Below are 70,675 nucleotides of genomic sequence, written 5' to 3' on the forward strand. Positions count from 1 at the left end.
CAATTTACTGGGACTCTGCCTTCAGTCCCCCTTTTGTGTGCACAGTCTGAACCCCCTCGTCTCAGCCACCTTACAGCCTCCAGCATCTTCATCAGCTCTTTTTGATCATGAAAATGCTGATTTATTTCTAAATCACCACCCATCCTAGGCATCAAGTGAGGCACGACCTGTGGGAAAAAAAAATAACAAAATCCAACCATCGTCATTTGGATAAAGGTGGTTGCAACACTGATGCCCTGGAGGGGCAAACTGAAGTTTTCTGCTGGTGTTTTCTAACTTTTGAGAGCCTGACATACAGGAACTGGTGAGTCCCTCTACTTCAGCCTCAGCAGGAAAAGCTCTGACAGCACCTGTGATCTAGGTTGTATTTGAACCTGGGCCCATACCCCAGATGACCTAATGGCCATCTTAGGAAGTTAACCAGCTGATGTTCAGATGTGAGCTTGAAGCAAGCTTTGGGGCATGCCAGGAGAGACCTGGGCTTGGGTTGCGTTCTAACACATGCCCGGTTGTCCCCTTACTTGCGATGTAGACAGCTGGGGCAGAGCGTGCTTCCCTCATTTGGGCTCTTCCTGTTGGGCCCTGACTCCTTGTGGTGACATCCCACAGCTGCAGTCCAGCAGATAAATTCAATTTGGGGTCCTTCCTTCAACGTTTTCCACGAGGCACCTAGCTTGAACACGGACTGCTCACGCAATGCTCTGGCCACACGGGCGCTGAGCAACTGGCGATGTGAATGGGCAAGTCAGGTCTGGGTATACGCCAGGATTTAATCTGGATTTAATGTAATCCATCTAATCTGTTTCCTAGGCTGGCCTTCTACAGGAAATGGAGATGGAGCCAAAAAATCTTGATTCTGTTTTTGTGCTTCTTGACCTCTAAGGAGAAAAACTGCAGCACCTGGACAGACATGGGAACAACTGGATGGAGCGCATTCAGGAGCTTTGCTTGGAAGAACACGTACAGAGGGCAGAGGTCCATCGGAGGAGTTGTGGGGACACTGCTGCCACCCACAGCTATGTGTTTGCTGAGCTCAGACATCCTCCTCTCAGCCACCAGCACACCGAAGGAAACATAGGGGAGGTTTGGAAAAAACTTAGTTTTTGAAGGTATGCAGAATCTCACTGTTCCAGCCTGAATTTTACAGGAAACATGCTTAAATGATTCAGCCATTACTGAGAAGAGAAAAAATACTGTGTTTTGCTCCTGTGTAATAAAAATATCATCTCTAGGACTGCCACCCACTGGAGCAAGGACTAAGAGGGCTGAGCTGGAGACCTGCCCTAGTCAGCCTAGGAAAAGCAAACCAGTCGACTCAGCCTAACAAACACAGAATCCTGCCCACGGGCTAACCCTCTAGCCCTCTCTCCAAAATTTGGATTTATTACATGACAGCTCTCCAGCTAACACGAACTACCCCAGAAACAGCATATCCTGCGTGCTGACACACATCGAACGGACCTCACACCAGCAGGGCTGCTTGTATACAGGGAAAATGGGAGTCCCTCGCAAGTCCCTTCTCCTGGAGGTTTAGCAGCATCATCTCCCCGGAGTTCAAAGCTGCAACAGCTCTAATTTGCAATTGCAGGAGCAGGCAGGGCTATACGCCTCCAGGGACCGGCTATAAGCACAGTCCTAGCTCTGCCTATAGATAAGGCTTCTGACTGCCTTCCTCCTGGGAGGCACGTGCCTGGGGACAGGACATGAATCTCTTCGTTGTGGAGCAGCCTATTGATGAAAAGAAGGGAGTGCTCAGCTGAAGTGCATCTTACATCACCTTCCCTCCTGCTGTGGCTCAGCATCTTCGCAAGTTAATTTTGGCTGGATATCAACACATCACAGTCCTGGCCAGCAGCCAGAGAATAACCTTGAGGAGAAAAGGTTCCTTCTGTAACCTTACCACAGCAATGAGACTAATAGAATGACCTCATGGAAGAGTAATTCGGCGGCCAAAGGATGCAGGGAATCTGGCCCTCATGTGGTGCATCAGCCACACTCGTGAGAAGATGGTCTCTAACACGATGGTGGAGTCACTGTGCAGATAGGACATCAGACCTCAGTCTGCCAGTAAGGCAAGCGGGTAAATAAATAATATTAGTTTAAGGAAATCAGGTGTGAAAACATAGAGATGGTTGTCAGAGTTCTGGGAAAACCAGCTGAGGAAAATGGGATCTGTGACAGCTCGGTGTGTCAGAAAACCAGGAAGGTTGCTAAGATGGGTGGAGGCAGGGGCCAGCGGTCTTCTGCAAGACAATAAAGCCTGTCTTACAAAGTTGCAAAATTGTGGGAAACAAGATCTGAGTGGGGAGATGAGTTCGGTCTATTTTCTTATTTGGGGAAGAAAATGAAACTGATTTTTGAAATAACAAACAAGCTGCCCTGTGAGTGGTGGAACCAAGTCTATTTTCCTGGGGATCTGAGCCCACAGATCGTCCCAGCCCTCCAAACACACCCCCACGTCCCCTTCCCCACACCAGACAACATCCAGCATGGGGCAGGTAGCCTGGCCAGCAGCCCCGGTTACAGTTGTGTTCCTCCTTCCTCCCGCTGCACAGACTGATTTGGGCATCTCCTCTCTGCCCAGCTTTGCATGAAATGGCTGTGACCACGTAACATCTGGGAGATCCTCACGTTTCTTTGGAATTTTGGTGGGTTCACAAGGCACAGGGGGTATCACAGCGGACGTAGAGTGCAGTCGCATGTAGCTCAGTCCCTTACATGGCCAGGGTGAGTACAAGGAGCCACCTCTGTGGCACATCCGCACACAGAGGTCCCCACGTCCTTTGGGCGACCAGCCACATCCAAACTCATCCTTGGTGGCCCACCCTAGACCAAGCCCAAAGCCCAGTTGGGTGCAGCTGGAGGCCGCTCACCTCAGCCATACTAAACATGCTGGACGGGGCAGTGCGAGCCCCACGAGCGAGGCCAGAGCGATGCTCGCTGGACCAAGCGCATTTTTATTCCGCTTTATTCCACTTTATTCCATTTGGAAGTTCCCTCTGCAGTCATGTCGCTGTAAAGGTGGGATATGAGCCTCGTCTTCCCCCGCCCAAAAAAAAAAAAAAAAACCCAAGAAGTCACAAAACGCAGCTTATTCAAGTTACTTAAGAACACATAAAAGTAGCGTAATCTTCTTTTTTGTGCTTCGCAGGCAGGCACACATCGTCAGTGGAAATACTGCCAAACTTCTGGTTTAACCGCAGGAGCGGTGCTTATTTGTATTGTTAATGGTCCCCATGAGGACCTGCCTTCCTTGCACGGGGATATTGTTTATGATGAAGACCGGGCTGGCTACTTTGCCATTAAAATTCTGCGCCAGCCCAGCGCTGACAATGTTGAAGCTTTGCTAAATGTGTATACACGTAAGTTCATTAAATGGATGCTGACTGTTGTTACACAAGTACAGCAGTTGAGTGCTTTCTGTATTAACCTTATCACCTGATGGGCAAAAGAAAAGGTTTAACTAAAGCTTAGGACTAATTGAACAGTATTTCAGTATTTTCTTATGTAAAACTGGTTCTGGTCTATTGTTTTTATTTATTTGCAATAACTGTGCTCATTCAAGTTTGTAATGACACTGCCATGGGTGAACAGAATTTGCTTTAAGTATTAGTCTCCCTTTTCCTATCTCCTGCCTCCTCTAAACTATGTCTCTCAGGAGAAAATCTGCAACAGAGCCTGGTACAAAGACAACTCTAAGTACACAGCCATTTTGGGGAGATAGGGTCCCAAGCTCTGTTTCAAAAATGACTTTATAAGTTCCTGTTTATTTTCTCTGCCTGCCCCGGGTATTTCCTGCGGGGCTGAGCGCGGAGCCGGAGGAGACAGGAGAGAATAAGCCTTCCCTTGAAAGGCGGGAGGCATCTCACCATCAAGGCACTGCACAAACCACGAGCACTTTCTTTGCTCAGTTGCCACTAGAGTATGCTCTCGTGCTACAAGTTCCAGGGATTTTTTAAAAATAATACGTGTAGCACAAGGCCATCTTTCAAACGCTTCCTACTTGCCCTAGTGTGGCGGGTTTTTTTCCTAAGCAGTACTCTCTTTTTATTGCTGTTAAGCCCATCCTCAAGGCTTTGAGAAAGCCCGGAGGGTTGCTGTGCATTGCTCCACGGCGAGGTGAATCTAACTTGGGTTTGGACAACTCTCAACTTCCAGAGCACGAACGAAAACAGCCCCAAAATATCTGCCTGGCTCTCACAAAACCAAAACCAGAGGGTCTGCACGTCCTTCTTGTCTTGGTCAGACCCCTGGGTCATGCCTGGCAAAGAAGGGGGAGTCAAATCTCACGAATTAATAGATTTCTGCACACAGAAGAAAAATGTAAATGCACTCTCCAAAGCGTTTGTGTCGACATAAAGTGTGTCTGTAATCCTGGCCTTTGAAAACGGTGGTAGTTATTCAGTAAGATAAAGGCTGTTGTGAGCCTGCCCTACCATATTACAGCAAAGTACTTTGTCACTGGCACCCTAAAAGTTCCAGTTTCTGCATGACAAAGATACAAAACAACTTTCAGGACAATTAAAAGAATAGTTTGTCCTTACCATATTATTACCAGCCATTCTTTCACATTTCGATATTCGCCTTTAAATTGCTACGTCCCCCATCAATATAATTGTAATCAGTCACGGTTAACGTTTGTCTTTGGATGCCTTTTCCAAGTGAAATACAAAGAAAGAAAAACACCGCAAAGAAAAAAGCCACGCTTCGGATAAAAGAGCCTCGCCACCAGCCTGCTTTCACACACAGGCTGCGCACTTTGCTGCTAAAATTACATTTGAGCAGCCCCAACGGGTGCGGGAACAATGACCCCCTCTCATTACCATAGTGACAATGGTTGGCGGAGGATTGCAACCTATCTTTTTCTTCTCCCCGATGAACCTCAGCCAACAACGGCAGAAACCTGCCAACGAGTTGAGTACATTGAAGCTCACTTGGTCACCACAGAGCCAAGCGGTTGCCTTCTGGATGGAAGGCAGCCACGTGGGCCCGGCTGTTACTCAGCCGGTGTTTATACCCACCAATACCAGTTCCTTCAAGCAACCCGATTGACTTCCAAGCAGGTCGCCACTTCAGCTTCTTTTGCCGTCTCTGTACATACCAGCTGGAGTGTGCAAAAAGACCTTCCCTAAATTCCCTTAAGACCTTTCTTGGTTTCAGCTCGTGCCCTGTCAGGGGGTTTGTGCCAGCTGGTTCAAAAAGGTCCTTCCACACCAGCTTCTCCAGCCCCCACAACACGGCGCGTGTTTTTTCAGTCGTGTCAACTCTTAATCCTGTTCTTTTTTTTTTTTTTTTTAATATATGCAAACCTAATTTTCCAACGTCTCCACTTAGATCTAATCCATAAGGCTGTTTATTATCCTAGTTACCCTCTTCTATACCTTTTTCATTTGTATTCAAAAGCCTCTCTTTAATCTGCCTCAATTCTCCAAGTATGGCCTCGCCGCTCTTTTGTACAATCCCATAATGATTTCCATGGATGTGTTTTAGTTTTCTATCGATAGGTCTCAGGATGCTATTTGCCTTCCTTAACTACTCCCACAGCAGGAATCGCTGCTTTTAATATTCTATACGCTGACACCTTCAATCCTTTTCTTCACCAGCATCTCGTGTAACCCCGTTCAGGGCAGAAGCCTTTACGATCTGCGCCACCGGGCTGGGCCTCCCGCCCCACCCAGCACCCACCCCGCTGGGCACCAGCTCCAGCAGCAGAAAAGGAGCCGCTGGCCTGGGCCTGTGGTAGCCAAGAGCAGGCAGAAGGTGCTGAGCCAGGCTGGCAGAGGCGTAGTTACAATACATTTAATAGTTTGTGTTTCAGGAGGCCTCAGACCCAGGCCCAAGCCCAGGCCCAGGCCCAAGCCCAGGCCCAGGCCCGGGCCCAGCCTGTGGCCAAGGCGCCTTCACCTCCCTTGGCGGCGAATCCCGCCGTGTCCCCTCCTCCTCAGCGAGGCCAGCCCGGGACAGGACCGGTGCCCTGCTCGGCCCCGAGCACTCCCGGTACCGGGAGGCCGCGGGGTCAACTCCCGCTCAGGGGACGACCCCGGCCAGGCGGGGAAAGCCGCGGCCCGGTCCCTCCCCCTCCCGCCGCTCCGCAGTGGTTTCGCCCCGCCCTAACCCCCCCCTCCCCACCCGCGCGGTGGTCCCGCCCTGCCGCACGGCGAGGGGCGCGCCCCTCCGGCCCGCCCTCTCCGGCTGTACCAACTCCTCTCAGCGGGGGGGTGGGGGGGTGGGAAGCCGCACTCAGCCGCCCCACCGGGCGCGAGGTCCTGCCTATTCCCTATCCAAGCGTCGTGGGTGACGGGAGCTCCCGAGAGGCTGCCCGTGGGGAGCAGGGAGGCGGCCGAAGCGGGGCTGCTCCCCCCCCCGTGGGGCGGTGGAATGGCACGGCCCGCCCGCCCCGCGCGGCCGAACCCGGAAGGCGCGGGCGCGGCGGCGCACATGGGCGCGGGGGCCGGTAGCGGTACCGGTACCGGGGCCGGGGCGGGCGGTGCCGCCGGGGCGCTGGGCGCTGCCGTGGCGGCTCTCTACACGGCCACGCTGCCGCCCGCCCTGCCCGGCGGGGATGCGGGTAACGTACCCAGGGCCGCTCAGCCCGCCCGCGAACGGGGGAGGGGCGGCGGCGGCGGACCCCGTAGGGCCGGGGCGTGGGGGTCACCCCACCGGGGGGGCGTCACCATAAGGGCCCTCGGCCCATAGGGGTTGGTGCATCGCGGTCACCCTTCGGAGGGGGCGGGGCGGGGGAGCTGTCACCATACAGGGCTGCTCGTCCTATAGGGGCTGGTGCGTGGCTGTCACCCTGTGGGGTTGCTGTCACTCCATAGGGGCTGCTGTGTTGCTGTCACCCTGTGGGGTTACTGTCACCATATAGGGCTGCTCGTCCTATAGGGGCTAGTGCGTTGGTGTCACCCCATGGGGTTACTGTCACCCCATCGGGTTGCTCACTCCATAGGGGCTGGTGCGTGGCTGACACCCCGTGGGGTTGCTGTCACCATATAGGGCTGCTCGTCGTATATGGGCTGGTGCATGGCTGTCACCCAGTGGGGTTGCTGTCACCCTATGGAGTTACTGTCACCCAGTAGCATTGCTCACTCCATAGGTGCTGGTGCGTGGCTGTCACCCTGTGGCGTTACTGTTGCCATATAGGGTTGCTCATCCTATTGGGGCTGGTGCGTTGCTGTCACCCTGTGGGGTTACTGTCACCCCATAGGGGCTGGTGCCTTGCTGTCACCCTGTTACTGTCACCCCATAAGGTTGCTCACTCCATAGGGGCTGGTCTGTCACTGTCATCCCAAAATGTTGCACGCCCCATAGGCACTGGTGTGTCGCAGTCACTCTATAGGGTGCTCACCCCACTGGGTTGGTGCGTCACTCCTACATTGGCCCTCTGGCCACCCCATGGTGACCTGATCCCCTCCCCACGCCTGTTTGCTCTGCAGCAAATAGTTTTCCTGTATTTGAGCCTTTCCGTGGAGGGTCAGTCGGGGACCCTGGGGACGGCTGGTGGCGTCAGAAGGCAGATGTGCTGTCCTGCCAGATGTGGGATGATCTCAAAGGTCTTTTCCAACCCAAGTGGTTCTGTGGTTGGGTTTTGGGCTGTCACTTTCTTTGGCCTGTGCAGCTGCAGCCGATGCAGCAGTGAAACCTCTGGATCCGCCCGTTTGGAAGTGCAGCTTGCCGACGGTGACAAACTATCTGATGTTTTGTGTTTTGCACTGCCGATCCCCCCAGGCGGGACACAATTCTCCTGTTTGCTCCTTTTGTGGTTTTTCTGGTTTAGCCTGGTCTTGCTTAAAACCCACCTTCCTTCTGTAGCATGTGTGCAGCTGTGATTTGGGGACAGGAGGGCTTGGATTTTCTAGGGGATGTTTTGATTTCACTGAAAGCAGGTAGATTTAGTTAGATATTAGGAAGAAATTTGTCCCTGTGAGGGTGGTGATGCCCTGGCACAGGCTGCCCAGAGAAGCTGTGGCTGCCCCCTCCCTGGCAGTGCTCAAGGCCAGGCTGGATGGGGCTGGGAGCAACCTGCTATGGTGGGAGGTGTCCCTGCCCATGGCAGGGGGGTTGGAACCAGGTGATCTTTAAGGTCCCTTCCAGCCCAAACTATTTTATGGCATGATTCTATGATTTTTTTTTTTTTGTATGGAGTAGGTACCCAGCATCTTTTCCTTCTTTCATATCCCAGAAGAGCTTTGAGTGGGTCTGTTTAACCCTGTTCCTCTTGGCCATCGCTGGTTTCAGATCCAAGCAGTGCATAAAATTCCTTATAAATAAATGGGCTTTTAGCGGATGCCTATATTTCACAGCTTTATGTGTGCAGAGAGATACGTGCTTGAACTACGACTCTTTAAAATCTGCTCTTAGTTTTTGCTTAGAGTGATGTGAAAGACAGTGCTGCTTGGTAAAAGCAGGATGGTTTTGTCTAGCCAGGTTTCAGGCAGCGTGTGTTCAGTGTAGCTCTTCGCACACAAATGTGAACTTGAGCAGTGATTCAAGTGAGGGTTACTTGATTTAAAGACAACAGGGCAGAGCTGTGTTTTCATTACACCAAGCTTGTCCTGGTTAGCTGTCTCTCAGTCGGACGAGGTGCACAAGCGCACCCTTGCTCGGCTGGCCGGCGTGCGCCCTGATGGCTTTTGCTTCTGCCCCCAAGTTTCTCGAAGACCTGGCTTTGCTCCTTCTGGATGTGCCAGTTAGTACATGATGATCACTACATTTACAGTTATTATTTTGTCTTTTAAAGTACTCCCTGGTGGGAACATCCGTCTAGGAACGCGCAGGGTGCCCGCACTCCAAGCGGGACGCCTCGGGAACCTGGTTTTTAATTGTCCTTGAGCTTAGGTTTTGCCTCCAGGATGCAAATAGCCATTAGCAGCCTTTACAAAGTGGGATGTGGGTTCTCCGGGTGAGGTGATGAAGTGGGGCTAGTGGTGCTATCCTTCCTTGCTTGATGTGAATGATTCTGGAGGATACAGCAAGCAGCCAAGCAGCACAGGCGTGGGTTTGCTGCACCTTCCCTGGGATGCCATAAAATAGTTTGGGTTGGAAGGGACCTTTAGAGGTCACCTAGTCCAGCCCCACTGGTTGTTTTCTCTCGTTTTGGAGGCAGGAGCGGGGATTGCACTTTCCCTAATTTCTGAAGGCAGCTTGGTTCTTCCTGGCATAGCAGCTGCGTGTGTAGCAATGCATGTAGGTGGGTGCAGCGTGCATCACTCCTCTGCTTGTAACGTCTGCCAGAGGTGTCAAGGGCACTGACTGGGGGTGTGCTGCCGACAGGGGTGCAGCAGAGTTGCCCCAGGAGTGGCCTGACTGGGGGTCTGGATGCTTTAACAGGCTTCCAGCAATCCACGTTAGAGGGAATTGCGTTAGAAGAAATTACCTTAGAGGAAATCTCTCGGCACGGTGCTCCCCTGCTAGCCCATGACCTCGCTCCCCTTATTTTATTTTATTATTTTATTTTTTTTGCATTTTCTTCTCAATCTGCTTCCTGACTTGCATGTGTTTACTGGAGCTGAACAGAGGCGGGCTCCTCCCTGCTGTCCTCTCATGCCTGTCCCAGCTAGCAGCCGCCCCAATGTGTTAAGACTTTTTTGGGTTGCTCCCCTGGTTTCCCATGGCCGGAGCATCCCACAGGATGCTTCAGCGCTGCTGCCTGGCCGGAGTTCCCTGGGAGGTCTCTGCACGGCCTTGCTCGAGGCGATTAACTTGCTCGTGCCTGAGCATGGAGCTCAAACTTGTGCCACCAAAAGCAGTAAAGTGGCTTGTGTGAGTAGAGAGCTGCTTAAGGATTTGCTGTATCTGATTTCAGGCAGGGAGCCTATTTTTATTTTTTTTTTTTAAGCTATCGGTATATTTTTAATTGTTCCTGAAGTTTGCAGTAATCTGAAAATGTAAAAGGCAGTAGGTATTTCACTGGCAGCTTTCTCGTGTTACTTAGAGTTATAATAAAGAAATGAGAGAATGAATTCTAATTCAGGAACATCCACAGCTGTTAAAACAGCTTAAAAAGGGATCGAATAAACTCAAGTTAAAAGAAAAGAACAAGCCCAAAACCAAAAAAAAACAGACCTTCCCTCTGATGTTTCAGACACCAGCTCCCAACCTTGCTGGGGATAAATCAGTTTCCAGGCAGCGTTGGGCCTGTTGCCTGAACACCTTTGTTGGGGAATCAATCTGGGCGGTCAGAAGCGTTGTTTACACCAAGATTACGCAGGAATAAACTCTTCAATTTGAGCCAGCGTCAGAAGATGCCGCAGGTCGTTTTTTCGCAGGAGAAATATATTGAAATCGAGTTTGTGGATGCTGTAGTCTTCCTCTGTGTGTTTTGTCATTGAGTAATAGTGCTCTGCGCTTACATAGCCCATGTCTTCACTTCTATAGAGGCTGGAAGCGATGCCCAGCTATGCTGGGCGGGAGATGGAGAACAAACCTTAGCTGAAGTGGTGGGTGTTATGTGCCCCTTTTGGTTTTCCAGGTGGAATTCAACAGGGTTGCAGCCTGGGCACTTACTTTTGCAGGTTTTCTTACTGTTGTTTTTTTTATTTTCCTTCATTCTTATGAGGCAAAGTTGTGCTGTTGGCTTTTGAAAACTGGCAATGGCATCCACCAGAATTTTTTTATTATTATTTTTATTTCTTTTTGCAGCTTTCTGGTTGGTTCGGGTCTGTATTGCTTTGGGGCTATTCTTGCCTGTGATATGAACCAACATCATAGCAACGTGCATGAACTCAGTCTTAATCTTTAGCCATTTTAGATGCCCCTATTGCTGCATCCCAAAATGACTTTAATGAAGGCGAAGCCGTGCCTGGCGTGGGAGCAACATCCCTGTGATGCTGAATTTAGGGTTTCCTTTATTAGCATCACCTTTTACTGCGGATGGGGGGCATCGATGCCTTCCCAGCCTCACCATGCCCTGGAAACATCAGAGCTGCTGAACCCTAAAGGGCTCAGCTTGGGGTGGATGGTTTTCCCATTGCATCTGCTTTTTTGGGGGCCGTTGAAGCTTCTCTAAAATAAAAATAAAAATAGCCGGCGTTGGCGAGCGTGGTAAAATCCACATCTGAGAGGCTTTTGTGCAGAAAGCTGAGGGCTGTCCCCTGGGCATCGCGCGGGGCGGTAGCTGTAATTTTATGGCCGTTGCCCACAGCGGTAGCGGGTCGATTTGCATCTTACTTTTAAAATTTATTGTTTACTGTGATGTCCGCATTTAAAGGTGCCATTTGTACAATCCCTCTCCTTTACGTTGGGTGGTAAGGACGTAATGATGCGCAGGAATTTAAAATATGGTTAATTTAGCATTTAAAGCCAACAGCGCCCTTCGTTTTGCGTCCTTATCGTCTAACGATGGGACAAAGCTACCGCGACCTTGGCGCTTGCAAAATTAGCGGGACCGGTAAGACCAGGCTCTAGCAAATTGGATCAGGAAATTTGAGGGGAAGAAGGAAAACCAGCCGTAAATTTTAATTTTGTCGCCCCTTGGTTGTGCCCTTCGTCCCCGAATGTGGTTGTGCCTATTGAATGTATTTAATAGACGCCATTGAGGAGCATTGCAAAATGCTTCGATGTCAAATGCTCAAAAACCACCAAGTATTATTAAGCAACGTGGATCTTTTTGTGGCAGTTATTTGTCCTCGTGTAAAATACAACTGAAATGCAAAATCTAAACGGTGTTTCTAATGGGAGCGGCTGCCAGATGACAGGTGAGAGAGTTACTTGTGAAGCAGATGCTGCAAGAATTGCTTTAGCATCAAGGGAGAGCAGCATTCCCAAATACGTGGGTGCAGATTTGCACGATCAGTGATTATATTTTCCCTCTTTAAAACTGTAAAGCTGGGGTGTTTTTTTTAATGAGAAGCATCTAGGTTGTTTAAGAGACAATGCAGCTTAAGCATTGCAAACTGGAGTGCTTGGAAGTTATCGAGTCAATTGGTGTTAAATTAAAAATACTCACAGACAAACGTCTTCATTTTGAGTATCTCGGGCCATTCTTTCCCCGAGCCTACCTATACTTTCACTTATCTGTTCATAAAAGTCTCGCGAAAACATACAAAAGATATTTTGTGCAATGACATCAGAGGGAGAAAATATTCTTAGAAAATTTCATGCTGTTAAATCTCTACAGATTTACAGTTTTATCCAGTCAAATTAATGCAAAACCCCAATGCAAGCATTTGGATTTTGAAAACTTTGGAGGAGTGTCATTTCCTAATAGTAATTATTGGTTTTACATTATTTTTTCACAGGGGAGCTGATCACAGCCGCATATGAGCTTGGAGTAAGTATTAGTTTTATTGTTTAATCAATGCTCTCATTAACAGTTTTAGGAATTAAGGAAGTTTAATTAAGCATGGAGTAAAGTAGATTAATTTATTTTCAAACCACAGTTTTTACTAACTTATAAGTACAGCACGCGACAATTTACTTCAAGTTTTAAATCCAATTAAACTAAATTATAAAGCAAAGGCTTTACTGTATATACAGTAGCTGGCTTATTATCAACCCAAATTTTGTATAAGCTGGGGAGAATAAAATAAATCGGGTTAACAATTTTAATAAGTTTTATTATTTAATAAACTTTATTATGGTGCATGATCCCTTTAGGCAAGACCTTAGGACTGTCAGCGCGGTGGTAATCCGATAGCAGTGTGGTCTTTCAACTTGCTAACCAATAAAATAGTTGAGAAGCTGTTTTTTTTTTTTTTTAAAAAAAAAAAAAAACAAACAAAAAAACCCCCAAAAAACCAAAAAACACAACAGCCTTTTGAATGACCCTAATATACTGTGAACCCAAACAAGGAGCCCTTTAAGGCACGCTAATGAAACGTGGCACCTCCTTTTCTCGCCGCCTCATTATTATGGGCGAGGCGTGGAGCCAAATCCACTCAGGAAAAATATTTGCGGAGTTGAAATTGGTACGAAAGGATGGGTCGGGGAGAGGCGCCGCTCGGAGACCCCCCGGCTCCTGCCGCCGCGCCCCGGCATGCTGCTTTCCTTTTGATTTCCCAGCGTTTCACCCCTTTTCAACCCCGTATCGATCTGTCCGTAGGTCGCCCACCCTCCCGGCTACCCCCTGTTCACGCTGCTGGCCAAACTGGTGACGGGGCTGCTGCCCGTCGGCTCCCCCGCCTACCGAGTCAATCTCCTCTGCGGCTTGGTGGGAGCGGCTGCCGCCTCTTTGCTTTTTTACACGGTTTTCAGGTAAAGTCCTTGGGGGTGTTTTCTCGTTGGCGGGATGCTGGCAGGGCGCTTCCCCGGCGGCTCGGGACGTTTCCGAAGGCTCCCTCTGTTCCCCTCTGGCCTTCGGACTGGCGTTCCCCCTCCGCCTCCCTTTCCAGCTGTAATTAGTTCCTCTGATTAACCTAACAGCGGTTTAATCTGAATTTGACCTTCTTTCCTGCACAAAAGGTCCCTCTTTCTTTTTTTTTTTTTTTTTTTTTTCTTTCTGTTAAATAATAATAATAGTAATAATAAAAAAGTGTGCCCTTTCCCTTCCACAGACGTGACAGGTTGTTCAGGCTCATTATCACAAATCACCGCTCGGTTTAACTAACCAGAACTAATGAAGTTTGTCGTTCTCGAAAGATGCAGATGGTCTGTTTAAATTAACAGGATGAGCTTCACCTATCAGGAAACCGTGAACTCGGTTTAATTGCAGCTCCCGGCAGAGGCGGGTGGGCAGTTGCCTGCCGGTGGTACCCAAGGACCGGGGCGAGCATCGGTGCCGGCCGCCTTCCCCCGGTGTAGGTGCTGCCGTCTGCGGCGGGGGGACCGGCCGGAGCCCATCCATTTTCTCTGGACCTCTAACCTTGGGAGAAAAGGGAATAATCAGGATGTGCACGTGGTCGGGGGTTTTGTTAACCCCGCTCGGCTTTGATGTGCGAGTTCTGGCTGCTCTTAACCTCAGCCTGACCCATATTTGAGAGGATTATCGCAACCCGTACAAACAATTTCTGATGTTCTTTTGCAGGGAAAATAGGGCACGTTTTGAGGCTGCAAACAGTGAAATCTGAAATGATACCGGGGCGCTTCGGGATGAGACGGGGCGCTTCCTTACCGAGATTATTTTGACAGGAGCTCTTCTCTCCCACCCATTTCCAGAGTCGCGTCGCCCCTCGGGGAAACCTTCCCAGAAAGCGAGAACAACCTAGAAATAAAACCAGGAATAAATAAATAGGGGGTGGGTGGAGGTGGGGGGCAGATCCTGCACAGCCCGAGAGCCCTGGGCTCACTTAAACTTTGGTCCACGGGGTCTGTCTGTACGGGTGCGTCTTCCTCTGCTGAGGAGGAGTTGCTTTTTGCGCATCACCTTTCATGTAGCAATGCCTCAGCTTCAAAGCACACCTAGTGGAATGGCTTAAGTAATTCCTAAATATTTCTATAGGCATTTAAAGTGATTGCTTTTACCGTTGGGTAATACGTGTAATTAAGTCAGTGTTATTTAATTTAATATCCTGTATTTTACAGCGTATTTGGGGAGCTGGATGTGGCGCTGCCCTCCCGTGCACAGTGCCAGGCGCAGCGTCAGAGCACAACTCATTTTGATAATATTAAAAACTCCTGCAAGGAGTTGCTGAAGGTTTTGAATATTAGGTTCTGATTTATTTTTTTTTAATTATGATTATTCCCCTTATTACAGTTACTGAGATGATCTGCCGCGCGTTTTAAGTTTTAACTCCAGTGTGAGGGTTCCTTACGTGCCCGGTTTGTGCGTATGAAATGATGCGGTTGTCACTGTAGAGAAATAAGAGAGACGGGCTAAATTTGGGAATTATTTTTACACTTCTAGAGGTTTAATTTTCCTTGTTGTTGTTGAATTGGATTTGGAAGTTGTTGCCTCTGTCAAATTTAAAACTTGCACGGAAGAACAGAAAACCTAGAACTGAGAGATGATAGAAACTATTAGGACTTGCAGAGAATTATTTTGTAGGTGCAAGGCATCGGCAGGATCAATTACTCAGCCCAGTAGTGATTGATTTTTTTTGAAATTAATTGCAAGGTATTCTGGGTCAGTTTTATTTCCAAATTACAGTGCTATATTTTTCCTTTTAAGCACTTTCAAATGATTTCTTTTTTTTTTTTTAATGACATTCATTTAGGAAAAAAAGTTTTGTCTTTTTGTTGCCATCTACTTTTTTAAAAAAAAGAAATCTCTCAGAAGGTGTTTACTGGCACCGCCTGCGTGAAAGCCGTCACTATCTGAGGGTGATGTGTTTTGGTTTTAACCGGGCTTGTCGGTACTCACAAAGGATCTAAACTGGTCTATCAAATCCCCCCGCATTTTTTTGTGTTTTAATTAAAATTTAGCTGATGGGGTGACCCCTGCGAGGTACCAGAGGAAAAATAAGCACCTGCTCCTCTGGCCGCATGAAATGTGGATGTTAATATGAAAATATGTAGATGTTAGGAATACAAATAATTGATGAAGTACACATCCTTCGGGAGCAACACGGTTCAAGTGGCAAATCTCTCTCCTCAAACAATAGCCACCCTTCAGCGGGGAGGAAGCCATCTCTATGGTAATGGGGCTGAAGCTGCCCTATTGATCGAGTGGAAGAAGACATTATACAATGTCAGTTGGGTTGTTACAATTTCATTTGTCGTCTGACCTGAACTTAACCTCTGAAACCTTTCTTTTCTCCCCACCAGCCAGGCAGCGTTGCTGTTTACCCTCGCGGGGTTTTTCTGTGCCTCGTACAGTAAATCTTGCCCTTTTTTTTCCCCCATTGACCCTTTTTCTTTAAGAGGCATTTCCCGAGTTTATTCCTCGGCAGGTCGGGACAATTCCTTTTACCGCTTCAGGAAAGTTGCGGTTCCCTCTGTGGCGGTTTGGGACGTTACGGCGCGTGTGGGATTAGGATCGAATTTATTCCTTAATTCTCCTCTGCCAGGTGATGGCTGGTGGGATGCTCCGTGCAGACACTGCCAGGGTTGATAGGAAGCAACCTCAACATCTTGTTTGTTTATATATATTATATTATATTATATTATATTATATTATATTATATTAATTTTAAGGGTTTTTTTTAAGCCTGGATTGTGCATCTTAAAACAAAGTTACGTCGAACCGCATTGATGCAAAAAGCCCTTTTGTCAGTAATCCAGACTATCACCGAACGAGCAGTTTACTCCTTTGAATTAGTTCTCAAATACGTTTTTTTCCCCCTCTGCACAGTCTTAATAAATTGCTTGTAGTTGTCGTAAAATGGCATTTACAAAGACTTTTCTCGGACTGCTTGTAACTAAGGCAAATAATTCATCTTTACTTTGAAAGAGGGGGGAGCTGCTTTATGTTTTCAGGATGCAGCAAGTGCAGCTATAGGATTGTTTCTTTAAACAACTATTTATTTGTTTTACTGTGGGAGGCGAAGCATAGCAAGTTTACAAAGTAAACCAATTATCTTCTTATAATATGATTGCCAAAGTGTCATTTTCTGCGCAGATGGTGCATTCTTTGCATTCTCTGTTGCAAAGAGGAATAGGATGCTTTCCCCTGCTTTAAGTGCATTTTTTTTTTTCAGGGTATACCTTTCATAGCTTGGCTGTTTTGCTGTATCTAAATATACAAAGCTAATTTATTGCAGGGTCAGTAGCAGAGTAGAAGGTGTCATTGCCCAAGTACTTCTAGTAAGTTTTTGCCAGCTTTATTCTGGCTGAGTTGCACACTCAGTTGAAAAGGGGGAAAATGTTGCATTAAATTAAGCAGCTCACATCTCTTCGGTTTGCTGTTCTGGGTATCATGTTAAGTCTTGGAGTAATATATATATGGGGGTTTTTTATTTATATATATATATATTCCCTGCCCACCAAACCTTCCAAGCAGCACACTGTGGATGTATATGAAAACTGAAGCCAACTCTTCCCCTACCACCAACAAAAAGGAGCGTTAGGCGTGTTGTATAATGAAATCACCAAAATTATTTGATCATTTTGAAATCATCAAAAGGGTTTGGAAATGGCCGTTGACCATCCTGACAGCTCTGAGGTTTTTTGCTCCAGTGCCATGTGTCCTGGAGCTCTTGTGGGAAGATCACTGAGAAGGACCAGGCATGTTGGAGCACCAGTAGGATGGGTCACCTTTGTGGTCCTCCCCAGAGGGACCTCATGGCTGATGCTCCCCTAAAACTAGCTGGTGCTGGGAAAAGTTGTCTGCTGCCTGCGACGAGTGGGGAAATACTCCCTGTCCCTGGGGTTCACGGCTTTGCTGGCGCAGGAGTCATCCCTAAATAGTTTGACTCCTTTTTTGGGGCATGGTTTGGGGGAGATGGAGGGATGAGAGAGGAGCGTTCCTGCCTGGTGTGCTGACACCCCGCTCGACCATTGTGGGAAGTTAAAATAATGGGCTTTGGGGAAGGCGGAGTCTCCTTACAGGGTGTATTTGGATTTTTCCAGATTACAGATTATCATAGATTATCACCGTTGCAGCACAGCATGAAGACCTTGGCTCTTTCAAAAGCAGCTGTGCTTAGCAGTAACAAGTAGTTACGAAGTTTTAGGAGGGAGAGAAGAAAGGAAGGTGCTCAAGTATTAATTTGCTTTTAGAGGAATATCTACCGTGACCCCTGGCTAATTGATCATATATTTATTTTTTTTCCTCTTGTCCCCATAATAAACTGGCACTGAGTTCAGTCTGTTTGAAGACATTACCAAGTCTGTTCATTTGCATTTTGCTGTAAAGTAGGCACATTAGGCTGTAATAACTCTGCTTCGTTTTGAAGGGGGCGGGGGGGGGGGGGGGGGGGAAGCAGGGCAAAAAAACTCCTTTTTTTTTTTTTTTTTTTTAAAGACTGAAGAGTCTTTTCTGACAGCTAGTCAGAGTTAGAATTAGTTCAAGGAAATGTTAATAATGCACTGCCTGGCTTAATCCCTTTGATATCACCAGGTATCCTCCTGTTCATGGGTTAATTGCTTTAAAAGCGGAGGCAATATTCTGAGCGGTGGGCCGCTTCACCTTTTCACAGCTGTTACCATTGAGTGACAACTAAATCCCATGTGTAAGATGAGGAAGAGCTCAATCTCCAATTGGGAGAAAATTTATGTAAACCGCAATCCCTTCAGAATGTGCGGAAGTCACAGACTTTCTTGATTTACTCTGCTTTTCCCAGAAAGCTCCATTGTTCCCTTCCCTAAGTCCCATCAACCCTTTGTAGCAGAATATCACAGCGGCGGCAGATAGCTTGAAATATATAAATGCTATCATAGCTCTGATTAATAGCGGCGCTTATGAGTCAAGTCTGATAACGGAGCAGCTCTCCACTCAATTTCAGATACCGCTAATGGAATCTGTCTCCTGCAATTGTAATGTGAGAAGGGCTAATTTGCCATGGAGCTTGGAGCTGTCACCAGCCGGGGATTGGGGGGTCAGATGGGAGCTGCCAGGTTTTTGCCCTGCAGCTTGTATCTCTCGCTTTGAATAGCGCAGCCCCCTGCCTGCCAGGGAGCTGATAGGCCGCCGGGGGGTTTATGCCACTCCGTACAATAGCGAAGGGCTGCATGGGCTGACTTGGTAATTGTGAAGCCAGCTCATTTTTATTTTATTTTATATTTTATTCTATTTTTTTTTCCCTTTTTTTTTTTTTTTTTTTTTCTGCAGCTGCATAATTTCTAATAAGGGGTTTTAACAAATGTCAGATTAGGAAAAGTTTCTGCAATTACAAAAAAAAAAAAAAAAAAACTTATAAAACATTTAAATAGCTAAAGTCTGTTCCTACCGAGGGGTTTTTTGGCTGCTGGAAGTAGGCACCGGTTATTATGGGCGCCTGGGATAAAGGCATACCTATTTTCTAAGGATTGTGAATCAAATAATGGGTCTAATACATCCTTTCTGCTTGCAAAGACACTGGGCGAGAAGTTCTCATTTTTAATGGCTGAAAGCGGTTTTTACAACTCACTGTGGAGAAGGGTGTGAGTACAGGGTGGTATTTATTAAAGCAGCACAGCCGTAGGTGCATTTTATCGACTTGTCATGAGTTGTTCCACTCGTTGAACGGCTGTGGAATAGCTTGGCACGGAGGCGTGGAATTTGATTACCAAACTTTCTTGGGGAGGGGATGCTGCAGGCAGGAGGCTCCGCTCCGGCGTGGTGCGGGCGTTGGGGAGCGTGCGAGGCTTGAGGTCGGGAAGTCCTGTTCCTTGCTGCCCTGCTGAGCCCTCACAGGGGGCTCTTCCCATCCCCGGGGTCCAGACCCACCGTGGACCCACCGAGGTCTCTGCCGCAATCCCGAGGCACTTCACTGACCGGACAGCTGGATCCTCCCAGCAAGAGGAGCCAAGGTGGCATGGCCCCAGGACACAGCGGGTGGTGTGCAAGATGTCTCTTGCACGTGCCGGTGGGATTCACGGGCCCGTATTTACCAAGGGGACAGGCAGAGACCTGATATTGTCCTGCAGAGGTGGTGCCCTTGCACCCAGGAGGATGATGCGAGAGGGTGCAAGGACCTGCTCCCGTTAGCCAAAATCCTCAGTAGCTCAGTACTCCTTAACCAGGCTGGACCATCCCCTCTTCGACTTGTGGTGTTTCAATAAAATGATTAAAAGGGGAAGAAAAGAAAAAAAGGTAAATAAGTGGTGGCAGTCCCTAGCTGGACGTGAGGGTATATCGGGCAGAAGGGGCATTCAGTGCACGTGATGGGTGGTGAGGACGCTGCCTGCTCACCCCCACCCCAAGACATCGCGGGAACGCCGAGGCCACGTGATGCTGAAGTCCCATTTGACGCGAAGGACAGCAGTCAGTTATAACCAAAGTGCCCATTTGGGTTTTTTTTGTGGTGGTCCTGCCCATTGCCTTGGTTTCTATTCTCTCCTTGTGGCCATGAAGACTCCACCAGAGCCAAGCCGTGCTCTCCTACCTCCTCCTCCAGTGCCGGGAGCGGAGGCTGCGGGCAGGGCTTAAGTGGCTCTTCAGCTCCAGGTCCTTGAGGAAGAATAAAATCTGGTTTGCTATTCCCTGTAGTACCTGCACTGGCTCTTCAGCGCTGAGAGCAGGAGAAACCGCCTTTTGTCCATGGAGTGTTTGTGACTAAGAGGCAGGCAGACCCAGAGGGATTGGGGTTTTGGGGGGATAATAATAATTAGGTCCTAAACTCATGTTTGGATTTTTATTTGTGTTTTATTTTTAAATAGTTTTTCAGCACCAATGCACACGCACACTTAAAATGTATCTGTGCAAAGCTTGGTTGTTGAGTCTTCTAGGTTCCGTTCTTTTTAGCCTACATTAAAAACAAAAATTGTTTTTCTTTATAAATCAAACAAGCGAAACCTCTTAAATTAAATTCAGAATGTTGACTCTTTAGTGCACTAGTCTGTAATACCATGAATTAAAAATACATTGAAGGGATCTATCTTTGCTACTGCAAAGCGGAGTCACAGTGTTGCAGAGGCAGAAGTTGCTGGCGGTGGACCTGGAGCCTGCCCAGGTGTCCAGGGAACTGCCGACAGCAGAGTCATGGTCTGCAGGTGCAAGGAGAGACTGAAATTAAAAAAAAAAAAAAATCCATTATTAGTTTCTTATTTGGAGATTTTAAAAAGCAGGAGATTTTTTTCTTATTCCACTGACTGAAAAAAAAAGAAAAAAGAAATAAAATGTGAGGCTGAGATCTGCTACCTGTAAAGTTTTGGAGGGAACAGAAGGCAGAAATAATCGGCTTATTTCGCTAGGTACAGATAGGTGTTTCCAGTGTTTAATACATCAGCTTCAAATATAAAACATTCCAATTATCTTACTTTTTCTTCTTTATGAAGCCAGTGCACTGAAGATTGCATTTAACAAAAACCATGTTAATTAAATTCCAATTCCCATCCATATATAGCTTTATAAAAATCATTTAATAAGTTTTTGCAAATTATTAAATATAGAATGTCTGCAATTATTTTCTAAATAAAAGGTAAAAATGCCGATCAAGTTCTTTGTTATATGCATATACATGTAACCTGTGCTTTTGGCTAACAGAAAGTTTTACCAAACTTAGAGGAGAAGCTAAATTTTAAATCGCAAACTGACATGTTTTAGTGATTGCCACCAAATAAGAAGCTAAAAACTATCATTGCAAAACCAGACTGAATTTCAGTTTTTGCGATCGTTCCTGCAAACTCGTAATAAAAGCCTGCAGTTAACGTATTCCTGATTAAAGCAGGTTTCTACTTCCTTTGTCCTTGGAGCTGAGGCCCAGCCACCCATTCTTTCACTTGAGTGCCTGAAAAGGAAAATAAAATAATATTTTTTTTTTTTCCCAGTCTTTTCCTTTTAAGTTTAGGGATCCCATGGGAAAATATTTCTCACAAAGGACTGTGTGACCTCTCCTTTGCTGACTGTTTCTGTCCCTTCTGCGTGGGTTTTCAGATGATGGGAATTTCTGCCCATGTTCAGATGATCAACTCTTTGGTTGGTTGACTGATAGGAAGGGACCTTCTTCCCACTTGTTGTGTCTTGATAAAGTGCTCCATGTGCTTTGAGCGGGTCTTGCGGCAAACCTGGCTGTTTTACAAAATAAAAAATACAACCTGTTCCCTTGGCTGCTTCTGCTGCCTGGAAGGCAGCTTTTATTCAAGCTCGGTTCTTCAACCGTTCTCTAAGTGGGCCTGGTGTTGGTAGCTGTGATACCCCTGGGAGAAGTTACGAAGACTTTCCCGCTGTTGTGTTGGCTGCAAATCTTTTCTTCTTTCATGAGCTGATTTCTGTGTGCTGAGGCTGTTCCAACAGTGGGGTATTACCACTCTGAATGCTTTCTTCTAGGTGACCAAGCCTTCTTCTCCAAGAGATAGTCCCTACCTAGCCCACCAGACAGAGCCTTGTAGCAGGGTTTTGCCCACCTTTTGCTCTTTGTAAAGCCTCTCTTCTAAAGGGAGTCGCTGCAAGGTCGCTTTATGCCTACACTGGGTTGAGAGATGAACACCGGGTGATTACTACCATTGCCATGGCTTCATCGTTGGCAATGCCTTGGTCCTCTTGTTCCAGTCATCTGCTCTTTCTCGTACCAGTTCCAAAGACTAGGGGAAACATAGTGGCTTTGGGGGAGCAGGAAGCTACCCTCCCTGCCCCTCAGAAGCAATGGGATAAAGCACTCCTAGATGTTGCTTTTACATGAGATCAGTCGAGGATCCAGCTCTCATGGGTCTTTGCCATGGTTTTTGTAGCACCTCAACTGTATTTGAAAAATGCATTCGAAGATAGAAGCATGAGTAAAAGTCAAGTGAGGATAAAACTCCGCTGCTCTCTGCTCTGGAGTCCTGATGGAAAAAACCCAACTGTTTCCTTCTTCTGACCTCACTGTACCTGCAAGCCTCCAGCCAATGTAGATGGAAGAGTGTGAGTCTCCAGGCTGGACGGCAGAGACCAGTTGCTGCGTGCATGCTTCTTGTCCAGCCAGGCTTCACTGCAGGAATTATTTGCAGTGTCTGTGTCAGAAGTGGTGTTTGATTTTGCTGAGGCATGTGTCTACATACCGTGAGAAAATCCCTTCTTACCTTCCACACAACAAATGGCTTCTTGGCCTTGTTCCCTCTCCGTCGGTAATTGGCTTGTTGAGCTTTTGCTGTAGTTACAGGAAGTCTCCTTCACCGCTTGTGTTAACTTTCTTCCACAACGTACTCTGTCTTAACCACAAAAATGCTGTTTATGCCTGTAATTAAAGCAGCCATCTTCTGGCTTCCTAATGTCCTGCTTCCTTATGCAACACGTCACCTACAGCATCTTCAGTTGTAGATTGCACTGTCCTCCTTTGCAAATCTCTTCATCCTCTTTCTTGGCTTCAGGTTTCTTGACCTCAGGTCCAGAGGTCTGCCCCATCCTTTTTGCTCTTCCAGTTCTTCCCATCTCTATTTTGCTCTCATCTTTGTGCCTTTTCTGTTCTTTCATCTGTTTCTGCCTCACCTGACTAAACACCCACCGCCATCTTTCCCACCTTGAAACTGTTCTTTGGTCCAAGGTGTTGTAGGTGGCTGACCTGTGTTGACTGCGCCTGAGTTGCTTTGTCACCTCCTTGGAAAGTGTGTGGGTTTGGGGCCCATCTTGGCGCTAAGGCAAGAGAGGCACAGCCCAGTGTCACTCTGCTGGAGATGGCAGAGTGCCGTGGTGCATGGAGATCCTCATGTCGATCAAAATGACCAGTTTCACCGTGTTAGCCCAGCTGCAAGGCAGGGTTGATTTAGCTTGGCCCCAGCACCGTGCTGACATAGTTGCATGGGATTAATTTCTGCTTGTCCTGCTGGTGCTACTTTGCACTGTGAACTGTTGGATTGGGTGGACCTGCTGGATGTGGGTGGTTTTTTTTTCTGCCAGGTGGTCTTCATCCTCATCTGGAGATATCTACTCTGAGTGCCTTCATTTCCAAGAGTGTTTCCTTCTGAATCCGCAAACTTGTGAATCCATCGTTTCCATTGCTGATAGCAGAATCTGCAAAAAACTCTTCATCTTCAGCTTGCGTTTCCCAAAGCTACTGTCTTGATGATGTTCCTCCAGAATGCAACACATTTCTGTTTGGTTTTGTGGCGTCTAGTATACTTGCAGGAGCTCAGTGTTCTATGCATGCAACATGCTTTCACAGAGCAAGCTTAGCAGCCTGGCTTTCCCATGAGTTTCACAGGAAACCAAAGGCAATACTGGCTCTGACGACAAAAGATCTGTGGACTGTGCTTAGTGCTGGATCCTGACCCTGCACTGCTCAGTGAGCAGAGGTGTCCTCTGTCCCACATAGCTGGGATAAGTCTTTTAAGCTTTGGGTTGAGTAGCTTTTGCTTAAGCCTTATTTCATAAAACTTGAATTGCAGGTTTGAGACTTTTTATCGAGAGGACGGGATTTCTTTCATCTCATTTGAACTCTAATGATATGCTCGAGTCTTTTCTGGGAGAGACAAGGAGAACTGGTAAATGATTGGGAAGTTTGCCTGAAATGCTGCTTTTCATTCAAAGGTTTTTGGGAAGGTTGTTTTACCTTTTTTTTACCTTATTTCGCTGCAAGAATTTCAAAGGGATTTACAAAGTTGTTTCTTTTTAACTAAAAGTTTGTGCTGTTTGAAGGGTTTAGTCAAAACTTGGGGATGTTGTGTAGTGGGGTTTGTGCATCAGGGGATCTCTCGGTTTTTTGAATACACATGGTCCTGCTGCCCTTTCCTGGTATTTTTCTTTAGGAGCTGAAACCACTCCTGACTTATTTCCTGCAAACCCCACCTCATCTTTCGTTTTTCTGTTTGGATGCCACATCTTTCTAGTAACAGGGAGGAGGAGAGCACAACCAGAGCCCTTGAGGCTGAAAACCTTGCCAGACGGGTCGTTTGTATCCCACCTCTCCCTTGGAGGAGACGGACTCAGGGCGGCTGGGCTGGCTCGGGAGCAAAACTGACAGAGCAGCCTTCATGCCTGTGAACGCCTTTTCGATATGCAATTGTGTGATTTTGAAATGTCATATTAATGCAGTGAGTGACAGGTCTTGCCTTGGAGAATTTCAAGCCAAATACCCAGACCTGTGTTGAACTGCAGTGAAGTTTAGGTGTTGGAAGAGTCCGCCATGGTGGCATGCATTACTGAGCACAACAGCAGATGCTAGTAGTTGGTTTGATTTCCTACAGAAGAGGTTCCACATCACCTTCCTTCAAAGGCTTATAGGGTACTTTGCAGGTACAGGTTTGGTCTGAAACAGTCCCACCTGCCGTCAGTTGGGAATTTTCAGGTTTTTTCCCTTTCCATTGATTTTTCAAGACCCCTTCCTACAATATTGATGCTGAAGCTCTGTGTCACCCTGTGCTTGTCTTGCTCCGGCCTCACGCACCTGAGAGTTGGTTTCTCTTTCCCCGGTGTTAACTGAAGTGCCTTGCTTCTCGCCCTGCAGCTACCTCCTGCAGCTGCAGATCTCAAAATACCTTACAAAGGAGATAAAAGTCTTTAGTCCTATTTTGCAGATACCTGGGGCAACAGCAGCGGAGTGGCTTGTCCCAGACCACCCAGGATGTCTGATGTTGGTGGCAGGAGGAGGAATGAAGATCTGGTCTTCTTGAGCCCTCATCCCAGTCCTCTCCTCCCCATGAAGCCTACTTCCCATTTTTAATGGATTAAAAATTCCCGTTCCTACTGTAAAAGTCCGTCTTTGACATCTACATAAACAGTTTGTACTGAGGTTGTTTTGGGAAGATGGAAAGAAAGCATAACCAAGAAGAGGAGCCCTTGCTAGAGGGTGCTCTGCCAGCAGCTCCCTCATTTCTGTTTGTAGGGGCTGTAGGTTTTGTTTCCTTGATCTCCATTTATCTCAGAGTTATGTGAGGAACCCCATCAGCAAGTCCACTTTCCAGTCCCTGATGGGCAGAACAAGCCCTTGGGGACTTTGGCTGTGCTAGAGGATATGGCCAGTATTTGGGAGCAAATTACATGGGTAGCTTGATGAAGAAGTTGGCTAGCTTGTCATCGTTGTTCTTTAAAGGTGGAAATGTTAGGACTAAATGGAATTGTGCCTACCTGGGGTGGGACTAGTAAAATACCCAATTTGTGGTAGAGCCTGGCTTCGTCTCACAGCAGGATGGTGAATTTCTGGAGAGCAGCTTTGATCACAGCTGCAGCTACTTCTGTCTTTGGATAAGGTGTAACTGAGCTGGTTGAGGTGCCCTGTGTGGCATCATTTCAGGGTGAGTTCCTGAAAAGGAGACCTTCCAAACAGGCAGAGCTGGAGCTGCCCCTGATGGGACTAGGCAGGAAGAGCCACTATTGCAGAATGGGCACCATAGGTTTCCTGGGCTAAACCCCACCTTTTGGGCTCTCTGTGCCGTCTGCAGCATCCAGCCGAGTTGGGCAAGTGGCTCTGTGGGGATTGTGTGCCTTAATCCCATCCGGGAGTCACAGAGGATCCTGGCTTTCAGGCTTGCAGCCATCCCAATGGCAGGTGCTTCTCCCGCTTCCTCCACTCCATCTGGCTGGCTGGAGCTGACACCCATTTTCCCTGGTCCTGACCCCGGCGGGCACCTCTCCCTGCCGGGACCGCGGGTGCTGCAATCCTCGCTCGCCCCTGAGACACTAAACACCCCCCCCAGGAAAGCTCTGCTAATGCTGTCCATCATGAATAGCTCTAATCCACTCTTTATTCAGCGCCTTGATGAATTTAAGGCTGCACCCTTGCTGGCATCTCCTCCAGCGGAGAGTATCCCATTAGAGGCGTGACTCCCTGGCTCGGCATTCCATGAACCGCTGGGCCATCACTCATCGAGGTTTCTGAACCAAATTCAACACGGGAAGTTTTCATGGCGCTTGTGAGAAGAAGATGACTCTTCGGTGTTGACCAAATAGACGAGCTGGCTCACGCCTACTCTTCCTAATTACAATTCTTGACAAAGAAATTATTAGGAAGATATGAACCATATAATGTTTTGGCAGGGTGCTGGGTGGGAGTCATCATTTCTGCTGCTACAGTATGTTTAAAAAAAAAATTAAAAAAAGAAGGACAATAAAGTAGGCTTTTTTGTTGGAAAAGAAGATTTCATGTTATCTGTGTTTGCAGGCTTTCTGGCTCATATGCTGGAGGAATCCTTGCTGCGGGGGTGTTTTCATTTTCTCGTCTAACATGGCAGTGGTCCATTGCGGCGGAGGTTTTTAGCTTAAACAATCTGTTTGTGGGGCTGCTGATGGCTCTCACCGCGCATTTTGAGGAGGCATCCACTGCAAAAGAGAGATCAAAGGTAAAACACCTCAAACAAAGTGAATAGTTCTTTGTTTTTTTTCAATCGGTTATCATGTCTGTTTAATCTCCTATCCATTTAGTGCTGATTTAGTTTTGTTTTAACAAAGAAGGCCAAAATTTTGGGACTGGAATCAACACCTGTGCTGGGTGGTGTCCATCCCTGACCAAGCTGGATGTTCAAAAGTGCTGAACATTGAAAAACCTGTCCACTTCGCTTAAGGGTTGAGTTGGGATGTGTTGGATGGGTTTGGGGTTGGTTTGTTTAATACACACAGTGTGGAACCAGGAAAAGCAAAATAGTTTTCATCTAAACATTTTAGTGTTTGATTTCCTGCATCAAAGGCTCAAACTAGGCTGTGGCTGCTCAAGTTTTTGTTTTCAGAATTGGTATTTTTCCTTGGGGTAAATAGATACATTTTACAGAAGACTTCATCTAGGCAGAAACCCAGGTTTCTGCTGAAAAACAGAAATGACCAAATTTTCAATCGGTTCTTTTCTGAAATTAAATATGCCCTTAAAATAATGGCATTGTTAAATACAGAGACTTTAGATTTCATGCTATATTCTCTACTTTATAAACAGACTAGGCAGCCAAATGATATTTTTACTCAGCAGTCTTGTTCTTTCTACTTCTATTTGCCTGAACATCTGATCTCTTCTCCTCTCACAGACTTACCTGCTGTGACTCCTGTAAATTGTTTGAATAAAAGGATTTTTGTCGGGCTAGGCTAGAATTTCAGGAGTCCGCAGTGGTAGTTTACTCAGCTTCGTGAGTTCTCAAATAACATGTTTTATCAGTGGTTATAGAGACCTTGTTTCACCATTGGATTTTTTTCTTTTCTTTTCTGGTGAGTGCTGTCCCAAGATCCCTACAATCTGAACTCCACAAAGACGAAGTTGGGCATTTTCCAACCTACTTCGATGTTTCACATGCCAAATTTCCACTGGGATTTTCAGATGAGACTTTCAGAAGCAGTTAAGGAGCTTGTTTCAATGGTTTTGGGGTGTCTGGCATCCCATGCTTTGAAGAAGACAGGCTGCCAACAGCAAACTCACAGCGCTTTTCATAAATCAAATGGCCATGCAAACATCTTCAGGGGTGTGCTTGGAGTTCATTGATATACTTGAAAAATTACTGAGGTTGTTCTGATTCCCATGGGGCAGCTCTGAAGCCCACAAACGTTTTTCAGAAGTTATGGCAGGTGTTTCCGTGGCAAGGCAGCGTTCAACACTGAATGCTGAGCAGTTAATTAAAAATTACGAGGTGATCCCATCACCACGCCAAGGGCAGTGTTTGCATCTCACACACCATCCTCACCAGCGACTGAAATAAGCAGGGGTGATGCTTTGATGATAGATGAAGTGCCATCCTCCTTGGGGATGGCCAGGGAGGTGAGGACAGGTTGTCTGCTCCTGTCCAACCATGTCTGTGAGACTCTGGTGGCTTTTTGCTCGCTGAGGAGCTGCCCTGGGGCACGGCTTCAGGTTATAACATGGACCCAGTGGTCAGTGATGGTGGAGGAGGAGGAAGCAAATTCAGAGGAGGAGCAGTGGCCGGTGGTGTGCATGGCGCTGACCCAAGGTTTCAATATGGAGTTGCTCTTGGAGCCTTGTCCTCCCTCACTGAACGAAGAGGTCTCGGCCCTGGTTTGATGGTGTTGAGACAGAGCAGAGCATATGGCAGCATGGGGCAGAGAGAGGCTTTCCTTAGTGTCAGCCAGGGATGGCCGTGGTGCCACTAACAAACCTGTGAATAATCCTCAATGAGTACCAGAAATACCCTGCACCATGCTGCATTGTCTGAGTATGTTACCGGTTTTATTAGAAAGCTCTTTCAAAGGTGCTTGAAAATGAGCTTCTAGACTACTGAGGGATAACATATTTAATTTCCTTCGCTTAGGAAGTTTGTGTAGCCCTGACTTGAGCCTTCTGTGCCTGAAGAAGAGGAAAAAATCGTTCTTGTTCTATAAAATGAGGTCTCTGTACGTAATGGCATTGTTTTAGGGTATGGCTTCTGAAAACTTCACATCATTCAGAGTTAACTGCTGAGCAGTCTCCCATGTGCAGCAGGGATTCAGGAACTGGACCCCATCGCATCGTTACGACATGATGGTGCTGCAGATGATCTCTGTACACATGGAGTCAGAGCTGTTGCGCTGGACACTTCTTAAAAGATGTTTTCTGTTAAACGAGTGAAATGTCCCTGTAAATAATCAAAAATAGCCTGTGTTGGCTGTGTCACAATTGACCGCTGCTCACCGATGCATTTGCCTTTCTCCTGTAACTGTGCTGTGGGCTGCACTGGAGCTCTTTTGGCCTCTGGATGCTTTTGCAAACTGTAAAGGGTAATTGTGAATGTGTTTGGTTTTTTTCCCCTTTCAGTTCTCTAAACTCGGTGCCTTTTGCTGCGGGCTCAGTTTGTGCAATCAGCACACGATCGTGCTTTATATCGCTTGCATCGTGCCTTGGGTTCTCTCCCGGCTTTTCAGAAAGACGGTAGGTATTTTGCTGACTCAAACCTCTGTTTTTGGAAGGCAGCGAGTAATTGTTCCCTCCAAGCACTTGTGCCACTTCGGTGTTGCTGTACAAACAGGGACGGTCAGTGGTCTGTCTAAACTAGTTGGTCATAACCCACTGGCGTTACAGTCCATCCATCTGACACCAGAGCCACTGATCACAATGTAGGGGCTTTGCTCACTCCAACAATCTGCAACCTGCCCTGGCACTGGAGCGCTCTGCCCCAGCTACTTGCAAATACCCTATGAGCAACAACGAGACTGATACTAGGAAAGAAGAGGACATTCAATGACCTACCAAATGGGAAAGCAGATCAATACCTGTTGGTGAGAAGTCACAGGCATGTGCAGTCTGTGCGCTGCTTCTCCTACCTGATGGCACTGGCTTCCTCATGCCATCAGCTCATTTGGAGATGATCAAATGAAAGCTGTGAGTGCTCGTTGCAGAGCATTTTGCAACTGCTGTCGACAGCTGAAGGCCCAGCCACAGCAATAAGGGTGCAGATGCTTGTCTCCAGGGGGAAGTCCTCTTCAGCATCTCCTTGGGAAGTGCCTGTAGCTCTGATGCAGGCAGGACTTGAAGGTCCTACAAGAGATCAGCTCTCAAGTCAAGAGTGCCTGGCTTGTGCCAGCTGAAGACCAAAGGAAGGCTGACCTTCAATGAAACAGCAAGCCCCTGATCCGATCAAATATGTCCCTTGAATCTTCTACCAGAGATCCCATTCTCAAGATGTCCCTCCTTCTTACACCTCATTTATTAAGCATGCTTGTTGTGCAAGAAGGTGAAAACACCTTTTTCCGTGCCTGGCTTATGAAGGTTATGTGCCTTGGTCTGGATGAGGCTCCGAGTGGTGTTCGGGGGCCCTGCAATTGTCTTGTCTTCTGTAGGTGGTCTTCTATGAGCCCATGCATCAGGCTGGATGAAGATGTGTTGTAGAAGTTCTGCTTTGCCCTGGAAACAGCCGCACATCTCAATGGTGCAGGTGCTTTGATCACTTTACAAATGTCCCTGAGAAGCCTCCACCTATTCCTCCTCTCTCTCTCTGTTTTGCCCCCCTGAAGGTGAGAGTTTGGCAGGTTTCTGCTGGGCCAGTCCTGCCTGTGTTTTTCCACCCTTGACCTGATAAACCGGGTGTGGCTCTGAGTAATGGCAGTAAGCTTGGAGTGAAGGTGTGAGCTGCAAGAGAGAAGATGCAACTCGGACAGGCTTGGTCCAAAATCTGTTCAGCATCTATAGCAAAACCCTTTCTGACTATATGTTTTCTTTAACACAATGAAGACTCCTGCAATGTATTTGTGTTCTTTAAACAGAGCTCTTTTTTTTTTTTTTTCAACTGAGAAGGCCTGGAGAGACCTCTGGGATTTCCAGCAAGGACAGTCCTGTGCCAATATAATATCCCTGGGAAATACTTCAGACAGCCCAGTGGTGCCTGCTGCAGAAAACCGCCTAATGGGAAGGATATTTGATGGAAAATAGTGCCTTTTTAAGTAAAAAAGAGCCAGATTTCTTCTGAAGGAACTGTGGCCACCACCATTATCAAGCTGCTTTTTCTGCTCTGTAGATCATCACTCTGAATGGAGTCCCTTCCCCATAACCCCAACTGCTGAAGAAGTGCTTTGATTGACAGGGCAGTGGCTAAAGATAAAGCAAGCGTGCAATATTCTAGGGTGGGATTTTCCAAAGCACTTAAAGGAGTTAGGCACAGAAGTCCCTTTGAAAGTCTTGTCTTCCTGACCCCTTAGGCAGTCTGGAAAATCCCACCCCAAAAGTTGGCCTATCCAATTTAGGCAGTGTAATCATGATGAAGTAAATGGCAAAACTGACTCCTGATGATGGTGATGGTGTGTGTAGTTGTACTAGAGCAGCATTTTTTTTATTTTTTTTTTTTGCCAGATGGAATACCAGCCAACTCTTAATCGCTGCAAAGTGGGTTATCTCAGCCTTGCAGTGCTTCAGCCATCTATGCATGTCATGCCATGATTTAAATGTGAAAGATGCAATGAGTATGATACTCATGAGTCCTAGCTAATATTATTTGCTTCACTTAAATTTCACCCTGCCATGCAAAGGAGATCAGTTTGATGCAGTTTCCTAGTAATCCACAAAATCATAAGGTTTAACATAGCATTTTGTAGGGACTTACTATAAATTGAGAGATCAGCTCTGTGTAAATATATTTGATGTTTTTTCTTTATCTGTTCTTGAAGTTCCAGCGTGATTAAACTAAAATAAACATTGTTATGCAATATGACATATTTTGGTGCAGGAATTGTCCCTAGGCCATTTGCTGAAGTTGGGTTTATGCTTCTTGGCTGGTTTGCTGCCTTATCTCTATCTGCCGGCTTCGTCCTACCTCAATAGAGCCCGTTGGACATGGGGAGACCAGACGACTTTTCAAGGATTTTTGACCCACTTTCTCAGGGAAGAATATGGGACATTCAATCTGGTAAATAAGAGTCATTTTCTAAATTACTTTCTTTGAACTTATGCAATAGCAGAACCTTTCTATTTGTGATGGTTAAAGGCTTGCAGGGGAAGAAATTGAAAACGTTTTATTTTTTAAAAATTTATATCTAATTTTGACCTTCTGATCTGTCAGGTTTTCTGGGAGTGGATCACATAGCTGGGAAAGCAGAGAAATAATTCTCTTTGCCTTTACAGGGTGAGCTGTATTATTTACTGGGAGCTATACAGGTGTCTCATATTTGTAAGAGCTCAAAGAATAAACTGTGCTAGAGGGAGATGGTGACATCAATTTTGTGTTTTTCTTGTTTTGAGACAACTGTCTTATCTTTTTATTTTAAACTCAGCTAAGAGTTTAAACTCAGCTAAAGAGGTGGCAAGCAGTTTTCATTGCTGTACCTTTGAAAAAGATTCCTCTTAACTTACTTCTTACTAATACTGAATTTAAATGCATGGTAGGTTTGAGGGGTCTCAGAAACCTCTGAGTTGAGTTATTGACAGGTCTGTGCTCTTGCCAAGGGAGGGAGGTATTGGATGGTTGCTTGCAGAGCGTAAGCTTTGCATCTGCTTCCTCCTGACCTAGAAGTTTGGCTCTGGCCACCCAAGGAAAACAAGCACCTAGCACCCCTTCTGTCCTTTGTGCCTCAGAGGTTTCAGTGCAGAGAGCAAATCACACCGCTGGGGGAAAAAAGAGAAGGTATGGCTGACATATTGTGTCACTCCTTGGGGTCCTGAAGCCCCCGCATCCAGCCAACGTGACGCAGTGAGCACCGTTGCCATTCCATTACAGCCTTCTCGGAGAGCCGGGCGGCTGTAGGATGTGAGGCAAAAGGCTTGATAATTCCTGCTGCTGCCACTTAATCTTTCCAAAACTCCTGCAGAGATAAGATCCACTCTCTGAAGGACTTCTTCGATTTCCCCTGTTGTCCCATCCCCACCCGTCTCCTGAGAATGAGACTTCATTGGGCAGAGCAATACCAAGGCATGCAAATCCCTTAACTCCTTTCTCCATCAAATGTGATGAATTCAAGTTGATGTTCAGGAGGCTTAGGGATGGACTGTGTGTAATCCTACAGCACAAATCACATTTACGATGAACTTGTCTGAAGCAGGAGCAATAAATGCAGCAAAATCCAAGCGTTTGGTCTTGATGCCAGTTGGGCTAATGCCAGAGCCCTGCCTGGATGGACAGGCAGGCCTCGTGTCCCACAGCTCTGTTTTAAGGGCAGGCAGGGTCAAAAAAAACAGAGAAAGGACTTAGGAGAGGGTTCCACCTATCAGCCAAGGGTCAGAAATGTCACCTGAAAGGGATGTGTCTGGGGCCAGAGGCCATCAGCCGCCAGCAAGGTGGGGCTTTGCAAGAAACAGGTAGCAGTGGTGCTTCAGGAGCTGTGGGCTCACTGTCTATCCTTTAACACTTTTATTTTATAATTAAATCTTGAATGCAGTTAACTGTTAACATTTTTTTTTTGAGATTAAATGTTCCTTCCAGACTCTTGGATCCATTTACCTTATCTTTTATCTGGTAGCCACCACTTTTCCAACAAGCACCTATGAAGGTAATTCCTGACCTCCACCAAGCATGTCTTCTTTCCCAGACTCGTGCCATGGATTGCAAGTCTCTGCGAAAGAAATTCTCAGATATCTCATATAAATCTCACACAGCTCTCCCTCTCTCAGGGCAGAGGGGACAGGGGCAGATCTGGAGAGCAAGCAGGAGCTGAGGCCCGTGTGCTTGTCTCAGGCTGTGGGGGGATTTCCTGGAAAATAATGGCACCATGCAGATATAGGATGAGAGAAAACGGGCTCAAGTTGCATCAGGGGAGGTTTAGATTGGATGTTAGGAAAAATGTCTTCACTGAAAGGGCTGTCAGGCACTGGAACAGGCTGCCCAGGGAAGTGGTGGAGTCACCATCCCATGAGGTATTTAAAAGACATGTAGACGTGGTGCTTAGGGATGTGGTTTAGTGGTGGGCTTGGCAGTGCTGGGTTAACGATTGGACTTGATGATCTTAAAGGTCTTTTCCAACCTAAAAGATTCTGTGAGTCAGTGATTCTATGATATAGTGGAGATCATAGCTAAACCGTGTGATGTGCTTGAGTCACAGGGTGATGGGTTCATAGCACCTTGAAAAAGTGCTTGTCCAGGTGGTAAACCCTGCACAGTGGCATAATGTAAAACAAGGATGCGGGAGAAAATCTTGCAATGAAGGTTTGAGTAGAGTTTGCTGACTTTTTGTTGTTTAAGCAATTCCTATTCCCTGTGACCACCTGAAGGGGTTTTGAGGAGTCCTGTGTGCTCAGGGCTCTGCAAACAGAAAACAAAAAGACTTTTCCTTGCTCCAGTGATATGGCAGTCAACAGTGCATTTCTCATGGCTTTTCTTTCTTTTTAATCTAGGCCAAGTCCGAGACAGGATCCAGTATGAGAGAGATACTGGCGTGAGTAAAATCTTGACTGTGCCTTTTCATGGAGAGAAACTTGTCGCTGCTGCTGTCATTTTGGCCAAAGTAGCTCCCATCCTGCCTTTCCTTGGCTTGGTGCAGAGCTGAGGCTGCATGTGTTCGGCACAGGGACAGCATGCATGTCCGTCTGCCTTCCCCATTGAAGGAAAAATGCTGGATCCCTCTCCCCAGTGATTTTTCATTCAAAACTCTGACATATAAACCGAGCTTGCTCCCATTTCTGGTAGCCTTAATCACAGCAGAACAGGTATATGTTATGTTGTGCTTATTCCCTGCTTCTCTTGACTCTTTTAATTGAGTGCAAGGGGCGATTTGGGGATGACGTATCCATGCAGTATTTTCTCTGCAGTTTTCAGCTGGCGCAGATGAAGTCGGAGCTCTCCTTTCCCGTCCTTGCCCTGGCACTCGTGGCCTGTGTGAGCTCAGCGCTGCCGTAAGTTGGAGGAGAATATTTGCTCCGATGTGCACTTTCTTAGTGGCTGCACAGGGGTCTTGCTTTGCCCTCTGCTTGCTGATGCAAAAATTTCAGCAATTGGAAGCTCAGGAAGTGTGGGACAGATGAACAGACAGTGAGGTGGATTGGGAACTGGCTGAAGGACAGAGCCCAGAGGGTTGTGATCTGTGGTGCTGAGTCCAGCTGGAGGCCTGTGGCTAGTGGTGTTGTCCAGGGGTCAGTACTGGGTCTGGTCTTATTCAACATAGTCATCAGTGACCTGGACGAAAGGACGGATGGCACCCTCAGCAGGTTTGCTGATGACACACAACTGGGAGGAGTGGCTGACACACTGAAAGGCTGTGCTGCCATTCAGCGAGCCCTGGGCAGGCTGGAGAGCTGGGAGGAGAGGAACCTGATGAGGTTCAACAAGGGCCAGTGTAGGGTCCTGCGCCTGGGAAGAAACAACCCCACGCACCAGTACAGGCTGGGGGTCGACCTGCTGGAGAGCAGCTCTGCAGAGAAGGACCTGGGAGTCCTGGTAGACAGGAGGTTACCCATGAGGCAGCAATGTGCCCTTGTGGCCAAGAAAGCCAATGGCATCCTGGGATGCATTGAGGAGAGTGTGGCCAGCAGGTCGAGGGAGGTCATCCTCCCCCTCTACTCTGCCCTGGCGAGGCCACATCTGGAGTGCTGTGTCCAGTTCTGGGCCCCTCAGTTCAAAAGGGACAGGGAGCTACTGGGGAGAGTCCAGTGGAGGGCTGCGAAGATGATGAGGGTCTGGAGCATCTCTCCTACGAGGAAAGGCTGAGACCCCTGGGGCTCTTTAGCCTGGAGAAGAGAAGACTGAGAGAGGACCTTATCAACACTTATCAATATCTAAAGGGTGGGTGCCAAGAGGATGGGGCCAGGCTCTTTCCAGTGGTGCCCAGTGACAGGACAAGGGGCAACGGGCACAAACTGGGGCACTGAAAGTTCCACCTGAACCTGAGGAGAAACTTCTTTACTCTGAGGGTGGCAGAGCACTGGAACAGGCTGCCCAGGGAGGCTGTGGGGTCTCCTTCCCTGGAGATGCTCAAAACCCTCCTGGACGTGATCCTGTGTGACCTGCTGTAGGTGAACCTGCTCTAGCAGGGGGGTTGGACCAGATGATCTCCAGAGGTCCCTTCCAACCCCTGCCATCCTGTGATTCTGTGATTCTGTAGTTGGTGGTGGTCATCTATTAATTAGCAAAATATCTCTCCTCCTGGTAATGCTGTGGCTTTGTAGATCGCAAGCTTAAAAATCTTGAAATCCTGATGGTTGTGTGCTTTGAAAACAGAAGTTTCATAAATTGCAAAGGTAAAGAAAGGCTCATCAACTCCTTCTATTAAATGCATTTAGGTATGCAGAGAGATAGTGGTTTTCAAGCACATCTAACTTTTGTCTCCTTTTTCATCACACCACTAGACTGCTACTTCTTTTTTTATAGGACAAGGCAGCAGAAATCACCTGTGATCTGGCTCTTCGCTGGCATGCTCTGTCTTTATTCCCTTTTCTTTGCTTGGAGAGCAAATTTGGATATTACAAAGCCTCTGTTTCTGGGTGTGGTAAGTTGCACTGCAAAAATTTTCTGGCCTGTTGATTTTTAGAAGAAGCCTTAAAACCACCTGATCAGGAGCAGGTGGTTCTCTTGAAGCTGTGTAAAGTGCAAAAATACACCTACTTATTCTGTTTCCTTGAAGCTGGAGAAACAGAAATAGGGTCTCTGGGATTTTGTTTCCTAGGTGGAGCGATTCTGGCTGCAGAGCAGTGCTGTGGTGGCTGTGCTGGCGGGGCTGGGGCTGGCTGTGCTCACCTCGGTGGGAAGCACCATGCTGGAGGGCAGCCGGGCGCTGCCGTGGCTGGAGTGGCTTTCTGCTCTCACTCTTGTCGCTTCCCAAGTTTGGGCAAATTACAGGTAACAAACCCCCTGGGTGCGTGTCTTGGTGCAGCCTTGCAGGGCTGTGGGGTGCTGTGCGGTTGGAGTGCTGCTGTGAACCCCCCACCCCTGCTTCTGATGTTTCTGTCCTTGTCTTGAGGTGGGAAAGGCGCTTTTCACATCTCACCTGAGCCTGTGTGGTCACAGCCTGCAGGACTCCCTTGTTTGGTCTCCCTCAAAATCACTGAGCACCCACTCCAGGTTGTAAATGGGCATGTTGTGTAGGTTGAAGGAAGAAAACTCTGTAGATAGGTAAACTTCTAATGAAAGAAACTCTTAAACCTGTGCTTTATTTCCTAAGGAAGTTTGCAGAATTCGTTTGACCTGAACAGTCACCTTCTTCCCTTCCTTTGCTTCAGGTTTCCTTGTGCCCTGGGGCTTCTCATATTTTTTTTTTCCCTTTTTGAAGAGTTAGATCTGTAGTGTTGGGCTTCCTTATCCCAAAACCATGCTGAAGACTCTGCAGTGGCTTGAGTAGGAATCAGTGTAGTAGTAGGGGTGCTGAGGTAGAGGATGACGAACTGCTGAAGTGTAGAACACGCAGAGCTTCATGCTTAGGAATCCTTCCTTTGCACACATCTTTTCCCAAAGGCTGGTTCAGAGGTGAGCCAGTTGTAGCTCATGTCCTGAGCCATGTCATGGAGTGTCCTCTTCTTGGGTCCATACCTGGAGCGTGTGCACACACGACTCTGTAACAAAAAGGGTCTAGTCCCAGGTAATGTAAATCTTCTTCTGCCTGATGCTACAAAAACATGGCTTTTTAATGCTGAATTAAAAGCATTAAAAGGATGGAGAGGATTTCTAATACTTTACAGAACCTTGGTTGTACTGGCACTTCCAGCACCAACTAGTAAGTCTTTAGGTTTAGCCCGAGAAAAAAGTGAGAATTAAGATGAAGGGGTGCCATGAGTGTGTATTTTGGCAAAACTGTAGGGGCTCACGTCTCTGGTGCTGGTTTCTGTGGGACTGTAGTCTGAATGTTTCATTTCTGTATCTCGGTGTCCATGCAAATGGAGATGATGCTTTTCAGAAAGACTTGACCAGGGTGGACTTCCCCTGTGGATGCCTATTGCATTAAATTGTTCTGAAGATGTGGAAAGCCGTGCAAATATCTTGTTTTAAGATACTGTTTTTTATCTATTCTCTTAAGCACTTGTGATCAGAGCAACAACTATGTTGTTGATAAGTTTGCAAGGAATCTGCTGTCCTCTATGCCGACGGGCGCAGTGATCTTGCTAAGAGGAGACTTGCCTGGGAATGCTCTTCGTTACGTTCATTATTGCGAAGGGATGAGGCCAGATATCACCTTAGTGGACCAGGAGGTAGGTTGAGAAAGTAATATTCAAAGAGGCAACAGGCAGATTTAAAAATAGGAAGCAAAGTTCAGTCGTTCCTTTCTCTTCTCGAGGGGGGTCTCTTTGTTCAAATAAAATTCATGATGCAGAAATAAAATTGAGATTTTTTTTTAAAGGGTAGTGGGTAGCTCTGGGGTGGAGTGTGGTGTGCAAGTCCCATCCAGGCCCCAAAAGCCGACACAGAGGCAATAGTGGGTAGAGAGAAGGGGAAGCCCAAGGCCCTCATCTTGGCTGATACGCAGTTGTGGCACAGGGCTGATGTTTGCGTTGCTGAGGAAGCTTTGTCCCTGCGGTTTTCTGCAGTTGCCCTGAAATACAGATGGTGGGGCAGCAGAAGGTGTCTGGGAACAGCCTGGAGTGCAGCAGGGCAGCAGATGCCCTGTGGGTGATGCAGCTTTGGGGTTTCTCCCCAGGACTTTACCATGCTGAGGCTCATTCCCTGCATCCCCTCTGTTACCTTGGTCCTCCAAAGATGGTTCTGCAGATTTATGCCTCTATTTTTCACATTAAAACAGAGGTGCTGTGTGTCCCTGGGTGGTGTTTTTCCTCTTTCCTTTTTTCCTGAGAAATGGGAGAAGAAAAATCCCCCTTACAGGAGGGGACACCGACACATGCCACTGCCATATCAGTCCTTGCACTTGGCTTTGCAGCAAGGGTTTGTGACTTGATGAGAAACCCAAACCCCAATGCCTCACATTTAACCAAACCAAAACCTTGTTGTGTCTCTTACCAGCAGTTATTGTGGATTTCCTTTGTCCCCTTCACCAGGGAGGACCGTGTACCTCTGATCAGAAACCACTGGTGACCTGGTCTGATGATGTGGTCCCAGGCAATTGCTGAAATGGGAGGTGACCTTACTGAGCAAACAGAGTCATTCCTCCTGCAGAAACCATTTTCTTCAGCTTCTGGATGTAAAATGAATGAAAACTTTGTTTCTTGTTTTAATTTTGCTTATATTTTCGATGATAGATGATGACTTATGAATGGTATTTACCCAAGCTGGCAAAGCATTTACCTGGCGTTTATTTTCCTGGGAACCGGTGGAATCCTGTGGAAGGAGTATTACCCGATGGGACACTCACTTTTAATCTCCATCGTTTCCTCAAAGTAAATAAACAGTAAGTATTTCTTTCATATGTAACAGCTTTCCTAAAATCTTCGACCTTTTTTTCTCTTGAAATTGTTTATGGAACAGCTTGGTACTGCATCCAAAAGACCAATTTTCTCCACTGACTTCCTCCCTGGTGGTGAGATTATTTTTGCAATTAAAGCGAATATCTGTGCAGAAGTAACCCCATCCAGATATAATGTTGCTTGTTGTTTTGAGGTTGGTTTGGTTTTTAGGAAAGAAAAATAAGAAGGTGATCGGCAGAGAGTATTTACTGATTATTTTTTTTGTCGTTGATACAATTCATCACAAAAAAAGGAACATTCCTGCGTACTGAAAATGACGATGTTGGAGAGCAAATTGCTTCTGCTTCTCATTCGTGAACATTGTGGCCAACTGATTAGCATAGAATGAATGTATTCCAGGAATAATCATCGTATAAAAATAGCTTAGTAAGAGTGGAGAAGGGATTAGATACTCACATGAATAAGAATAGCATCTGCATTTAGACTAGCCAGGGTGAGCCTCGCGAGCGTGGATAGGGAGAAGAGCATTGCCAGGTGCCGTCGGGAAGGAACAGGCTTCTCCTACGGCTTCTGGCACGTTTGTGAGGTCCAACATAGGGGAGAGGATGCGTCTCCTGTGCTGGCTGCACAAGGTGTGCAGTGCCAGATGGGGTATTCGCTTGCAGGCGGGAGAGCTGTTTTGCAGACTGACCCAAAGACATGCCCTTTCTGATGTGAAACGGTCGGGACAGGTATCTGTGCCACAGGAGATGTTGTGCTCCTTGAGACCTGTCTGCTGTGCTGGTGTGGTACCTGTGGTTTGCTCGAGCACGTCGCGTGGCCCACAGTCTCTGGCGTGGCTTCACGATCGCTCTCTCTGGTTTTTTTCTTGGCAGTAAGGAAGTGTTTGTCTGCATAGGTCTTCATGAAGGTGACTCAACCTGGAGAAGGAGCTATTCGCTCTGGCCGTGGGGTACGTGTGAAAAGTTGGTTCCTTCCAATGTTGTGTTTGACCCAGGAGAGTGGATTCGCCTTACAAGAGATCTCTATAACTGGACTGAAGACTATGGCAGGTATGAGGCAGAGGTGACTCTGCTCCTTCCTGCTCATCATTCTGCTACCAGCAGCATAACCACATCCATTGTGGTGTTAGAGAAGTTAAACGTGAGCTGTAATCATAATATTTTGTGTTCTGGAACATAGAATGTATCCACATGTGTTAAAATAATAATATATTATTTTTTTGAATGTTCTGGAACATATAATAAATCCACATTTTTATTAATGTTAAAAGTAGAGAGAACATTTCTAGTCAGATATCAGGTCCAATTCCGATCTTAAAAAACAATGAAGACTTGGGACATCCAAAGCTTTGAATGTCATAGACTGAACTGTGATGGATGGTAAAGAGCATCTCTCACTTTGAGGATAGCTAGGATGCTGTGAAACACCTGATATACCAGAGGCTCCTCCTATGGAGAGAGAGGAGTAAAGTTTTATGAATGACTGAGGACCAGCTGAACTCCCAGCTGTCAGAGCCATAGGCTTCATGACAGGTTTTCTTCTGCCTGGGAGGTCTGTAGCTGCCTGGGTTAGAAGGGGTGATTGTGCGGTGGGTGAAACACAGTGATGTGGATCTGATGGCTGAATTTTATTCTCATTCCCATTTAGTTTCCAGCCCTCTTCCTGGGAAGCTGTTGCCAACGAGGAGATGTGGCAGGCCAGGTGATGCTCCTTTGCTCCCTTCCAACAGCCGGTGGGCGATGCCAACTCGCTGGTGTGGAAATACACACCAAAGCAGGCAGCTTGATGGTGCATGGCCTTATTGGATCTAAATGTGCCAAGCTTTAGAAGGAAAAGGTTGGCAGAATGAGATAAAGTGTGCATGGGCTTCAGCAAATCCTTCAGGAAAATGGTCGCTTTGTTCACCAAAAGGTTCTGCTCAAAGTATCTCCAAGGAGCAGAGGGTATTTGGGGCACAGGGTGAGAAAATACGTCATGGGGAGGAATTTGTATCACTGGCAACTTGAATGGAGATGCTGGTGTACTGTCCCATACATGGACATTGTTGAAGGTGTGTGTAACCATGTGATGTGAGGTGGTTACGTTAAGCAGTTATTATATGGAAGTTTTTCTTGTTTTCCTAGGATGAAAACAGCTTTCTTTATATTTGACCTTGCAGAAACTGCCAGTGTGACTGCAGAAATGAAGTCACAACTTTACACATTTGCGTACACCGTGAGTCATACGTTTTGGTTATGAATGCTCCCTGCAGTCTCCATCTTTTTTTTTTTTCCCCCCCTTTTTTTTTTTTAATTTCTGGACTCCGTAGAAATATGGCGTTTCCATATAGGTCCTGTAATCTGCATTCTCCCTTGTTCATCCAAACTGGGAGCATAGCAGGTTCAGAGAGGTTTGTTCAGGGATTTTATCCATTCCTACTTGCCCCCTCGGTCACAGAGGATGCCAAAAGCTAACCAGTCAACACCCTGCTTTTGCTGTGATTGTGTTGTCTGTGCTGGTCTGCAAACCCATGCCAAGAGATTGCTTGACCTGAAGTCCCCTCGATGCACTTGTCCCCTCGGTCATTCGTTACACAGTCATGCATCCAAGCCAGCAAATGTAAAATCCAACAGTCTTCTCGCTGCAAATTAATTCTGCTGCATTTCACACCAAAGAATAACCCCCATAAGCTGTTGTAGGTATCTCTGGAAATACTGGACTGCCTGAGATGCCAACAGATGCGCAAAACGATCAGTGTGTGTCAACAGAGAGGAGGAGCGTTTCGTATCCCAGCAAAGAGTCAACAAAGAGTTTCCTTTCAACTCTTGCCCATTTTGCTGTGATTTTTGCTGTTCTGCGAAGTTCTCGGGCGTGTGCCTGCTCTTGAGCTTATGAATATTCCCACTCAGGTCAATAGACTGCTTAAGTCCTGTGGAAGACGTCCTGATCTCCTGAAATACTGAGTAAATGTCTTTCCAGGCACGGCAGTTAAATCTCTTTTTTTTCCCCAGCCTGGTGTAACCCCTCTCTCGGGGAAGCGCATAATGTGCGGTGGGGTTATCACGATCATCTGTAACGTTTCTAAACAAACAGCTGCTGTAGGAAGGGAAACATTTCATCCCCCCTTGGATTTCTGATTCACGCTACTGCGCATCGCATGGCAAACAGAGTTAGTCACAGAAATGCTCCCACTCTGGGCTTGGACATCTAAATAGCATCTGTTCCCTTACGGGCAGTTTTGAAGCACTGTTAAGAGCTGTTGGTCTCCTTCATTCAATTAATTTGTCCCCCCCTCCTTTTTTTTTTCCCCCTTTAACAGTCGTACAAAGAAATTGTCAACTCTCATCCAAATCACCCGGTGAACTGGCACAAAAACTACGCCATCGCCTGCGAGAGGATGTTGCGTCTCCATCGGGGGGATGTGGATCCTGAAGCGTTGCTCTCCGAAACTGTGAAACATTTCCTTCTGTACACTGAGAAAGCAGAGGACGATCCCCAGCGGCAGGATATTCTTCAGGCTGTGAAGCACCTGAAGAAAGAGCTGCAGGGGCTGAGGAAAATGAAAGATCTGAGGCAGCGAGCTGGGTAGTGCCTGGTCCTCCACCTGCCTGATGAAGTGCTGAAATTTTAGAGTCAGGACTTAAAATCTGACTTAGTCCTTGACAATATGAGAATGGTTTCAAAAGGCGACAGAATCAGCAGCGGAGAGGGAATCAGGTGTGATTGCCTCTGCAGGAACGTACCGTTGTTTGGCCTTTGGTCGCTGTTGCCAAATGAACAGTTTGTGTTGTTTCGTGTATGGGGGGAAAAGCTCATCACTAAATAAAATACTGGTTTCAAAAAGGAGAGTTTTCTTTTAAAAGAAACCTGTGAATCTTGTACTGTGAGGATCTTTTATTTTTTTTTTTTATGAATGCAGCATCCTTTATAGATGCAAAATAGTATATTTAGCCTTTAAATGTTTCTTCTGTTGCTGAGCCAAGAGGTTTTCTACAGCCATTTTTCTTTAGCTGTGCTGTGTTTTTGTGGTCACAGGGCAGTGTCGTTGGATCGGTTTCCGTCAGGACAAGCATGTGGGACGGTGCCCTTTGCGGGAGCCTGGTGGTTTGCTGTTTCGGATGTGCTCTGTGCCCTGGCTGTGCCTGTGCCCCGAGGTGCCACAGCCTGTCCTCCTGACATCCTCCTGGTTGGTGGGTAGAGACCAACCCAGCTCTATCTGCCTCCCTAGCTTTGCAGGGATGTGGGTTTTTTCATATGGGATGGGATTTTACGTTGGGATAGACTTTATTGCTCTGGTTTTCCAATAGCGAGCAAGCACCTCGTGTATTTTCTCTTGCAGAGCCCCGTGGCTGTAGGCAGCAGCGTGGCATCTCCTGCGCTGCCTCCACCTGGGGCAGGGGGACCGTGGTGCTGTGAACCTGCACCAGGGACACAAGAGCAGCTTCCCTGGGACGCTGCTCTCCCCGTGGCTCATGCCATCTGTGCTGTGGCCTCTTTCTGCCACATCCTCGCAGGTACTGGGGGTGCCACAACTGCAGTTTTAGAGATGGCAGGGGCTTTAACCAAAAGAATAGAGTGTGAATCCATCCTGCTTTTCAATCTACCCCAAAAGCCAAGCAACTTGGTTAATGAGAGCTCAGCTATTTGTTTCCCAAAAGAAAAAGACATAAAATAGCATGTTTTTCAAAATGTTGTCAATTAACACATACTTCGAATGCTTAAAACAGACCCAGAGCTCTGGTATTGTTACTGGAAAGTTGTGTTCATCTAAATTTTCTTGCTTTGTTCTGTGTTTCTGTGAGATCTCAGCCCAATGTGTTATAGGAGACAAATTGCTGCCAGGGCAGGCTTTCATTTGGACTAATAAAATTTTCAGAGAAGAAAGAAATACTTCTGTCTTCTGTAAAGATCATGTTGTCAAGTGGCACCTCTGGAAGCTTCCCTGAGGCTTGGAGGAGCAGATCAGGATGTGTGCAGGAGCAAGGCATGTTGCATGCGGATGCTCTGTTGGTCTGTAGTTTGAGGTGCACATAAGGTGCAGATTTAGGCTCGTGTGGCTACTAATCCTAATAGATCCTTTTAAAAGTAGACTGCTTCTGTTGTTCTCTCCAAGTGCTGGTTTTCCCAGATTGACTTTCATTGAATGCTGCCTGTATAAAAGTCAAGCTGCTGTCTAGGAATCTCTTAACTCCAGTTGCAAAGTAACGTCCTTTATTTTTCTGCCTCATTCGGATTTATTTTCATAGTGTGATTTCCGTAGCGGTTCCCCCTGTTACTTCTATAAATGATTCCTGTACAAACAGCAGATGAGAAATGAGCAATAAAAAGAAAGAAAACTATGGCTTCTGGGTTGCAAAGCCACAAAGCAGAGGGGAACGAAGGAAGAGGAGCGGTTCAGGGGTGTCATTTTAACTCTTTGTGTTGTAATTGACTACATTTCAGGTCAACCGTGCCTCACTTAAATCTCTTCCTTTTTCTCAGTCCCCACAGAAGTGTTTGTACAGAGTGGGGGAATATCATACATTCCTCCATGCAGCTTTCTCAGGGCTGGCTTTCTTCTCCCTTCTCAAAATCAGTCCTTCAGCCTAGCAGAAAAGCATTAGGAATCCAATTTTTGAATGCTTTTGTTACCTGCATTCTTGAATATCCATTCAAGCAAATATACTGAGCCGAGGGTTTCCTTTATCTTGATTAGATGCCCCTCCTTAGCTGCATAGTCTTGAAATAATTGGAAGCTTTTGTGGATTACACTATCTGCTCGGGAGAAAAGAGGGACTGGACAAAAGTATCCCAGCCTGCAGCCCGCGTCGAGTAATGTATCGTCATATATTGTAATAAGCGGCGGCGCAGACGCCAAGGAGAACTTTCCCGCTGGCAAAAGCCTTCCCAGGTGTGAAGAGCAGTGGAAACGTGATGCTTTTTTGGGAGCAAAGCAAAACTGGTTGCAACCGTGCCGTTCACGTGCGCCGTGTCCATATGAATTGCGTGCGCGTGCGATACGGGTGCCCGTGCTGGGTGTTCAGCTCGGAGACACCCCTGATGGCCGATCACGAAGGGGAAGACATTTAACAGCGATGGAAATTACAGAATTCCTCCCCCTGAATCTGTTCAAATGAGATTTGCTGGTGCTTGTAGACGAAGCAGTTGCGTGGATGTTGCTGAGCCTGTTCGCTAAAAGGCAGTGCTGAGGGATGCTGGCAGAAGTTTAATTTTTATCAGCTCCTCTTAGGTGGCACCCTTAAGTTTATCAAACAAGCAAAGCTGATTTGCTCTTCGTTAGTCTCAGTTGCATGAATCGGTTGCCAAGTAAACAGGATTTTGCATTTTCCTAATTACTTTCATATTTGTGTTTTACCTCTATTTGTTCTCTTGCAAAACTGGTCCTAATAATTAGTCAGGCTCCTGCTGCCTAGACCTTAAAAGAAAAATAAGTGGGGGGGGGGGGGGGGGGAGAAGACTTCTGAGGGTTTTTTCCGCCTTATAAATTCATTTTTGTTACAAGCATCTTTTATACATATTACTAAAGGGAGCGCACTAAGAAATGCAAATAATAGTTCTTTATTTTATTATGACAGTTAATTAATAGCAACCTGTTTTAATGAATAAAGTCACTCAGAGTCCTTCAGCACTTCCTAAGTAGAGGCCAGAATCTGTAGGGATTCTTTTTTCCCCCCCATTGTATAGCTCCGAGACTCGACGCGCTATATAGGGCCTGTATAGAAATGCTCGCTAATGAAGAGGGAGGGCGAGGAACTTGTCTGCATTCAAAGATCACTGGTGAGTCATTCAGCGAGAAAAGGCCCCTTGCTAGGAATAGTCACAGTTCCGCGGCATTGTGCTAGCAAAAGGGTTTGATCAAAGGTCTCCTGCCGAGCTTGCATGGTTTCCTTTCATACGACGACCATAATTAAAACCACTAATTCTCTTTTAAAATGCTGCAGGATGCCATGTAGGCATCTGTCTGGAGTGTCCTTTGTGCTGTCGGGAGCTGTTAAGGACCAGCGCCGAGGGCTTTTCAGCGACATGCCAGTCAGGAAGGTGATTCGACATAAGGGTGCCTCTGAAGGCTTGACAGGGCCTTGACTACACAATTCCAGCTGAATTTGCCCCTTGTCAGCTGCCAGTAAATAAATCTCAAAGAAGAGGAGGGTGGGGGGGGGAAAGCTGAAGTTTCATTACCTGATCCCCGGGGCTTTGTTGGTTTTGGCATCGCCCAGGGGGAAGCCCTCACCCCTCGGGGCCGGGGAGCTGGAGATGGCCATTGGAGACCCTGGCGCCCGGGCCGTTTGAAGACCGTCAATACTTGTAACAGTTCAGCTGTTAGGAAGACAAATAAATGGAAGAGCCCATTAATCCCCTTTGGGTACTCGGTGCCTTTTGCCCTTTTATCACAGCCTTATTAGGTTCCTACTCATCTTGAACCAGGAGGGATGAATTGAAGTTGTTGAGCGCTAATTGGCAAAGACTTTTCATCGCGGGCCAAGAACTTTCACTGACTTGAAAGTAACTTCGCCACAGGGAGGATCAGCAAATTCTTGCCTCGCCATTAAAACAAAACCCCAAAATCCCGTTGGGATTCAGTGTGGTGTTTAAAAAAAAAATTAGGAAAAGGAAAAAAAAAAAAGGCAACTGGTAAATCGTCGGGCTTGTCCTTCGTGAGGATGTTAGCAACTTATATTTGCTCTTTAAAAGCGAGTCATGGAGCCAGACGCGGCACAGGGTGATCCATCCTGAAACGCAGTTGAAATCCACGTGTCTTAACGTATGTGCGTGTGCGCTATGAAAACCTGCGTTCAGGCCAGGCTTCCCAAAAGCAGCCTGGGCGATGATCTGTAGGGTGGCACCATTGTTCTCGACAGTTTGCAGCCTCTCAGGGGTTGAGCAGAGGGGTGCTGAGGTTTCTGTATGCCCGGGGACAATTCTGGCTGCCCTCATCCCTGTGTTTGGTGGTGGCCTTTGTAGATGGAAAATATTTCAGCGTGGAGGCACTTGGATGTTCTCCTGTGAATTGTTTTTTAATGTTGATTTTGGTAAATGCTGCATTAATGTGAATGTGGGTACTGCCCTGTCTCCCCGTTTTCCCCACTGCATGTTTTAAATAAAGAGTAAAAACTTTTGCCAGGTCATGAAGGCGTCTTATACATGATAAGTGACAATATATCATGGGCCACCTCAGCCTGGAAGACATCAAGCTGGGGATTTTAGAGCAGAAATTGATTGTTCCCCTATTGATTGTTCCCCAGCCTCTTTGCTTGGGGGGCTCATGAAACAAGGTGCCCACATTAAGGATGGCATCTCCCACTGGGACACCAATGTGTGTACCCCAGCAAAGCCCACCTATGCTGCACCCCGACCGTATTTCCAGGAACTTCCAGGACCAGGAGCTTGGCACAGTGCTGTGTGAGCAAACAGGCGGCTAAAGCTCCTGCACTGCTTGTGGTAGGGAATGAAGACATCATTGTCAGCACCCTCCAAAAGGCTGTTTGGTTTGGATCTGCCCGATGAAGGTGGAGCAAGCGCTCGTGGCATTGCCCGTGCCATGTGGCTGCAAGATGCTGCCGGGCTCCGTGGCCACGAAGGGCCAAGCAGCAAGGACGAAGGGTGCTGGTGGCACCGTGTCCTCCACGTGTTGTCCCTTCTACAGAAGCGTTTGCGTGCTCTTGGGTATTTTAGAGTTGTAACACACTACTGCTGGTCAGATACAGCAGCAACTTGCTGAACTTTGGGGCAAAAACACGTAAGCCGAGCATGGGTTTGGGTAGTTTTGGGGGCCTTTTTTGTCATATCCTTTGATTTAGCAGTAAAGCCACTTGAAAAAATGGCATCTGAAGAACTCCGCTGCTCGTAAAGACTCCCCAGGAGGATCTGCTGCCTATTTCAGGCCAGAAGAAGGACTTGCGTGCCCAAATAGTTGCCATTTTTTTCTTAAAATTTATTATTTCTCCCTTGCTGCCTCTTGACACTCCTGTTATATTCAAACTTGACATTTCAATAAAGGCTTCTTCGAAACAGAGTGAAAACAAGGAATAAGTATAAATTGGAATAACTTTATTCAGATGAGTGGAGCTGGGGGAATTTGTGCTGGTGAAGGGCTGGTTGGAGATGGTGCTCTGTGATTGACAGCCTCCAGCCATCCAGCGATCCTTCACAGCCTGCTTCTAACAAATCTGAGATTTGAGATTCGTCGGGTTGAGCAAACCCGACACAAACACACTGGTTATCAGTGAATTTTGTCAGTAAATCCTTGTTGGTCAAACTACAGCAAAAGTGGGTTTTGCTGGTGAGTGAGGAAGAGACACAATGGCCTCGGGGAAGATGAAGGTCAGTCAGCCTGGATACCTGGTGTACACGAGCGTTGTCATTGCTGGTTAAAAAATGAGGGGGATAAGGTACTTCTCAAGAGAAGTTCTCTGTAAGTGATTATTTCCTGCCAACATTTGGGAAGGAAGAAGTGAGAATTTGCTACTTGATTGCAAGCTGTGGTTTGGCATCGAGAAAACTGGATTTTTTTAAAAAATCTATAATCATAATTTTGATCCTTAAACTTAATTGAACTAATTCAATTAGACCATGCTAGTCTTGCATTTGATTGAAGACTGCAGTTTGATTTTGCTAGAAGGTAAGAGTGAACCATGAATAATTCTTACTAGATATGAAAGAGGATTTTTCTCTCTTGTGGGGGCGCGGGAGGGAGGTCGGAGCCTCCACAGTGTATCACACTGCCCCAAAGTGCCACGGTGGGTTTTGCACAACTTATGCTGGTGTTTGGTCAATACACCCCGCTCATCCATCCCCTCGACTCTCCTCCAAACCTACAGAGTCCTGTTTTCCATTGCGTAAAAATTAGAGTCGATGACGTGACATGAGGAGGATCCAACTTCTTCGCTTGCTGTCTTATTTAGGGCTGTTTGGGTAACTGTCACCTTCAAATACACTTAATTACAGGAAACGTGAGAAATTTGAGCAATTTTGTCCTCTGTATGTGAAGACAGTGTCCTATCGAGGTCCCCAGCACATGGTTGACCTTGAATATCATTGCAAATATCGGAGTTTATTACATTTTTAGATTCAGTGACATCATTTATAACATTTTAATTCTTCTTGTTGTCCCTGGTGTTAAAAGCAACTAGTTTTAAGAAACCCCGGGGACCCCTAAATACCCTTTTTTTCTCCCAACTGGGATCTAGCTTTTTACCATTTCCTTAATGTTTGCAGCTAGAAATACAGCTTAAGTGGCATTATGCTAAGTAATTATTCTTACAGGATGTGAAATGAAACAAATTTTGCACAGCATGAAATTATTCCTGCCACGTATGGCGTTCGGTGGCAGATTTTTTCGTTTGGACCGTAAACAAGGCTCGGTGGCAACGAAACAACACAGAGCGGAGGAGGGGGGGGAGCAGAGAGGAAAACACTACCAAAGGTAAGTCCTTGTAGCAAAAATATTTTTGGCTGGATCAAATATTAAACCTGCTACTACAAATTTCACGCTTCGCATTCCTAAAGCAGATGCCAAGTGATGATGCCAAAAATTAATTGGAAATAATATCGCTTGCCTTGTGTGCTCTATCCAGCAGAGGGCACAACGGATAAATGATGCGTGCGTTGCCGAATTCGCCGCCGCTGATAAGGCTGTTTGTAATTATTTCTGTAAAAATATGTAGCAACATGCTTGTGTGCTTATTTACATTTGGGGATGTGGTCCGGAATGGAGGGTTTAGATTTATAACTACCCCCCCCCGCCCCACATCAGTACATGGGAGACTTTCATGTTTTGCCCGCTTTATGTTTTGTTAAATTACGAGTTTGCTCGTTAAAGTACAGTGAACTGATTCAGTGTTTGGATGATACCGTGAACTGAAAATTCAAACCTTGGCTGCTAGTAGGGAGGAGATGGATCTTGTAGTATCTTGTTCTTCCAGCAGTATTTTTAGATGGGTTTCTGTGGGTAAATAAAATTGTTGTTACAGAGTGGAAAAAAAAAAAAAAGGTTGAAGGTAATTACAAGGAGGGGAATATTGCTTCTTTTATTTATGGGAAAATGTGAGTTGCTTGTTTATATACAACAAAATAGTAATTGGGACGAGAAAGTTTCCCATTAGTTTCACGTACTATAGCATAAAGAATCTGTGGTCGCAGTAGGTAGGAGATAGATGGGGAAAAGATGTAAGAGAAGTCAAAACCAACAAAAATTTTAAAAACCTGCTATTATTTGCATTCAATGAATTACGCAATTAGCAAAACGGACCAAGATGTTGCGGCACAGCATTGCTTTCGCTAGTGCAAAATGGGTAGATACTCTTCCTAAGTACAGTCCTTTGTATTCAGCAAGCACATCAACAAGGAACAAGCATAACCCTTAAATCATCTGTCTGATTAGGGAAGAATTTTTTTCATAAATGATGCAGATCAGGAAAAAAAACGTTAACATGTGCTTCTCACCCAAATCTCATTCGGAAAGCCTGATACTTCAAATTATTCCCACTGCTCTCAGCCCCCTTTGCACAAGTACAGATGAAGTGGGCAGGAATGGAAGGAGAGGGAAACGGGTGCTAGAACAAATGCAACGGCGCAGGCTTTCTCAAATGACTGAAAAATATATTTCACGCTGCTTCCTTCCAGTTTCACAACATATAAATAGATGCTGCCTTGGAACAAGTCAACATTTGATGCAAACAACCCCAGAGCTCAATCTGTGCAAGAAAAAAAAAAAAAAAAAAAAGTCTGTTTTCATGTTCTAGTCTCTCCCTATCTTGTTTCAGGGTTATTGTTTAAATCAACACTTTCCAACTGTGTAGATTTTAGCTGGAGGTTTTTTTGCTTGCTTGTTTGTTTTGGAGAGGAGGGGGTTGTAATTTCCCAACGTATGGGAGATAAATGAGATGTTTAAAGCGCCTCACTGGAGTGGCGTAAAAGCTGGGAAATCAGAGAGATTGTAAATCTATGTTTGTTTTAGAAATAAAATAAAATAAATCAAGCAAGAGCAGGTTAGAGCTGCTAATACTGAGCTGATTAAGAGCAGCAGTTACATAAAAAGCAGCTAGAGTCCATATTGTAAGTAAGTATTATTGCAGCCATGAGAAACGCAGCTCCAAAGCTTTTAAGGGCTGGTATGGCTTTTTTTTTTTTTTTTTTTTTTTGTGAATTAAGTGCTGATGAAAGGTATGGGATTGACAGCTTTGCAAACTCAGTGCTGCTGTTTAATCACATAACCCGTGGTAGTGCTTACAAGACCCACAGGAGCAAGTTGTCCTGGACCTCTGTTGACTCTCTTTTTAGGGACAGAGATCACTGAAGCCCCCAATCCAGGCTGGTAGGATCTGAGATCTACTTGTAGATCTCTCCAAGGAGAAAGCAGCCAAGAAGTCTTTCAGTCCCAAGCCGTTGTGCAATCAGTATTGGGACGGCAAGGTTTTCCCTCAGACTCCACATGCCTCCCACATCTTCTACCAAGCTTGAGGCTGGCGAGAAGTGGAAACTCACAGCTCTAATGAGGCAGGAAAGCAATGGGTGCTGCTATTCTGCTGTGACCCACCCAAGACCCCCAAAACTGGAAGTGCAGAGTCCAAGGAGGAGAGAAGGCTGCTCTTGCCCTTCCCTTTGGTGGAGTTTCATCCAATATATTGGAAATTTGCAGCAGTGCCATCCCTGTAAGCCCAGTGGCAGGTAGTTCCTTTTCTCCTTAGAGGGAGTAAAAGCCGTGAAGATTGACTGACCCCATTTCGTGGAGGTTTTGCATCCACTTCCCTATGTGGAAATGTAAAAAGGGGCTGTTGGGCCTCCACAAGCTCATGGCACCAGGTCCCTTACTCTGTCAAAGCGCTGCCATTAGCCTGTCCACATCCTTCATTGGAGACCTTCCCTCTGCAGCTCTTCCTCCACCATTAGCCAAAGTGGACATCCAGTGTCTGGGGCTGTCCATCTCCCATCGAGGTATCCAGGTCAGGTTGATGGTAGTGGGTATTTGTACCACTCACATGGCAATGGCAAAGAGGAATTCTCACTGGGAATTCTGGAAATTATTTGGTTTGGAGGACAGTCAGTTTAGATTAGACTCAGTCATTTTTTCTGCTGTTGAAATATTTCCTTGTAATGCTCCATTCAGCCAGCAGTGAAATGGCTTGTCTCATTTGGAGGATCATTTGAGCCTTTTGCTTTCACAGCCTTCTTTCTTATAGGTCCATTTTAAAATGGAAACTGTTCAAAATGAGAAGTCATACATTTTGTTTTAAAAAAACCCCACCCCTGAATTTTCAGACCTAAGTTCAGAAAATATAAAATTATAATGATTACATCTTTGCTTGCCTTTTCTTTTGGTACATTTCTAATGCATTTCTTGTGGCTGAAATGTCCTGAAATCAACCTGAATACAGCAATGGTTCTGGTGCCCTAGGACTGTTTTTTGATTTAGCTAGTGGCTATTCAGAATGTCTTATGTACCTTTACCTACCACTGCAAACAGGCCCTTGTGGGGGCAGGTAGATATGTTTCCCAGTACTTTAGTACTGGAGCAGAGAAATACAAAAATATAGGAGGAATAAAAATGAGTTTACTTGCCTCATGGTCTTCCCCAGGGTCGCAAGCATCATGCTGGGAGATGGCCGAGAGGATGAGGATTTTGCTAACACATCTTGTCTCTGAGTTGTCATTGCTGTCCCAACACTCCCCCAAAACTGCCTTACTGCTCCTGTCTGCTGGGAATCCCCCATGTCGCTGCTCTCCCACTCCTGCCCTGACCCTGAGGTACAGGATGGAAACCCTTCCATGGTGTCCCGTCATGTCCAGCTCGGATTGGAAGGTGAATCTGGAAGGTCAGCACAACCCTGAAATATTAACTTCACATCTCTGCAGGTTTCCCTTGAATTTCCTACAGTTGCCTCTATTTCTTCAGCTTTACTGGTGTCTCATGGAAAATGGGACATATCCTGACCTGCTTCCTGACTGGGTCTCTGGGCTGGGAGCAGAGGGGCATGAAGACACCTCTCCAAATCCCCCCTCACAGGATCCCCTTTGCAGCTCAGCCTTCTTTCTTCCCAGCAGCCCGGGGAAGCCTCTCCTGGAAGGGGACAAGGCTGCATCCCAGTGGGCACACTGTGGGGTGATTCATCCCATTCCATGACCACGATCCCAGGGAGATCGAGGGCATGAAGTGGTCGGGGGTCCCCTTCTCTCGATCAGCACTGGAGGGAGCCCAGGTTGCCAGCTCAGGCACGGGCATCTGCAGTGTAGGAAATCCCACACAAGGTGGCAAACCCTTCTGCAGCAGCAATTTGCATTTTCTGACCACAAGCAAATAGCACTGTTTAGCTCTCTTGGTGTACAAGGTGGTAAAAACCCAAGCTTTATACAGACATGTCTATAAGCTAAATATTGAAATATGACTGAAATAACATCCTAGAGTTCAGGCCTGCTGGTATATTCCACTCAAAGCAAATGTGCAGCATCAATTGGCAGCTGCCTAGAAGAAAAGCTGTGAATAGAGACAGCAGGAATAAGTTGCAATGGACCAATTGAGCTGTTTTTAAGAGGACAAAATAAGCACAACTGCTGATTTCTTTGGCCTTATTCTCAACTGCTCTGTAGCACAGCAAAGCCTCGTACTAACTTTGTATGGGCTTAACTGCTACGCAAGGCAAAAAAAGAATCTTTGTCTCTGTTATTTTTAGTGGCACCAAGAAAATACCCTCTCCTGTGCAAGATGGTGCCCAAGAGTAGAAGAAAGAGAAGGCTGCCCGCCCTGAGTACTGCGACAGGCAGCCAGAGCAGAGACTGAGCGGGAGGGAGCAATATACGGAGTCCAGGGAACGAAAGTCTTCGCTAATGCATGAGAAAAGTAAGTGATCTGTGGTCAGTGATGAGGCAAAGGTAATTTTTGTGGGTCCCTCCTGTGGCACATGACTGCGTCCCAGTCCCTCTGAGGAAGGCTTGGTGTGCTGAGAGCTGCCCAGGGTTACGGTGAAGGTGTGTGCTGAGCAGGCAGCTGCACAACCCAGATCACAACACCTGGGAGAAGCGAGCGGCATGTCCTGGTTCATCCCCATGGCCAAGGAACAGAGGAGGAACTCAGGACTGGGTATGTAAATGCTCCTCTGGTCTCCTCTGAAGCCCAGATTTCACCAGGTGACAGGAAACATTTTCCAAAATCACGTTGCTTTCTGGTGAGGTGTGTTGCCGTAGCATTAGCCTGGACAAAATTCATCAGCTATCCCTGCAGATGTGAAGGGATGTCCAAGGATGCAGGGGTGGAGCAGAGCTTTGTGCCTGCGAGTGGTACCCACGGGTGGTGAAAGGTGTGCAAGGATAAGCCACAGAAAAAGCCGCGCTGGGAGCTCTGTCTTTGCCTTGGTGCAGGTGGGCATCCTTGTCCACGCGTTGCTCGTGCAGCCGCCCATACAGCATGCTCCTGCGGCTGGTCTCACTGCAGGCAGTGCTCGTGGTGGGGGTCCCCCTGGCCTCTTTGGTGCCTGTACATCTCTGAGTTGACATCCCCACAGCTGTCAGAAATGACACGGAGCCAAAACACGGAGGGGATGGTCTTAAATGCAAAAGCCTGGCTCAAGGCGACTCTAAAGCGCTAATTGCTGGAAGCTGAGGGACGTGGCTGGGGGAGATTGCTCTGTACTTCTTCCCTCATCTCATTTCCAAAGGGTGCCTGGTGTTGGAGGTGGGACAACACACTAGCTGGACCCAGGACCTGACCCAGTACAGACCTGACCCTGTTCTTACAGTAGGTATTACTTTTTTTTTTTGGTCTAGGCTGCAGGATCAGCGATTCCCTGTGGGTCTGCCTGTCCCTTGTTGTTTGACTTGTGGCAGGGGAGAAATCCCCACCTTCCCCCCAAGCAGATGAAGGGACAGTGAGGTTGTGTCTCCCAAGAGGGCAAATCACCGCATCCCTTTTCCCTTCAGTTTCAAATGGGACTAGGCCCGGTTGGAAGAGCTGTAAGCTCATCTATGTCTCTTGAACCTTTTTGGCCAAGTCCGAGCCAACTTGGCCACGTGCACTGAAAACCCTGGAGCAAGGGGACGCCTGTTATCCTTACTTTGACATCATCAGTGCTCTGTGGGGTGAGAGGAAGGGCTGGAAACGTGCGGAAAGCTTGCACCAGCACTGCACGCTGTTCTGCTCCTGCCTTTAAGTCCCTGACATATAATCTTGGTCCTGATTTGGTCTCCACCTCATCTGGCTTGTGTAAGCTGCTTCCCGTGACCTTTCCTCGGCAAAGGGAAGAAGGGGGAGGGATGGGGGGCATGTTAACAGAGCCAGACCCTCCTGCCAGCGGGCAGAGGGTGCTCTTGCCTAGCATATCCCGCTCCCTCCGGGTAGCCGAGGCTGTTCCCCTATAAACCAGCCCTTCCCACACGCTTGGGCCCAGGGATGCCCAAGCATCCCCACTGGCCCAGTGCGCCGGCGACGGATCTGCTTCATTAATATTCCTGCTCTGATGGGTGGGTGGAGGGAGCGCCGCGTCTAACCCACTTTATTCAAATAGAAAATGTGTGTGGTGGAGTGAGAGGGAGATACAGGCTCTGCCATAATTCCAGATTTAATTGGAAATTTAGTAAATCTGCTAAAATATTTAGTGGTTTCAATTTTTTCCCCTCTTCTGTAAGAAACAAAGGATCCTGGTTTATCATGTGTCTTTCAACAACTTTAATTTCATTTGTAGATTAAGGATGGAAGTAGCATTTCCACTCGATTGCATACTGGGCATTAAGAAGACAAAAACGTTCATTGTTTGCCCGAAATCAGAGGGGGTTTTTCTGCAGACATTAAGCTGTAGGTGGCATTCTTTATACCTGACATCAGGACGCTTTTGTCAGACGTTCAGTTGACAGGATTTTCTGCTGACCCGTCAGAGGTGTGTGAAGCAGGGAAAACAACCAAACCGTTTCTGCCAGGTGACGGGAACCCAGGGAGAAGCGGGACAGTCTCATCCCAACCCACCGGGCAGCGGCTGCTTGTAAAATCAGTAATTCACAGGTGTTTTTTGAGAGAGCATCTGAGGGAATTATGGTGGCCTTTCCTATAATGTAGTCAAAAGCCTTTCCCATAATTTGGTGGCCTTTCCCATAATGTAGTCAAAAGCCTAAGAAGTGGTCAATGGGACAGGTTTTTTCCCAAACCCATTAATATATCGTGGGGTTTTGGATGCCAAAGGGTTTCGTGCTCACTTCTGCCTCCTTTGTTGGAGGTGTTGGGGCCAGAGGTGAGGTTGGACAGTGGGATCCTGGGGATGGGGCACCCCTAGAGCTCCCATGAGAACACCCTAGAAAGCCTCCGGGTTGTGGTGAAAACCAGCATCAGGCCCACTTCAGAGCGATGTTTTGTACCCATGTGGGACAGGGAGTGACTCTGCAGATAACAGAAGTTGAGCTTCCGTGTTTGATTACACAAAGGATCTCCTGTTTTGGCCTTAAATGTCCACCTTCGCTTTAGAAGTCCACCATGCCTGGAAGCTGTCTCCCACCCAACAGCCCAGAGGAGACTTTTGGGCACCCTTGCAAGTTTGGCTGATTTTTTTCCCAGCACCAGCCAAATTGCTCCTGTGGAAGTTAGTGGGAGTCTGGCCCTTGTCTCAGATTGGAGCAGGGCTGGACAGGGTGCCTGTGCGAATCTCATCTCCTCGGTTTTATTATTATTTTTTAAAATAATCCTTTGTTTATATCATCTGTCAAAAACTCAGCCCAACCTCTTCTGAAACCATCTTTCGGTAATTCTCTTAACTACTGTGATGCAAACTCACCACAAAAGCTCCTCGAGAAATCAAGGCTTTTGTGAACGCCAGGCAAAAGGAAGAAAATTGTTGCCTAACCTTTCAGCCATCCTCATTTTCAGGGGAGCAAAGGACAATCTCTGGAGACGCGGGGTTTTTTTATCTGTGGCAGTTAAATCAGATTTATTAACATGCCATGTTATGAAGGCAGGAAGTAACATTTGTTTTCCTGGGTCTTTAGGGAATTTATCCTGCCATCATTAAACTGGATTTTAAACCACCATTTAATGTTTTGTTATTTTTCTAGGGTGTTTTTTTAGCATCCAGTGTTAATCCTGCAATTGGAAACCACAGTGGATAAAAGTACTGTGTAACTTGCTTCCAGAACAAATAAGGTACAGCAGCTAATTTCAGTTTTAGGTTTCAAGGAGGGGGAGAGGAAGGGGGTAAGGCAGCACCTTCCCTTTATACTGCGAGACAGCCTTCAAGTGCGAAAGCAAAAATTCCCAAGCCGAGATCTAGTGAATGTAGAAAAGGTTCATTTTCAAAATTGCAACAGCCTGTACTTAGGTGATATTAGAAGACACCATGACAGTAAAGTAGTTTTATGCATAGCGGCTTAGCTAACATTTTGAGAACTAGTTTAGTGAAGCTATCAGGTTTAAAAATACCGAGCCACAAAGTTTTAATGAAACTATGCTTGGATCAAAGTACCATAAAGAGCATCCAAGAACTGCTTAAAAGATCCTTGAGTGGAAATTAGAATGGATCTTCAGGATTTATTCTGTAAAGCCTGTCTATTTTGACCTTTTTTCAGTCTCATATTAAGGCTGCTGAAAGTGTGTTTTGTTTGGCTAATGCTTGGGACTTGCTGTAGCTATTAGGTCTGTTAAACTGAGGCTGCCACTAAAGTTTTAGTATGCATTAATTGACTGATAAGGACTTGGGAATCAAATGGCTGAAGGAAAGGGCTATCATAGATTTTTTTTTTTTTTTCCTTTGCTTTATTTCTTTTTGCACTTCATTTACATCCTGAGCCCTATTGGTGATCCAGATTTGAATAAAGCCACAGCTTAAGCAGCGATTAGATCTCAATAGCTTGGATTTTGAATGAAATTGTGGCATCGTTTTTTACCACGCATATTTAGTAAGAGGTGTGAAAACTGACACCTGGTGCAACTTTATCTTTTAAAACACTGCTTCATTTTATGCATACGCGTACACACAAGCACAAAACATTTGCAGACGCGCATAGATATATGTATATATGAAATCCTCCTGAAATTAGGGTATTAGTTGATAGGCCTTTGACTCTGTCGATGTCAGGGGTTAGTGGGAAACAAAGACAAGGCTAAGCAAAGCTTTGCAAGAATGGAAAGAGATAAGAAGACCTCCCCCTTCTTCAGGTTAATTTTTTAAGCGTGTCATCCAAATGTTCAAAGCAATGATCCTGTAGACGCTATTAGAAGAAAGCCATCAAGAATACATAATGCAGTAAGGGCTTTTTTTCATTCTGATGTTATTATCATCACTGTTATTATTATTATTTGGAAGCAATATGTTTAAAGTTCACCTGCTAATCCTTAAGCTGTTGATATGACAATGTCAAAAATGATGGGATTTGGTGATTCTCATTATTGTTATGTATTGTTCTTCACTACCGTTCCATATTAATATTTATAAATGCCAGGAAAAGTAGTCTTTTTATAGACACGAGAGCTCCCAAACTCCATTTTTATTTTCTTTTTAACAAATAAACATCGTATCCAATATAGATGATTACATTTTGGAACAAATATTATTTCCCAAGCAATCCACTTGATGCTGATTGTAGTTTTTTTAAACTTACTTTTCTCTGAGCGAGATAAAGATCTGTAGATGTGATCTTTCCTTGCCACCATTCACGACAGTCCTCGTTCAAATTCAGATAAATACTGCTTGCTACGGGTGTGATCAAACTGACACGAATGACTGAAGTGGGTTTGAAATTCCACCAAAAGGTACTTCAAGCAGCAGTGAAATAAAGCCAACGGCTAGGAAGGAATTTGGTGATTCTCGGTCATCTTCTTAATTTGAAACCCTGCGTTTCTAGGGGTCCTGGTTTTCTCTGTGTGAATTATTATCAAGGATGTCCCAAGGATGAAGCCCCGAGGACCAGCTCCCTCCTTCTGCGTAGTTCGGCTAATTGGCCATTGGCACATCTGCCACAAAGGAGGAAAGTGCTTGGGGTAGCCTTCTAGGTCTTGGAAAGCCCATCTTGATTTCTATACTCTATCCTGAATTCCTTTCCAACCTTGGGAGACTCACCAGGGTTAGCATCTGCCTAAGGAGACTAATTATCCTGGGACTGCTGTTAGCGAAAGGACAGCGAGGAATGGGATTGTCGGGTGGGAGAGACATGGGTCCTGATGGCAGGTTCCCACCTCGTGTTCCTTAGTCGCAGGGGTGCCTCACTCCTAAGCCACCAAGGGGTGCACGGCACTGCTCTGCCTGCTGCCCTAGCTACACTCAGTGCTGAATGGTGCCACGGGGTGACCCAGGCCAGCAGGGTGACCCCGAAGTGTGTGCAGCCTTGGTGAACACTTTTGGATAGATCATGCTAGAGGCTTGCCTGGAAGTGCTGAGTGAGGGACATTCACTTCCCGCAGTGGGTTTACACAGTTATTTTTAACCAGTGCCTCCAATGCTACAACAAAAGAGAAGGAGAGAAAAAAAAAAAAAAAAAAAAGAAGAAGAAGAAACATGAATTCCTGCTGACCTGCACTGCTGGTTTATTTGGGACTTTATACCAAGCGGAAAAAAAATGTGTGCCCCAATTACCAGGTGAGCAACCCAGATCCAGACTGCTTGTGAAACTCATTTCCAAAACTTTTGCAATGAGAACAGCAATCGCCTGGCCCAGCTTAAGAGAGTTTCTCAAAATTACCAGCACTGTGTGAAGCAGAAACATTCTGCAAAGGATGAACAATGTCAAGGTTGCATTTGAATGGTGTAACCGTCCCAACATCTGGAGGCTTTGTGGACACCTGTCCACCCCAACTTCATCTCTGCAGTGAAAGACACAATCTCCTTTTTTGCAGTGCTCTCTGCTTTCTGAGACAGATGTTTGCATGAGCTCCTTTGGTATAATATCTGGGTTCGAGACTGGGGACATCAGATGGGGACAGAAACAGGGGACTGTTTTGAGCTTAGGGCAGGAGGGCAGAGAGGAGGTGGGCACAGCCAAAGTGATTTACCCTGGCTTGATGTGTGCTGAAGGGGATGTGGCTGCTGGTTGTGTGTAGACTTGATTGTGAGATGAGTGAGGCTGCCTAGCTTTAATGGACCATGCTGCTGCAAATACAGAGAGACATGAACTGATGAAGAATATATTCAGGCTGGATATCAGAAGAGAGTTTGAGACTCTCAGACAACAGAGATTTGGGAATGGCCTTGGGGCAAATGCTCCAGTTCATTTGAAGCTGATGCTTGTTCAGCCTGTGAAATGGGATTGTATGACTTGGTTGCCGGGGAATGTGACAGGAAGGACTTGGTGATTAAAGAGGACCCTTCTTGTCCTCAAATGGGTTTTAGGATGTTTTAGTTTCCTGTTTGGTGCTGGAGGTGCTTCCCAGAAAGTCCTGGAGCTGCTGTCATGTTTTGATGACCATGGCAATTTACACTGGGTTTCAGGCTTTTTGGCATATTCTGGTAAACACGAATGAAGCGTGTGCCCACTGAAGTGCATGCCTTGGAAGCGTGGTCATACTCTGCTTGTGAGAAGAAGGGCTGTGGTTTTGGTATCATCAAATGTTCTGTCTTGACCTGTCAGTGGTCAGCACTGTTTTCCTGTCCTTGACAGGGATGAAACTGGCAACCATTTATTTGAGTCCTTTCCTTGAACCGTGGTCTCTGATGTAACATCACACACATTGCAAGAGACCATTTTTAGCACTTTTAGCATTTCAAGTTTTGTATTTGAAGTAGCCAGTTCAATGGCTGCCTGTTCTACTTCCTGTAATACAAACTAGCATCTTGGCACTCGGTTTGAGTAAGGAACCATATGACATGACTGCAAACAGGAGTTTGGATTTGATAACTCAGAATGTACCCCCCTGCCTTATGCTCATTTTCTGCTGGAGGCTTGTAGGAAGATACTCGTTCCTTTTTCCTGTGCCTGTCGTCTTCTCAGCTCCTCCTAAGGCACTCATTTGTGGGATCTTGCAGATCTTTTGCTTCCGAAACACTCTGGGTTTTCCCAGAGGCTTATATCCTACAGTGTACTCTATACAGACACATATATACCCTGAGCCTGAACTGGTTACCCTGTGGTTTAGGTATCTGTAAGATCAGTGTGTTGCGCACACAGCCATGAGTAGAAGAAATAATGCATCAGTCAATGCTGGGCACTTAAATCACACGATATACCACTGCTAACTGAGCAGACCTTCTGGGCCAGTGAGCACTGTGTAAGCATTCTGTTTCCAGATGCTGGTTGGCTGTTGATAGGTTTGTCGAAGAGGAGGACTCAGGAGGAACTCATCTGTACCCATGGGTTTGGTTTGAGCAGTTCTCAGCGTATCTATAAAACTAACAGACCATAGATGCTCGTGTAGATGCAGTTGCGGCGCACCAAAGACTTGAACAAAGTGGAATTGACCTTTGAAATGGCACCACTGTCTGTGTGCAGTGAAAACTTGGCATTGAGCATGCCTCTGAAATGGTGAAAGCCTCTCCTAGAACACATACAAAGGTATTTTTGCCCCGCATGTTAACAAATAAGTACACTCTTGGGGAAAAAAAAAAGGATGCTCCACACCCCAAGCACACAGCTCAGTCAAGGGACGCATTGTTGGCAGCCACTGCAGGATCAGACATCTTCTGCCCCCTTTGCATACAGCATCAGCTCTGCTCTGTGAGAGGGACCCCTTTGCACCCTGAAGCTTTGAGTATCCTTAGGACCGATCTTCTATGTGTTGCTGATGGCAAATGCAGCCAACCGACACTGAAAACCAGCAGCAGCACCAGGCGATTCACTTCCCTAGGGAGGACAGCAAAGTCATTTCATTGCAGGGGATCCATTTTGCCACCTCATTTCCAGCGAAGGAAGTCTTTCACTCCCTCCAGTCCGCAACAGGAGCTTGTTCTCCAGCACAGCCGGCAGCTTGGTGGCAGGTACTACCGTCCTTCCCTGCTCTGCTGTTTTGAAAGGGTGGTTTGTAGCACAGAAAAGACACCACGACACACAAGCATTTCTCAGAAAAGAATCTTAGGATCTCCTCCTGCTGCTTTTCTTCCAAGGGCTGCTTCTACCACTGCTCAGCGAATGGAAGAGTTTTGGAAGCCGGCCCAACCACCTTGTCATTGCTCATGGCCTGACACAGCCTCTGCGTGTTGCAAGGCTGCAAGGGAGGACGTATGTGTAATGGAAGGGGGAAAGGAAGCTGACATGCGTGGAGAGATGGAGGGAGCCTATGGCCAGGTTGCTCAGCAGAGTGCTCACTCCCATCCGAGCAGGGCAGAGAGGAAGGGGAAGGCTCGGAAAGCCTTTCCCTGAGGGAAGCCTGTGCCCCGTTTGGACAACTTTTCTTCTTGCTTTCTGTGCTTATCATTTGTTCCGCCTATTCACAGGAGAGACTCAAGCAAAACAGAGGGCTTTGTGTTCCTCCCAGCCTGCCTTAACGAGGGGGGAGTTTCGGGGCTGGCAGTGGGGAGCGTGTGCTCACACACCATGCAGAGGAGACGTGCACCACCAGGCTGCAGCATCAGGGCCCAGCTACCCACCGGACGGCTGTGAACCTCAGGGCAAAAACAGAAAGTGAATTTTGTGGCAAACCTGCATCCTCTGAAATGGGAGTTTGTTAAAGATGGTATTAGGAAACATTTTCTGCTTGTGAAGGTGGTTGAGGGAGGTTATTCTCCCCCTCCACTCTGCCCTGGTGAGGCCACACTGCGAGTACTGTGTTCAGTTCTGGACCCCCTAGTTCAAGAGAGACAGGGAGCTACTGGAGAGACTCCGGCGGAGGGCTGCGAAGATGATGAGGGGACTGGAGCATCTCTCCTATGAGGAAAGGCTGAGAGCCCTGGGGCTCTTTAGCCTGGAGAAGAGAAGACTGAGAGGGGACCTTATCAACACTTAGCCATATCTAAAGGGTGGGTATCAAGAGGATGGGGCCAGGCTCTTTCCAGTGGTGCCCAGCGACAGGACAAGGGGCAACGGGCACAAACTGGAGCACTGGAAGTTCCACCTGAACATGAGGAGAAACTTCTTTACTCTGAGGGTGGCAGAGCCCTGGAACAGGCTGCCCAGGGAGGCTGTGGGGTCTCCTTCCCTGGAGATGCTCAAAACCCGCCTGGATGTGATCCTGTGAGACCTGCTCTGGGTGAACCTGCTTTAGCAGGGGGGTTGGACTAGATGGTCTCCAGAGGTCCCTTTCCAACCCCTACCATTCTGTGATTCTGTGTTGAAATTCTGAGCCAGCCCCAAAAGCTTGTGTATTCCCTTTTCAGGGATTTTGTGCACTATCTCCCAGGGATGATCTAGACATATTTTGCCTCACAGGGGCTCAGTTCCCTTCCATCCAATTTGTTTATGGCCAGTATGCCCATAAATCCCAAAGGCACAGGTTGCCAGTCTGAAGGGTTATTTTCGGGAAGCACAATCACATATTTATTCTTTTCTTGTTCTAAATAGCGGCCAAAGTTGTTGGTCTGACTGTCGGTTGTCTGACCCAGAATGGTTGTTAGTAAATAGTTAAGGCCATCAATCCTAGCAAATAAAAATGTGTTTGAAATCAGAATCATTCTGGGTATGGGTAGACCTGACAGTTTAGTCTACAACAGTGCATCTTTAAGGTGTCCTGCTGGAAGACCAATGGTTTTTTTATTGCCAGTCATTGAGAGTTGTGTGGGTTGGATGGTTGCCTCACACTCATTTTGCTCCTGCTGCTGACAATGAATGTTTCAAAGAAAACAATGACTATTTCTTGGAATAAAATTTGCTTGTAAAAAGAAAAAAAAAATCTCAGAGCCATTTGCTGAGCTTTTATCATCACACTTGGGAGTAGAAAGGAAATTGGCCGTATGCTGCCTGTGAACAAAGTCCTTTTCACGCCCTTCTTGAAATCCACCGATGTTTGGCCAAGTTATCAGTCGTGTGCATGTTCTTTAGAGGTTTGTTGAAATTTGGCTGCTTCATTTCTCTGAAGGCATGGTCTGCACAGCGCCTGCTCTGGCCCAAGGCTGTTGAATGGGAGAGGGACTTATTTTTTCTCTAGAACATGCCCTACTTAACTCCCCCTGCATTGACTGAGCACATATAAAGTTAGCCAGGGAGTGAGGCACCAAAGGGCCCAACCACTCTGCTCCATATGAACAAACTGCTCTTTAATTTTCCCTCCCAAGTTTCTTTTTTTTTAGTAATCTACAGGGAAAAAAACAGTATCTTGGATAAAATCTCTCTGATTAGAAATCTAGGTTACAAACAAACTTAAAATGAGTGTTAAAGTTGCAATATTGAGCACTCAATAGCTGAGGAGCTCTCAGAACGCGTGCTGCCTTTGCAGGCTTAATTTGTCTTCCTGCTGCCTATGGCTTATGATAATTTTTAATTACTCAATCACACGATATCTTTTCCCACAGGATCCTTGCTCCTTTGCCACACAGGATGGACAAAGATCTCTTACCAGGTATCCCGTTAGTTTTTTCTTTTCATGCTTATCCGTCACATTATCCAAAGCCAGAAGTAAATATGAATCTACGAATTAAAAGATAGATTTTAAATGGAGGAAGAATTTCACTTCTGATTTGCACCGTATTGTAAGTAGGGCTCACCATGGGAGCAGGGAGGAGAGAAGGCAGCCGTAAAATCTGACTTTGACCAGAGTCTTAGCAACCATTTGTACTGTAGATGGCCTCGACACTGTTTGCCTTTAATCTTTTAACTTTTTGTAAAACTGGAATGACAATACGCCACTATCTGACTGGAAAAAGTCAACCTCTTTATTGCTTGAGAAATGTTGCAATACAACGGTGATGGGGTCCTGTATAAACCAAGATAGGCAGCAAAACTCCGTATTTAATACATGCCCAGCACACAAATAAAATGTGAAAAATGTTTCATTTTGGTCTTTAAGTAACACAGGGAGCCGAGGAGGAGGTAGCAGGAAGCTTAGAATTGGAAAGTGATAGCTTGCAATGCAGTGCAATGATTGAAAACGACATCTTCCGTACACCCAATTAAAATTCATACCTTTTAACCTTCGCAGCCATCTGAGATCTGTATCATTAAGACTGATTCAACAAGATGCCTTGATATTCTAAATTATTTGTATGCCTGGTATTCCAAATAAACATTTGTGAAATTCATTTCAAAAGATGTTAACACTCGTGAAACCCATGTGCCCCAGAGGGATTATATAAATTTCCATGTCAAATATTTGAAGCAAAGCACTTGTACAGAAACAGTGTTTTTTGTGTTTTGATGCCTTTCATTTCCATAAACTAGATTACTTTCTGAAATTACTTTCACACAGAGAACAGTTTCTATTGAATTCCAGTCAGTGAGCTCCTTGGAGTGTGATGTGAATAAAATATTCCTGGGTTCTGTAGCTTCCAGGATGCATATGCATCTGTGCTGTATAAGCAGGGCAAACCAAGTTTGTATTTTATCTTCAAGTGGGTTCACACACAGAGATTTACTGTCTTAGAGTAATTGCTAAACAACTATTTCATTTATAGCCTAACAAGGAAGCTCTCTAGATTTCTGTCTCCAGCCCCTCTACCTGGCTAACAATGACATGATCTCCCTCGGTAAGTAGAGATTTGCTGGCAGGCAGCAATTCCTGGCTGTCAGTGGTTCTTGAACAGAAAAGTTTTATCTGCTTCTTGCAAACACTGATTCTGCCAAAAATTCACACGCACACATACACACAAAAATAGATCTGAGCAAACATTGCCTCCATTGTGCTTGTTTTGCCAACCCTGTGAAATGATCAAATACCAGGTATTTAAATGGGAGATGGAAGGAAAATTTTGCCAAGGGTGTAGGGGAGGGAAGCAGCTGTGAGATTAAGTGTTTTCACATAAACTACACACACAATCTCCATTGTTATATAATATCCCCCATGAGGGTGTCTTAGGTCAGCTTCTGGACTTGCTTCTAGAAAAGCAAGTGAAATGCTAACTTTGGTGAAAAATTTGGGGTTCAGCCCTGGATCCTGTAGCAAGCCCTCTGAGTATTCCTCTGTAAGAGCATAGCGAAAGCTGGGTGGGCTCTCTGAGCACCCAGGAGAAACCCCTCACTGCTCGGATTTGTGTGGTGTTGTGCACTTGTTCGGTATATGGAGCTCCCTCGTTTACATCAGTAGAAATTTCACATGTGGAAATGCAGGAGCCAGGTCGTTGCAGCCAAGACCGAATGCTGGGCCTGAGCTGTTCTCTCCTGCTGCGGCAGCTGTCCCTCTGCCCAAAAAGCAGATGCACGCCCTGGTTTGAGGTATGTAAAGATTCATTTGCAGGCCAGTTAGCATTTGGTTTGCTTGCCTCGTGGTGATCCTGGGGTCATATCCTCTAACCAGCAACAAGCAACAGATTCCCTTACTTTAGCCTGAAAGTGCGGAATTGTTGTGGGTGGCTATTAGGGGTGCAGAAGAGGAACTAGCTTGCGGATGCAGGGCTGGGTTTTGCAAATGCCATGGCTGAACTAAGCCTGCTGCATTGAGCTCGCTTGGATGTGTGCTCCCGAGAAAGGAAAGTTACTTTCAGCTGGTGAGAGAGGCATGAGGTTTTTCATTTTTTCTGTAGTACTCAAATCAGTCCAAAGCGGCGAGTGAAGGAGGAGTTACGGGACAGGCAGTGACGTGATGATATGAGCCACTGGTTGAACCAGTCACAGCTCTGATGAAGTTGTTGTTCCTTGTATGAAAAGACTGACTGTTGGGGGGTTTCTGTCTTTTCAGTTTATAACAAAACAGGTACCTCCTGGTGTCCTTGGCTAAGTTGAAACTAGGGGAAGAAGGGCTTTTGATGTCCTTCAATGACTTATCCTTCTTTCTATTGCCTCGCTGTTCAGGAACATGGACTCCAGACCAGCACTGGCTCATGACAGAAGCATCTTATTTCCCCCTGTGTCACCTGCTTTTTCCATTCCCCTGTTGGCTGTGTTCGGACAGATCCTTGATGAGTAGAACAGAGGTGAGTGACTGCTGGTACATCTCACAGCTGAGGTCAGTGGAATGCAACATTCCTGGTTTTAGGATGTTTTACACGTTTTGCTAAATACGGCTTCTGTGTAGTAGAAAAACAGTGAATGTTGAAGGAAAAGGAAAGGAAAAGGGAAGGGTTGAAACCAGTGATGCTGAAAAGTGGAGCCTCATAGAAATGTCCCAAAAGACTTCAGGCTCAGTTCCCCTCCAAAGTGGCCGTATATAGGTTCAAAGCAGTGCTGAGAATGCCCGAGGCCTGCTCCAGGCACAAGCCGCGTGCGTGGTTGCACCCACAGAGGGGAACAAGATGTCCATGGCTCTGCTGTCTGTTTGGCTTGGGCAGGGGCTGCTGAGGGAGGGTGAGAACAGAGAACAGGAGCAAGAAATCCAGCTCTCAGGTGTCTCCTGGCTCTGGTCCTCCTCCTGCTCCTCCCCATGGCTGCAGTCCTTTGGCTCTGGTAGCAAAACCTGTTTTGCCTCAGCTCGGTGAAGCCCATATCGCTCAAAAGAAACATCAGACAGAATATCACTGTTGGCTTCCATGCAGGTAACCTGGTGAGAGCAGGTGGAGTGATGCACCACTGCACCACATTTCCTTTGAGGAGACCAGGAGAAAGGTCCCCGTTTTACATGTAGCCCCCACGGCATTCTGCTGGGTTTTATCCTTTTCAGGCTGCAAGACTTTCTTACCTCCTCATCCTTTTCCAGCAAGGACATCTGACCTGATCAGGACATGATGCAGCCCTGCTCTTGCTCAGACATCAGTCCACAAACTCCCCATTAATCATTTCTCATTACACAAGGGTGAAAATGCAGGGACCAGAGCACAGGAATAAGGGGAATGGAGTTTTGATGTAGGAATACATTAAATACAGCCTTCCTGCCCATTCAGAGATCCGCCAGTTCCCACTGACACAGCTCACCTGAAGGAGCTGCAGAGAGAGGATTTTTTTCACTTGTTAGTGAAAGATAAAAAGCTGATTCCCAGCAATTGCCGAAGAACATCAAGCTAAGAACTAAATAGGGTAAAAAGAAATGGGCTGCAATATATGCTCTGTCTTTGGTGCATTTCTTTAATGCCAGTCTTTAGGGGCAGACTTTGCAAAAATCCCCAATTATTTTAGCTGGTTAATCTGGTCCAAAGTAGGCTGTTGGCCAGCCTGTATGCTCTACGTATGATCTGGCTTAGCTAATCTGATAAATTCCAGTTTATTCTCTGGGTAGGTCCTGCAAATCCAGGACTATTTTAATTAGAGAAGCTGGGCAGCGACAGTTTATTGGGTAGTGGAGGTAAATTCGCAAGTCCTTGGGTCAGCGCTCTCCAGAGATGCAGGTCATTCGGGTTAACGAGTTGCCACTGCCCTAAATGATGGCTTTTCCTTCATCTCACTGCTGTTAGGCTGTTTTTAGCCTGTTTTTACAGATGAGCAGGCCTGAGAATATTACTGGCTTCAGTCTTGGTCTGTGGTTCCAGCACAAAGCACTTTTTCTCAGTCCTTTCCAGTTTCCAGCCTTGGCTGTGCTGGCTTCTGCACCTCTTTGAACCTAAATACAAAACGAGCATTGATTTCTAGGAGAGAGGATTTGGATCTTTAGTTTTTCTCATATTATTTCTTTTGCTGGGGAGCCTGCTGAGATAAAGCTTCCAGCCTGTAGGTACTGTATCCCCCTTGCAGATGAGAGCTTGGGCCGTGAAGATCTGTGGTCAGGGGAGACAGAACAGACAGAAGAATCCTACAGGCCATGGTTGCTTGGGAGGAAAGGTGGCTGCAGAGCCATGGAGTGCCTGGCACGAGGCAGTAGAGCTGGGATGCTCTGCCTTCATCCACCCTCTCTTCCTCAGCGCAGAGTAGGCAGCTTCTGTTGCACATAATATAGCTCCATTTTTATTGGCAAGGGCCAACCATACACAATAAGGTCCCTTCAACCTCGTTTGTCATTCTTTCTATCTGATGAACTTCATGGCATTAAAATTGAGGATAAAGTACACAGAACTTTCCCATTTCCAATGCAGATCATTTGTCAGAAAGCAAAAGCTTCTGTTCTTTTTCTTCAGAAGGATAAGTGAAATGTGCTATATTGGGACAAGAGACTATAAATGAAGCTGAAATAATGGAAGATCACTCAAAAATTCTCCACACTTCGGAAATATTTCCACTTGCATTTGTAACGCTGAAAGAAGTAGAGTTTTATGTAAGAAACAGGCTGCAGAATAAAGGCATCTATGTCCTAGCCCTATCTCTGCCCTAAACTTCCTGCAAAAAAAACCCTTCCTGGCTGGTCTCGGTTTCCTCTGCTGTGAAATGAAATTCCTTGTCCTCCTTTCCAGCTTGTGAAAGGTTTTGATCTGTGTGTGCAAGGTGCTGCTGCATGCATTAAACAGCGGGTAGGGAAATGCTGGAACAGGCTTCCCAACGAAAGTGAACCAAAACGCAGCCCAGAGCTCTGGGACTTGTGATTCCCTGGGTACAGAGACGACGCACTTGTGTTAAGGATTGGGGAGGGGGGACCTTAGGCTTGTTGCCACCCCCGGGGTGGGAGCACAGAGCCAGGCCTGCTCCTCAGCACGTGTCTCAAACTGCGTTTTAAGGACAGTCGGGAGGGAGCCCCGCTGGGGTTTGTTTTTCATTCCTGACTTTGTCCCGGTGCTGGGGTATTTTGCTGATGTGGTGGAGGACGCTAACACCTTGATGGGCCCCATCTGTTCCAGCGAGGAGAGTACAGCTGAATGCTTCAAGGGTGCCCGGGTGCAGCTTGGGAACGCTCCTTGCTTTATCCATGGTGAAGCAGTTGGCATCAGCCTAGCTCCCTGGCACCCGGAGGGGGGAAATCCTGAGGTAAATTCGAGTAGACGTGATGTTAGAAAAGAACTAACCGTTAGGGCAAGTCGGGGTCGCCAGGTCTCCCAGCAGGGACAGGTGCCTGCCACTCTGCGCTTGGCCGTCGGCCAAGGACTTAGCGGTGGGACTCATGCCAGTCACGCATGAAGAGCAGACACAAGACTGGATCCGCTGCGACTCCGCTCCACCGGAGACAATAAGTAGTTTCCTTTGCTCTCCCTGCCTCCCTCGCGCGTGCGCGCGTGTTGGTGCGCGAACGCGGGGTGGCTGGTGCCCAGGTTGCTATGTGGCATCTCCAGGGCCAGCAATGCCGGCGCTGGGGATGCTGGAAGACGCTGTGAATTCGGCGGTGACCCTTCGTGACGCCGCTGCTGCAGCCTGGAGAATATTCTGCGCGACCCCCGTCTGGTGAAGGGGGTGGGGGCGGCAGGAGGAGAGTGAAAACGGGGCCTCCAGAGTCAGGATGGATTTCTGGGCTGCGTGCAGCTATCTGCACGGACAAACCGGTATTTGCATATGCAAGTGTCCAGCTGTGCATTCAGTCGCTTGCTACGCTGAAGCAAAGGCAGGCATGTGCATGTTTAATGGATCCTGCTCAGAGCTCGCTCGCTGAAATCGTGGTTGCTGCTTCTACCGAACTCTGAGTCTACTCATCATGGGAAATATCTGAAAATCTAGCTGGCACATCGTATGATAACTGGAAGACTTTTCTCTAGCCCTATTTTTTTTTTTCCCATCCCCAGGTCTTTAGAATGTACTTTTCAGCACTTTCTTTTTAGTAGAAAACACTACTGTTTTGTCATGTAACGCAGAGCATCTCTGTGAGCTCTCTGAAAGTTGTGCCCTATGTATTTCAGAATGGTACAGGTGAAAAAAAGGCGAGTCTGTTCAAGTCACGAAGAAAAAAAAGAATTTTTTCTCTTCTTACCACCTCTTTTTCCCCTTCTCTGCCTTCCCTTCTCTCATCTGCTAAATGA

General features: G+C 46.6%; 1 protein-coding gene across 2 annotated transcripts; it reads left to right on the forward strand.

Moving 5' to 3' along the window:
* Window positions 1-6,438: 6,438 nt before the first annotated feature.
* TMEM260 (transmembrane protein 260) lies at window positions 6,439-42,576 on the forward strand. Of its 2 annotated transcripts, XM_086462955.1 has the most exons (17): window positions 6,439-6,568; window positions 12,240-12,271; window positions 13,043-13,194; window positions 26,469-26,646; window positions 29,031-29,144; window positions 31,432-31,611; window positions 34,029-34,069; window positions 34,443-34,509; window positions 34,633-34,640; window positions 36,004-36,115; window positions 36,293-36,465; window positions 37,637-37,808; window positions 38,811-38,959; window positions 39,851-40,027; window positions 40,626-40,679; window positions 41,102-41,192; window positions 42,277-42,576. In XM_086462955.1, the coding sequence occupies exons 1-17, from the start codon at window positions 6,439-6,441 to the stop codon at window positions 42,544-42,546; spliced, it is 2,100 nt and encodes a 699-aa protein (XP_086319081.1). In that variant the 3' UTR covers window positions 42,547-42,576. The 2 variants fall into 2 exon arrangements, with proteins under 2 accessions (XP_086319081.1, XP_086319080.1); XM_086462954.1 differs by lacking the exon at window positions 34,633-34,640 and having other exon boundaries at window positions 34,443-34,526; window positions 35,998-36,115.
* The last annotated feature ends 28,099 nt before the right edge of the window (window positions 42,577-70,675 follow it).

Source organism: Leptosomus discolor, chromosome 3 (assembly GCF_034619465.1).
Source record: "Leptosomus discolor isolate bLepDis1 chromosome 3, bLepDis1.hap2, whole genome shotgun sequence".
NCBI lineage: Eukaryota > Metazoa > Chordata > Aves > Leptosomiformes > Leptosomidae > Leptosomus > Leptosomus discolor.

What these genes read in the sequence shown, in the direction of transcription:
- TMEM260 (XM_086462954.1), top strand. Translation starts at nt 6,439, where the DNA reads ATGGGCGCGGGGGCCGGTAGCGGTACCGGTACCGGGGCCGGGGCGGGC. An exon ending in CCTGCCCGGCGGGGATGCGG is followed by an intron (nt 6,569 to 12,239) that starts GTAACGTACCCA and finishes ATTTTTTCACAG; the next exon opens with GGGAGCTGATCACAGCCGCA. An exon ending in CAGCCGCATATGAGCTTGGA is followed by an intron (nt 12,272 to 13,042) that starts GTAAGTATTAGT and finishes ATCTGTCCGTAG; the next exon opens with GTCGCCCACCCTCCCGGCTA.